The sequence below is a fragment of the Rhinoraja longicauda genome, chromosome 7 (genome assembly GCF_053455715.1).
Source record: "Rhinoraja longicauda isolate Sanriku21f chromosome 7, sRhiLon1.1, whole genome shotgun sequence".
NCBI lineage: Eukaryota > Metazoa > Chordata > Chondrichthyes > Rajiformes > Arhynchobatidae > Rhinoraja > Rhinoraja longicauda.
In genome coordinates this window covers 32056720-32128808 of record NC_135959.1, presented here as the reverse complement: position 1 = coordinate 32128808, position 72089 = coordinate 32056720, and positions in this window count along the sequence as shown.

Here is a 72089-nt window from a genome sequence, read left to right as displayed (position 1 = left end):
TGCATTCAGATCAGTAACTATTTGTGTCTTTTCATTTTCCGCATGTTCCGTTTCATTTCTAACATTTTGTAAACTATTAGTCAACTTTTCTAGCTCTGCTCTCAGTGATGACAATTGGCCATCCTTTTCTTCATTCTGTTGAACCGACGTCTTCAAATTTGACTCGAGCTCTTTCATTTTGTTGTTGTGCTGCACAAATTTTATTTCTGTTCTTTTCTTCCATTCTGCTAACTTGTTTTTATATTGATCTACCTGTCCAAGAGCTAAAGTTTTCTCTCGAGAATTAGCTTCAATACTTGCAGATATTTGGTTCAGCAGCTTTTGTTGTTCCAATTGATGTTGTTCGTTGAGCAAGGATATAGTTTCTTTATCTACAACGATATCATGGTGTTCAAGTTGCAACTTTAAACTCCTTATATGTTTGATTCTTTTTCCTTCAGCTGTTGAGTGACAAATTTATACATATCTGCATTTTCTGCCAGTTCTGTTTTACAATGGTCAATGTGTACCCCCTTCTCTTTCAAAGGCTGTTTGCTGAGCTTGCTTTCTTGTTGGAGTGTGTCGCGCTCTGCACTAATGATTTGTAATTCTGCTTGTAAGGCCTTCTCCCTTGATTTATCTTCTTGCAAATCTTCCTTGGATCTTGACCGTGAATTTTCAAAGTTCTTCTGTTTATCTTTATTTCGAGCATCCTCCTGTACAGCTTCCTTTGAATTTGACCGAGAGCATCCAGATTCATTTTGATTCTCTCTAACTTTCTCATCATTTTTTGTGTCATCATGCAATTTCTCTCTGGATTTAGTTCGACCATGTTCGGATTCATTTTTCTTTTCTCTGTTTTTCTCTTGACCCTTTCTATTTTCCTGTGTATTCTCCTTAGACTTTAGCCAGGAGCTTTCGGCGGTATATATTTGTTCTTTCCCGGACATTTCTTCTGATTCCTTGCCAGCTCTTTCATTGAAGTCATGATTATGTTGCTTAGTCTTAGTTACAGATACAAAGTATATGTAAGACTAAGTTCTTATATCAATCCTGCTCTCACTGCACAATGCCACCCAGTGATAAAACCCTGGGAAGCACATATCACTTTCCATTTTTGCTGATTTTCTCTCAGTAAAGGAATTCATCAATAATGAAATTCACCAGCAATATCTTTGGGAAGAAAAATTGGTGTTCAAAGATTAAGACCAAAGGTCATGGTCCAATGGAGAATAGTTACCCTGGCTCTCTGACAAGTTATTGAATCTTGGACTACCTCTATTAGGCAACTCAAAACACAATAAAGATCCCACCAATACTGGGCTACTCAAAATGTTCCCAATTCAATGTTCTAATCTAGGCTAATATCCCTGCCAACGATGCTCTAAACAGCCTTAGCCAGCTCCAATGTGTAGACTACATGTCTGACACCATTCTCCCATAACAGGTATTCTCTTCTGAATTTAATCACATCATTACAGGAACAGAGGACATACTTTAAGGATGTTCTCAAAGCCTCCTTGAGAAATGGGATGGTGACATCCTTGTCAACTCATGGGAATGTTGTCTGTCCAAAATGGAGAAGGAACATCCAGGGTGGCTTAAGCACCTTGAGTCTTTTTAATGGGGGCAAATGGTAATGGAGCTAAAATAGCAGGAATAATTCACAACAATCCACATAACCCACTCACCTACCCAACCAAGTACCTCCTACCTCAGCTGCACTAGCATGTACCACATTCCCCTGATCAGCAACTTCAAGGATAAGGTGAGAATATTTGGAAAGTCATTCTCTTCCCAAAGGATCTACTTAAACAGAAAGCACAAAGTCAGGAACAGGCAATAAAGTAAAGATCTTGGAGTGGTGTGGCTCTGTTGCAGAATCATATTGTGATGTGCATCACATAAAACTTAATTCATACTTCTTCCAGCATGTTGGTTTACCAATGTGAGCAAACATTCAAAGACTGTGAAATCCCATTGTTGTGCACGTTAGATTGTCGCCATTGGAAAACCCAGAATACAGATTGGAACCTCTTTCAAACAGTATCCTTCTCCATTGATCAGTTTCCTTAAGATCTGCTGCCTATAGCCTTGAGTCTGAGGAATGTGTTGTGGATAAAGCCATGGTTTCACTTGGAATTCATTCCCTTAGATCTTTAAAACACCTCGGTGAAACCCGTTGAGTCCTAGCTCCATTGTATGCTTCCTGATGTATTTATTGCAATGATTCAAAAAGGGGATAATTATCTTTATATGGGGGCAGATTTTATTTAGGTTTTTTAAAGATTTAAGGGAAGGATTTCCAAAAAAATATTGAACCAAAGATATTGTAAACAAAATTATTTTCTTCCTGGAAATTCCTCAGCCAGGGTGGTAAAACACTATTCCCTCTTGCATAAGTAGATTGTGCTTTGGAATTTTTCTTTACATAGGACTCCCTTCGTTAATATTGGTGGATCATAAATTGAAAGAAATGTGTACTTTAACAGCTGCTGACTCATATTCAACAATGTACAATCAAATCAAAATATCTCAATTAGAAGTATTTTTTAATTTTTATTAATTATTGAAGAAATCACGATTGATTTGCTGAGATTGTAATGGTTTGTTTAGGGGATTTGACTTCAATACAAATCATATTATCATTTGGGATCTTTCAACCACAGGAGGCTAAATGAATACTAAGAAATAAAAAAGTTTTAATTGGAACTTGCTTTGATTAAAAAAAAATTGAAGACCTTAGGAACGCGATTTATAGGAGTAATTCAGCCGAGAACCATCAACCATCCTTCCAGGAGTTATGATAATTATTCCAATTTTCTTGCAATATCTGGAGATTAACATTTTTAATAAAAGTCAGTAATTAGGCACAATAAAACAAGATTTATAAGTAATATTCCTTTGTTTATCACTGCAAAGTGATCATTCAAAACAGGTTAATATGTTAAGAAGACGATTATAAAATATTATTGAAAACAGCTGCTTTCACTTCCAGTATCACCATGTTAAAGAATTTGAATTTTTGTTCAATGTAACATTATATTTTTCTGTGTGGTTGCAGCTTTCAATTCTAACATACTTTCCCTCAGTACAGACTCCTAATCCAGTATCAAGCATACAGCTTGTTTACACAGAGGGTAATGAGTGCTGGAGCAGGTGATTGAGGCAGATACAACAGATGTATTTAAGAGAATTTTGGATAAGCATATGGATATGCAGAAAATAGAGGGATATGGATTATTTGTAGGTAGATCAAAGAAGGTCGGCATCATGTTCTGCATAGATATTGTGGTCCAAAGGGGCGGGGCTATTCCTGTGCTGTCGTTTTTGATGTTCTATGTCTTTGAACATGTTATCCATTCCCAAACAATCTTTCACCCTCTGCTTAAAATCCAGGAATAATATGTTTCCTCTTTACTTTTAGGCAGTCTCTCAGGGTCAAAGATAGCTTGCTTCCCACTATAGTTGTCTGGTTTCTGAATGACAAATAAGTCCTATGGGTGATATAGGCCATAGACAGAGCAGGCGAAGCTTGACAGAGTGAGTAGTTGATTGACTTTTTACATAACCCTTCTGCTGTTTGAGCTTAAACTCCATGTAGAGACTGTTGTAGAGACTCAGTGCCTTCCCACATACTTTCTGCCCTTGAGTGGTCTTGGGCCAATGATTCCTTTAAGTTGATGATGTTACAATTTTTCAAGGAGTTTCTGGAGTTATGATTGAAGCATTGTCTCTGTCCTTCTGAAAATCATTTTCCTTGTGGGAGTTCAATGCTTGCTTTGGAGGTGTGATGTCAGGCATGGAGACAATGTGACCTGCCCACAAGAGCTAGTTGTGCATGATCAGAGTTCCAGTGTTGAAGCACCTCATATGTCGCTTGGGTAGCTTACACTCCAGCAGTACGAATATTGACTTTTCTAACCTCAAGTAACCCTTGCTTTCCCTCTCGCTCCATCCCTACCCCTTCCTAGTACTCCGACCAGTCTGACTATCCCCCTGATTAAATTTTATCTCTGTATGCTTCTGTAACCTTGTAGCTAATGATCTGTTCTACATTTTCCTTGAACAGCATCTCCTTTGATGTTTTGTTTTCACATCGTACCCGTCCTTATCTCCATGTCTCCCTCTCCTTTGACTCTCAGTCTATAGAAGGGCCTCGACCTGAAAAGTCAACCATTCCTTCTATCCAGAGATGCTGCCTGTCCTACTGAGTTACTCCAACATTTTGTGTCTATCTCCAGTGTTGGGGATGTGGCCTGATACTGATTCGCCAATCATGCCAGTACATTTGAAGGAATTTATGAATGCAGAACAGCTATTACTTCTCATGTGATTTGAACTGCCCACCGTAGTCCAAGAGAAAGTCACTGAAGAAGTGCAATCATCCGGGTGCATAATGTAACGTAAAACCTCTCATGTGCTTCAGTTAAGGAACCAATAATGACTTGGGCTTTGCTTTTAAGTGTGTAGTACTGAGTCAATGACTGGCAGGAGCAATATTGATACTAAAGCAGAAGTGATGAAGATTAAATATAGAATGGCCCCATCCATGTTCTCCAGAGATGCTGCATGCCCAGTGAGTTACTCCAGCAATTTGTGTCTTTGGATGAAGATTAGACACTGTCTCATATATCATGTAGATCAAGGCCACTCTAGCTGAGAAATTGTTGGAGAAGTTTGATAATGAAGACGATTGAGAAGAGGGCTATTGCGATGCCACATTGAACTGGATCTGTTTTTAACTTTTTTAGACTTTTAGAGATACAGCAAAGAGAAACAGGCCCTTCAGCCTACTGAGTCCATGCTGACCAGCGATCACCCCATACACCAGCACTATCCTACACTTGAGGGACAATTTACAATTTTACCAAAGCTAATTAACCTATAAACCAATACGTCTTTATTGTGTGGAAGGAAACTAGGAGCAACCAGAGAAAACCCACGTGGGCACAGGAAAAATATATACACTCCATACAAACAGGACCCATAGTCAAGATCGAACCCAGGTCTCTGGTGCTATATGGCAGCAACTCTACTACTGCACCACTGTGCTGCCCCCAATTATGAATTCATTGTGAAGGTAAAGCCTGTGTGTCACCATGGAGCAGCCAGAGAATGGTCACAAATGTCTGTGGCAGTCAAATATGAGAAGGATTCCCCACAATCCCCTTATCTAATGACATCAAAGGCTTTTGTGCAGTTAAAAAAGGCTGTATACTACAGTTGATGTACTTCCCACATTAGATCTAGTAGTTGTTTTGCATAGAAGATCAGGTACATTGTTGATAAATGGGACCAACATTGTGACTGGGAAGATTCAATTAGCCACTGGCAGGAGACTGTTGAGGCTATCTCCAGGCTGATATAGCACAAGGTTGGCTTATTAACATAGAAACATAGAAACATAGAAAATAGGTGCAGGAGTAGGCCATTCGGCCCTTCGAGCCTGCACCGCCATTCAATGTGATCATGGCTGATCATCCAGCTCAGTAACCTGTACCTGCCTTCTCTCCATACCCCCTGATCCCTTTAGCAAAAAGGGCTACATCTAACTCCCTCTTAAATATAGCCAATGAACTGGCCTTAACTACCTTCTGTGGCAGAGAATTCCACAGACTCACCACTCTCTGTGTGAAGAAATGTTTTCTCATCTCGGTCCTAAAAGACTTCCCCCTTATCCTTAAGCTGTGACCCCTGGTTCTGGACTCCCCCAACATCGGGAACAATCTTCCCGCACCTAGCCTCTCCAACCCCTTAAGAATTTTATATGTTTCTATAAGATCCCCCCTCAGTCTTCTAAATTCCAGCGAGTACAAGCCCAGTCTATCCAGTCTTTCCTCATATGCAAGTCCCGCCATCCCAGGCATTAATCTGGTGAACCTTCTCTGTACTCCCTCTAAGGCAAGAACGTCTTTCCTCAGGTTAGGAGACCAAAACTGCACACAATACTCCAGGTGCGGTCTCACCAAGGCCCTGTACAACTGCAGCAGAACCTCCCTGCTCCTAAACTCAAATCCTCTTGCTATGAATGCCAACATACCATTCGCTTTCTTCACTGCCTGCTGCACCTGCATGCTTGCTTTCAATGACTGGTGCACCATGACACCCAGGTCACGTTGCATCTCCCCTTCTCCCAATCGGTCACCATTCAGGTAATACTCTGCTTTCCTGTTCTTGCCGCCAAAGTGGATAACCTCACATTTATCCACATTATATTGCATCTGCCATGCATTTGCCCACTCGCCTAATCTATCCAAGTCACTCTGCAGCCTCCTAGCATCCTCCTCGCTGCTAACACTGCCACCCAGCTTCGTGTCATCCGCAAACTTAGAGATGTTGCATTCAATTCCCTCATCCAAATCATTAATATACACTGTAAATAACTGGGGTCTCAGCACATTAATATATTAGTGGCATAAGGAATATTCCATACCATTATGGAAATGGCTTGTGTTCAAGAATAATCCTTTATAAACATTATAGAGTGTTTGGGATTAAAACAAGCCATGACCATCAAAAGCACAGTCAGGAGAAATTAATCAAGAATTAGTAAGGCCCATTGAGATTGAGAGTGCTTAAAAGGTAAATAGAAATCAGACAAATAGAGGCTAAAAAGAAAATGCAGTAGTGTGAAATTCAAGTAAAATTCAAGAGAGGCTCATTGTAAACTAAAACATGCTCACACCCTGAAATTACACTTTGGGGCACTAATGTAAGAGCTTAACGTGTTGGTGCATAATTATGCTCTTCATTATGTTAACACAACAATCAGTCCACTTAGGTTGATGCCACTTCTAAAGTAGTAGGGAGCAGAAATTCAAATGTGCACAATAGGTGCCCTTTGTTAATAACTGATTGTATAGTCTCATGTCCTCAAATTCAAAACAAAGCTGTAAATATTCTTGACATTTATATTGCCATTGGAATTTGTGCATGAGGTTCAAGGGCGAAGGACAATCAATACAATCACATCTATCTACATTTTTTGACAAATCCATATCTTCAGTATTGACTCATGAATCTTGCTGATTTTGACCACATCTACACAAAACAGTTCCAGGGTTCAGGATTGAATCTGGGTCACAAGAGCTGTAAAGCAAGAACTCCAAAAGTTGCACCACTGTGTGGACATTATGCGGATTGTAAATAGTTGCATCCGCAGAAGTGAAACCTGTAACAGATGATATGGAAATTGGTAGGGTTGAGTGATAGCAAGTTGTCTAAGACTACAGCAGGATATAACTTATTTGGAAAGGTGAGCTAAATATTGGCAGACTAACTTTAATTTTGGTAAGTGCAGAAAGATGTCTTTTTGGAACTCAAATAGGAGTAGGACAGATATAATAAATGTTAGGGTTCAAAAAGAATGTGAATGAACAGACAGATCCTGGGGCCCCAAGTTCACAATTCTATGAGAGTGGTAACACGTGTTGATAGGGTGGTAATGGAGCCTAGAATATAAAAGTTGGAATGTTATGCTACTATTTTATAAAACAGTAAAGAATGGTCCCAACCCAAAATTTTGTCAATTCCCTCCACATATGCTGAGTGATGTGTTGAATTCCTCCAGCAATTGGTTTATTATTCAAGATTCCACATCTGTGGCCTCTTATCTCTCCACTGAGATTAAAACACTGATTGGGCTGGATCTGGAATATTGTGCGTAGTTCTGGTCACCACACAATAAGAAGAATATTATTGTGCTGGAGAAACTACTGAAGAAATTCGCCAGGATGTTGCCTGAATTAAAGGATATTAGTTACGGGGAGAGAATGGAAAGGCCGGGTTTGTAATGCATGAAACGAAGGAGGCTGAGATATGACCTAATATATAAAAGTATGAGAAGTATAGATAGGATAGATAATCAAAATCTTTTTCCCCGTGGTAAGAGTATAAAAACAAGAGTTATAGAGGGAGGAATTTTAAAGGGGATTTGATTGCTAAGTTTTGTTATATAAGAGTGTTTGGTATCAGGAATCTGTTGCCAGAGGAGGTGGTGGATGAAAACAGTAATTGCATTTTAAAAGCACTTTGATATTTAAATAGGCAAGGTATAGATGGATATAATCATAATCTGGGCATAAAGGTCACTGCAGATGTGATAGGATGAAGGACTTATTCCAATGCTCTTCAACTCTGATTCAATGGCTCCAGTAGTTACAGATTGCCAACCTGAAAATTATTGATTTATACTGAATCCATTTTCATAGCGTTAGCTAATCATCTACTCTTGATAATATTTTAAACGAAATGTCATGAACTTTGATGTGGCACATTAGTGAATGATATCCAAATTTGTCTCTCATTGCAGCCTCAAATACCTCTAATAGGTTTGTAAACCATAATTCTTATTCATTTGCTATGTTTTTTTTCCCAATATCATGGCAGCTTTAAGTTCCTTACTCCATTTTATCTTTTGTTTTCCTGATCTTATTGCGCTGTTTTTTTGAACAAAGTAGTCATCCAATTTTATGATCTGCGTCCAAAACCGATTTCAGGTATCCTCCTGCTTGGTATATATAGTATGTCTAAATTTTTAGATTTCTTGCTAATGATTATTAGAGATCAGCTGTGATCTGATTAAATGGCAGACCAAATTTGACTCGCAGCAGACTCTTGTCCCAATATGTACATTCTTATAATGTTCAGCCACATGACTTAATTTATTTAATTCTTTTTTTTATTCCTTTAATCATTCTTAGCTGGATTCAAAATTGTTCCCAATCTTCTGGCCTACATTTTTTTAGGCAACATTTCACTTTGTCTCTTTAATTTGATAACGTCCTCAACTTTGGTTCACCTCAAAGGATAATTCTTCTTGCATCCTTCATTTTTTTTTCAAAGGAATATATATATATTTATTAAGAATTATTACATATTTCCTTATATGTCTGCCATTACTTTCCCACATTGTTACAATGCATTTCAATCTATTTTGCAGTAGTACTATTCTTTCAATGGCTTTCAATCTATTTTGTAGGAAATCCCGGCAAGAACTTATTGAGAGTGTTGATATGATACACAACAGTAAGAGAGCTTGGTCAACCATCAAGAGGCTCAACAACGCCCCCCAAAAGGCAATGCTGCACTCTAATGTCACAGCAGATCAGGTTGTGCACCAGCTGCTTCTGAACGGCGAACCACCACACAAGATACGCCACAAAGGTTCATAGCATCAAGGTGATAAAGAGTCAACCTGGTACTTTAACAGCAAGGAACTCCAGACAGCAATCGATTCCCTCAAGAACGGCAAGGCAGCTGGCCTAGATGACATTCGTTCGGAACTGATCAAACATTTTGGGCAGATTACATGAGAGTGGCTCCTCTTGCTGTTCAACAATTGTGTAACCCTCTCTCAGCTACCTAAAATATGGTGGAAAGCTTGTGTGATCGCTATCCTCAAGCCAGGGTAAGACCCTAAAGAAGCAAAAAGCTACAGACCGATCACCCTACTATGCCATCTCTTCAAGCTCTTTGAGTTCCTCATTTTGAACAGGCTAGGCCCAATCACAGAACAACACCTTATACCAGAGCAAGCTGGCTTCCAGCCTCCGAGATCGTGTACCAGCCAAGTGCTCAATCTAACTCAGCACATTGAGGACGGCTTTGAGAGGAATGACCAACTGGCGTCGTCTTAGTTGATCTGACAGCTGCCTACGACACTGTGAACCACTGGCTGCTCCTCAACAAGCTCCATGACATGACAGAGGACTTCCACTTGACCAAACTGATTCAACTGTTACTGGAAAACAGACGCTTCTATGTTGAGCTAAATGGTAAATGCAGCAGATGGAGGAAACAAAAGAATGGCCTACCTCAGGGCAGCATCCTTGCTCCGGTGCTGTTCAATGTATACACTAATGATCAGCCAGTGTTCCCAGGGACGAGAAGCTTCATTTATGCTGACGACCTTGGAATAGCAGCCCAGAGCACTCACATAGATGAGATAGAAGCTACCCTCATCATCCTTAGACAACTTGACAAACTACTACAAGGACAATCAACAAAAGACAAACCCTGCTAAGACCCAAGTTAGCTTGTTCCACCTTCGTAATCACGAAGCTGGGAGGAAGCTGTCCTTAACATGGAATGGTGTCCCTTTGAGACACTGTGACTACCCTGTTTATCTTGGGGTCACTCTGGACTGAACCCTTTCCTTCATGCAACACATCGAAAAGATGAAGGGCAAAGTGAGGATGAGGAACAGCCTCCTACGCAAACTGGCAAACTCGTCGTGGGGTACCAATGCATCCACACTGCGGTCAACTGCTCTTGCGCTGTGCTACTCTGCTGCAGAGTATGCTTGTCCTGGCTGGGAGATATCATCTCATGTGAAGAAAGTTGATGCTGCCCTTAATGACAGCTGCAGATGCATCACTGGTTGCCTAAAACCAACAGATGTGAATAGCTTGCATGTCTTGGCCGGTATTGCTCCACCAGGAATCCGCAGATCAGTTGCCGGTAGAACGGAACGTAGTAGGCAAGTTGGGGACACCCGCTATTCCTGCCACTCCCATCACCCAGCCCCAAACCGTCTGAAGTCGAGGAAGAGCTTCCTTCACACAGTCCAGCCACTGTCACAGTCTCCTCAAGCAAACAGACTAGCCTTGTGGGAAAAGAAACACAGTGAAAACCACCACCATGAAAAGCTGCCAATCCCAACCAAGGAACAGCTATCATCTGGTCACAGGTGTGACTGGAAGACCTGGACGTCCCTCAATAGGCTTCGTACAGGGATGGGCCGATGCAAGACCAATATGAGCAAATGGGGCTATGCAGATGCGGCTGACACAGAATGTGAATGTGGAACATCTGTACAATCCATGCCACACCTACTAGGATGCCCAATTCTTGGTGAACAATGCTGCCTGGAAAATGAAAAGGCTGTCCACAGTGTAAGAGCATGGCCGGACATTTGAAACATAGATGATGAACACAAAAGAAGAAGACCAAAGTTAGTTTTTTTCCTCATATTTTAACCAAATCTGCCTTCATCTCCTTAAAGCTCCCGTTATTTTGAAGACATCATCGTATGACCACTCTTCTCCAGAGATCTTTACCTGTGAGATAATTAATTAGTCCTGCCTCATTACACATGACCAGAACTAAAATAGTCTCTCCATGTTTGATTGCAGTGCATATTGCTCCAAGATATTGCTCTGTATTCTAGCCTATATCCTGAAGCTTTATTTGTCAATTTGATATGTCCAACTTATATAGAGATTAAAGTAATCCCTGATTATTGGCAGGTATCACAAAATGCTGGAGTAACTCGGCAGGTCAGGCAGCATCTAGGAGAGAAAGACTGGGTGACGTTTTGGGTCGAGACCCTTCTTCCTACTGATCAGACAGATCAGTCTGAAGAAGAGTCTCGAACCAAAATGTCACCTATTCCTTCTTTCCTAGATTCTGCATGACCTGCTGAGTTACTCCAGCATTTTGTGATACCTTCGATTTGTACCAGCATCTGCAGTTATTTTCCTACACAACCTGATTATTGCCAAATCTTTTACAATATGCCATTATATCTTGATTCATACTCTATCTTAGTATAACAGTATTAGGGAGCTTACTCACACAAATTATTTCTTTCTTTCTCAAGTTTTTACCTCCACCTCAGACATGATTCTAATACCTTTTTCTTCCCATATTATTTTGCAACTTAGAAGGCAGCCATTTGTCTCATGTAGTCTACGATTGCTATCAAAACAATCTCATCCATCTGCTTTTATTTGACTTAACGTCCTATCCATGTATGGTATAATAAGGATATAAGTGCAAAATGTGAAGCCAGAGGAAGGAATATAGGTGGAATGGAAAAGGCGGAAGGGAAAATGGAGAATTGAGTGTGAATCCAGGTGAGGCATAGGGAAATGAGGGGAAAAGGGAGAGTAAAGTGAGGGTGGGGGGGGGGGGGGAGGTTGTTTGCAGGTTAGTTGTCTTAGACTGATAAAATCACTGTTCATACCATTATGTTGTAAGCTACCCAAATGGTGCTCATATTCCACTAAGCAATGGAAGGGGCCCAGTGGAGGAGGCCCAGGACAGAACGGTCAGTGTGAGAATCGGAAGGGGAGTTAAAATGGTTAACAACCAAGAGATCTAGCAGTCCGCCAAGGCCTGATGGGCCAAATGGCCAAATTCTACTCCTATCACTTATGAACCTATGATCTTATGCAGGGTCCCGACCCGAAACATTGCCTATTCATGTTCTCCATAGATGCTCCCTGCATTACTCCAGCACTTTATGTCTTTTATTTCTGTCTGTCACTTATGTCCTTCCTCTGGTTTCACGTTTTTGCGCTTCTTCTATCCTTATCTCACATCTTTTCATCTCTGGCCTTTGTCCAACCATTTGACAATTAAAATAAAACCAATGCCTGCATCCACCTGTCACTTGTCAGATTTTGTCCCACCCCTAGCATCCGCAGTCCTTTGTTTCTATAAACCAATAATTGCTCGCTACTGAATGAGTCTTATCCTTAAGATCATTTGGAATAATGTTACTTCCCTTTCCTCTATTTACAAAAATCAACTTCCACAAATATTCAATTCTCAGCCCTAGCTTTCTTAGAACTGCTTCTCTGTAATGGTTCTCTGTAATAATTGTTATAAAACTGCATCATTCATTTGCAATTGTGCGAAAATCAATCCTGCTGCAAAGTTGGTTCCATTCATATAAGAGCTTTTAATTTTGTCATTGTACCATTTTCTCTATTCTGACACTATTTGCATGTGCACTTTTATGTTTGTATGCATATGCCTTCTTGTCATCCTCTGATAATTATTATCCATGTAAATAATCTGATATATTACCTTGTTCTTTTGTCATAACTTTCAACGTTCCTTCCCACCTATGTCTGTATTCTCCTCCTGATGATGTTGTTTATAGCCTAACCGAGGACCCAGGTATTTCAATTCATCAGAACATGAGTTCAACCTTAATGCAAGTGAGATCTCGAAAGAGAACAGTTCCCTCTTTTCTCAGTACGGATGACAGACTCCCATGTACTAAAATCAAAACAGAAAATACTAAAAACATTCAGCATATCAGCAGCATCTGCGGCAGAGAAACAGATTTCAGTTCCAGGTGAACGATCCTTCAACAGATTTGAAGGTAACAGTCTGTTTTTCTATCCACAGATGCACTCTCCCCTGCTGGGTATTTCCAGGATTTAATTGAAACTATTTCAGATTTTCAGAAGCTGGAGTTTTTTCAGTTATTTAGTTCCACACATTGAATCCCATTTCTTCCACAGTACCCTATGAACCAAGCTTTTAGCTTTCTGATTATTTAACATCATACAAATTTCTCTAGGGCTCGGATTGCAATCCAAAGATTATTACTGTTATGGTTCTGTATTTTAGAGTGAACCCCAGTTGCTCATACTATCCCATCAGAACCTTCACCCCACTCTTCTGCTGGCACCTGCATGCATCACAGCAAATGGATATTTTTCCTCCCACTCACATTTCACCTTTAAACCTGAAGATGTCATATCATATCATATATATACAGCCGGAAACAGGCCTTTTCGGCCCTCCAAGTCCGTGCCGCCCAGTGATCCCCGTACATTAACACTATCCTACACCCACTAGGGACAATTTTTACATTTACCCAGCCAATTAACCTACATACCTGTACGTCTTTGGAGTGTGGGAGGAAACCGAAGATCTCGGAGAAAACCCACGCAGGTCACGGGGAGAACGTACAAACTCCTTACAGTGCAGCACCCGTAGTCAGGATCGAACCTGAGTCTCCGGCGCTGCATTCGCTGTAAAGCAGCAACTCTACCGCTGCGCTACCGTGCGCATGTATCCTTCACAACACAGAATTCAGGACTCACAGTTAAGGATGCAGAGAATAGTAACCTCCAATCATATTCTTCCCTATCCAGATGCCGGAATTCTGAACAAATCATAGTGCTTGAGGAACTCAATGGTCTGGCCACATCTGTGGATGGAACTTCTTCAGACCAAAGTTCCTCCACAGATTTGTTTTTGCTCAAAATTCCAGTATCAGTAGTCTCTTGTGTCTCCAGATTACACTACATTGTTGTTCTTCACAATTCAATTATCAATGACATTACTGTGAAGCTCATAACATACATGTCCATTACATCCTTTTTGTTTAAATTTTCTGTCTTGCTTTAAATTTCACATTTGTTTGTGGACTCTTCACATCTACGCTATGAAATTGACTCAGATTATCCCTCAGTGCAGTTGGCTTCTTGTGGTTCTACAACATAGTTTCCAGATCCACATCCTCATCATCAAATCCACCTTTGCCTCATCAGGCCTCAGTGATACCTTGTGAACTGTCAAGCACTTATAGCCTTAACCACTGTCACTTCATTGTTCTCACTCCTGGTAGCTGCCCTTTAATTCATAAAATTTTTGTACCCTGGAGCATTCTACTTCTACACCTTTTGTCTTATTTCTTCACAGCTTTCAAAGGGCTTTTATTGGTTTTCTTTGTTTATCTCTCAACCTACCCTTAGTTTCATGCTAACCTTTATTTTTAAAACCCCTTGTGATCTATTTCACTCCTCAACTTGAACATTTATGAATATTCACAGCAGGTTGGTGCTAGTTATGTGCCAGATTGAACATATAGGGCCTATAAACGAGTGCAAGGAAAGCACTGAACATATCCAGCAACAGAATTAATGCCAAAAAATAATCTCAACGTATTTGTTGATATTAACTCTGACTTGTATGGGTAATCTAAAATATTTCTTATCGTACCAAAAATTGGGATGCCATTTATTTAAAATGGTCCCTAAGGTTTGTTCTCTCCTTGTCTGTGTGATCTGTACTAAGAGTAATTACTTCTATAACTGCAGTTTAATTTGTATTGCAAATCTGTTGAGGTCTGCTTGACTGATTGCATGCAAAACTCTGTCTTGTAATACATTCGAAAACAGTCAAAATGTCAGCTGATAACTATCCTTGCACTGACAATTCTCCAATGTGCTGTCACTTACTAAAACTGTTAAGCAATTGTGCGCTTAATCTTCTGTTAGGCTTAAAAAGAAATGTAACCTGTGAAGATAGGTATTCACAATTATTTATTTGCTGTATGGACAACTACAGTATATATCATTTACACAGAGATATGTTCAAGGTATTCACTGGGTTTCCCATTAGTCTTCAGATACTTCCCACACTCCAATTCTAACATTGAACACAATGGCTGAGTTCCAAATATTAGCTTCACTCATTATTGCAAGTTTCTGGATAGATGAAATATGTTGAAAATTCTCAGAGGACTCACTGGTTGCAGGACTCATAGAAATACTACCTCTGGAGAATTAGAGAAACAATAAAATGTACATCTTTAAATTAATCGGAAGACAGTTGTATCAATATAAATTCAGCTAGCACCGCTATAATGTGTGTTTTCATAATTGCGTATAATGTGATTGATGAATTAGAGATCTCTATTTGTATGATGAGGGCAAAATTGATTATAATGCTTTGTCCATTTGGAACCAGAAAACTATTTAAAAGTTATTTCGGAAACAGTCAAGCAGAAATTAAGCTCTCTTGGGTGTTTCCATGTAACCTCCTGCGGTAATCGGACACCATTGTCTCCTAAGAACACAGAGTGTTAGTTTCACTGCCGGTAGGCATTGAAGTTGAAAATAATCACTTCCCTCTATTAAATAATATAACATATACCATTTTGTAATACAGTTCCACCACAGATCTTCCGGCACCCCCTTTAAACCACGCAAAATCACCAGAGCACACTTGAAATCCCCCCCCCCCCTGGAATTCCCCCCGAAAATTTGGTGCCTAGGCCAAGTAAGACGGCTGATCTCAACTTCATCGGATGTCCGCAGCTGATTAGCAGGTTGAATTTTCCCCCTGCGACCGGGGCCCTAGAACTCCGGCCCGGTTGAAGCCGGCAGATCCATTTCCATAGCCAACATCCGAGGTCAACTTTGCAGGCTGATATCTTAGTCCCTCGACGGCTGAGGCAGATCATTCCAGTACCTCCTCTCAGAGGCTAGGATTTTTGTTGGTCTAGCAAAACAAATGAGCTAGAAAGGCTCTGGAAGCAAGGGTGTCAACAATTTGGTGGTGGACCTGTATTAGCTTGCAGTGACAATAATAAATTTGTAGCTATTTAAAAGATCTTTTTTTTGAAAAATTCTATTGGAGAATTGACTTTGTGATTGTGAGTCAGAAACTCTCTTGCCCCATTGCCCATAATCAGGCAACATAGGTGACAACACATCCTCCATAATAATTCTCAACACTGGTGCCATGCAGAGATGTGTTTTCAGTCCCTCACCATAGTCCCTATACACTCATGTCTGTCTGACCAAATTTGGCTCTAGCTCCATTAACAAGTTTGCAGATGTCACTACAGTGGTGGGCCGGATCATGAATAATGACAAGACTGAGTACAGGAAGGAGAAAGATAATTTGGAACATGGTGCCAGAACAACCACCTCCTTAATATCGGCAAGATGAAGGAACTAATTACCGACTTCAGGAAGCATGGTGGCGTACATGGCTCAATCAGCATCATTGGGGGTGTATTGGAAGTGGTTGAGAGCTTCAGGTTCTTTGGTGTAAATATTACCAACAACGTGTTGTGGACCAACCACATCGAAATGACATCCAAGAAGGCATACCAGTGCCATTAGTTCCTCTGGAGACTGAGCAGATTTTCTGTATTTCCTAATGACTCTTACAAACCTCTGCAGATGCGCCATAGAAAGCATATTTGTTGGGATGTATCATAGCATAATTTTGGAACAGCTCTGGTCAAGATCGCAAGAAATTTCAGAGAGTTATGGATGTAGCCCACTCAATCACATAGATCAGGTGCCCCACGATTGACTCTCTCTACAAATCACATTGCCTCAGGAAAGGAGGCAACATTATAAACAACCTTTCCCATCCCGGTCATTACATCTCCCCACTCCCGTCTGGTAGATGATACAGAAGCTTGCAAGCATGCACTATCAGACTCAGGAACAGCTTTTTCTCTCTCTGTTCTCAGGCTTCTGAACAGTCCTTCTATCAGCTAAGGTACAAACGGATTTATCTGTACCTCATACGGATGTTGGACTTTGTCATTGGAATTGGCACACTATAATGCTGAGAACTATGTTCTGCACTTTGTATCTTTACCTTTGTTCAACCTATTATAATTGAGTTTGGCTTGACTGTATTTATAGTTTTTCTGATTTGATTTGATAGCATGCAAAACAATGTTTTTCACTTTGTATCTTGGTATAAATGAAAATAATAAACCTAAACCTATCAAAATAAGGTCACCTCACTGACTGGAGATAACAGGAAATAAAGTACAAAAATGAGAGATAAGGTTTTAAATCATAGGTAACTTGTAAGTGTTCACTAGACCAAGTGGACCCGTTGGACCCAAACCTCTCCTGCATTGGTGCAGCACCCTCTCCTCCCCCAGCCCCCTCCCCCACTCCCCCTCCCCCTCCCCCACTACCTCCCACTCCCCCTCCCCTCTCCCCCCTCCCCTTCCCCCCCACTCCCCCCTCCCCCCATCTCCCCCCCCCTCTCTCCACCCCCAGGAGATAGATCTAAACTTTAAAATGTGAATAATTTTAAAAATATAACACCAATTTCAAAGAAACTTCTTCCATTAACACCAAAGGGACACTGTGAGTAAGGTGGGCCTAAAATTGTCGCACTATCGTGTACTGTTTTGGCTATAGTTCAGAAACAAATGAGAGTTTTAGTATATAGTGTCTATATTCTTCATTTCTCATAATAAAATCACCGCAGGGTAAAATGTTACATCCACAATCTGGAAGAGAATGCAAAATTTGTAATGTGAGCCAATTGAAGATGCTGCCAAATGTTTATTCATGTAAGGTGTTGCTTCAGAATAAGCCATATAATATGCTTTGCAAAGCTATAAATCAGTGCATATATAGTAACAGATTAGTTATAGCCTAAGAAAAAGGCATGTCATTGCACTTTAAGCATGGTTACAGAAATGGGATCATTAAAAATCACTGAAATTGACAAATTTAACTGCAATATATGCAAAAGAACATCACAGGGACAAAAGAGTCTTGGATATAATTTCTTTAAATACTAATGTTAAATGAAAATGAATATGTCCAAGGATCTCTCTTCTTAGAAGATTATTTGACCCACCCAGATACTTCATTCACTGTCCATAAATTCTTCAAAGTTTTTCTCAGAAATAATTCATGAAAGTCTCAAAGAAATGAAGGAAAGGGGTATCTTGTACTAAGCTGCATATCTGATTGTGTAGGATAAAAATTGAGTTTCCGAGAAGTACAACATGGGTCACAGTAGATTGATCTCAGGTGTACACTACGGCCAATTTTCCATTAGGTTCAGTTTAATGCAAAAGTAAACAAGTAATGAGTGATGATTTTTCCTCTGCCTATTTTACCTCCCTGTTGTGATGGATTTTTATCCTCCCCAAGATGGAAGTGTGATGATGCTTAAGCATTTGTTGTACATTTTTGCAGCTTGCTCTAATTGTTCAGCCTAAGCAGCTGTTGTTTTTTTTATCTAAGTGGTTTTGATGTGCACTTATCAACTGCTGATTCTGTTGAACAATGTCTTAATTTTGCCAAATCAGCTTCTGGGTGTGCTGCTATCTGCCAACTCCTGAGCTTCCTCTATCAGCCAATTTTTAAAAATTGGAACACATCCCAGACATCTGCTAACAAACCAGCCCACTGTTCATTGGGGTATAAGGTCTGTCGGATCCATGGGAATATTTTCCTGGAGGCCAAATGGTCCAATGTTCATTGAATGAGTTCCATATCATCCATTCCTCAGTTCTACAACTTTATAAGTTTTCATAGCAACTACAAGTCCTCTTTTTTGAATACCTTTCAATAAAGGATGATACAAAAAGAGGTGTAACACAACAATAGAACACAATTGAACCATGCTTATCATTTTGCCAAAAGCATTGGATAATTATAACTTCCTTCCGATCTGATAATCAGTGCTGGCACAGTTATAGCAATGCATCTGGCTTATAATATCACTAGATTATACTGATAAGGAAGACCATTTCATCTATTTTAGTGTCTCCAGCAACATGGGGCCAGAGCTTACTGATGGGAGTAAGTCAATTGTGTTTATCTGACCTACTTGATAAGAATGAGCTTAATTTCTGCAGATTTCCCAGTGTAGTTTGTTGATAATTGCCATTACTTGTACAACTCAACACAGGAAAGCAATAACTTGAGAGAGGGAAATCAATCAGTTCTTCCTATGACTCACATAGAAGATATATTCAGATATTAGGATACCTGAGACGTAACAGGTAACCTCCTGTCAGCAGTGATGTTATGGGATGAACTTCCTGTTAAAAGTGATGTAATGGGTTTGTATTTCTTATCAGCTGTAATGCATGAAGCATGGATGAAAGTGCACATGTGAAGAGCAGGGAATCATTAATAATCAGGTTCATGCACTGCATTTTGGATGATACAAACATCAGGATTGGGGAAGGGTGGGGTTGCAAGCAATGGGGAGTACATAAAATGTACTGAGGGATATTGTTAAGTTGATTGAATGGAGGAAAAAAGTTGTCAATGAAGTATAAGTGGGAACATTTGAAGTAGTTCACTATGGAGGAAGGAATGAAGCAATAGTGTTTCTTTAAATGGAAAAAAACTATACAAAGTTCAGCACAAAAAGATTTAGAGGTTCTTAGAATCAAAGAGTCATACAGCATAGAAACTGACCCATGCCTATGCCGACCAACTTGTCCAATCTACACTAGTTTTACCTGCATGCATTCGGCCCATATCCTTCCAAACTTATCCTATCTATTTAACTGTCTAAATGCTTCTTAAACATTGCAATAGTATCTGCCTCAACCACCTCCTCCGGCAGCTTGTTCCATACACCCACTGCCCTTGTGCATAAAAATAACAGAAAACCAGTGTATGTTTGCACAGGTAATAAAGAAAGCTTGTGGAATGCATGCTTTTGTTTTCGTTTCAAGGGGATTGGAGTATAAAAGTAAGGAAATCTGATTACATCGGAGCACAGCTACCAGACTTGGAGGGCATCTACAACACACGATGCCTCAGAAAAGCCACCAGCATCCACAAAGACTCTTCACACCCCTGCAACAGTCTGTTCGAACTCCTTCCATCGGGCAGACGATACAAGGCCTTCTACGCCCGCACCTCCAGACTCAGGAACAGCTTCATCCCCAGTGCCATAGCTGATATGAACCGGTCCTGCTGAGCCGGATGGCCACAACGCATAGATCAACTTGCACTTTACCCTGTCTAAAACTGTTACAACTGTTTCGTTTCGTTGGGTTGCTGCTGTCTAAATTACTTAAATTATTGCATCGTATGGGAGGCGCATTCCCAATCTCGTTGTACCCCTGGGTACAATGACAATAAAGATATATTGTATTGTATTGTAAGGCACTACTGCAACTACATCGGGAGTGCTGGGGTCATTTTGGATCTCATTTAAACAAAATGATATGTTATCTTTGTAGACAATGCCGAGAAGGTTCATGAAGAAGATCCTGAGTATGGAGGGATTGTTTTCTGAGGTCAAGTTAAACAATTTGGAGTCTGAAGAAGGGTCGTTCGTCCATTCCTTCCATTGATGCTGCCTGACCTGAGTCCCCCCAGAATGTTGTGCTTGGGTCCATATTCATTGGAGATGAGACAAGAACCAATCTTATTGAAATGGGTAAGTCAGATTCATATGGAGTTTTTTAGGGTAACTGCTGGATTGTTTTCTGAAAAATGAGAGTTTAGAATCTGGAGACATAGTTTGAGAATTAGTGGCTAATGATCATCATGTACCAAAATTTAGGACTAAGATGAGAAAGATTATTTTTGACTCAAAGATTTATCAATTCTTCAAGTTCCTTGCTCCAGATGTTGTGAAATTTGAATTTATGTATCTATTCAAACCTGAGATATCTGATCCTTGAATATATTCAGAAATTTACATTTAGCAATCAGTAAGGGAATCAAGTTTTATGGAGATAGGATGGGAAAGTGATTGAGGAAAGTACAATATATCAGCCATAATCTTATTGAATGTCAGAGCAGGGTCTGAACTATCTAGTCCTGTTTTTAATTATGCTGGGCTTATTATCCAATGGTGCATGGACTCCCAGTTCTTTTTGCATTTCTTTCCCCCTGGAGTGCAGAGTGAGTATCAACCATTCACACATAATTAGTGTACTCTCATCTGAACATTGAACCCTGCTGTGTATAGATTTCACTTTGGCAACAATCAGTGTTTTTTTTGGAGGTGTTCATTTCTCTCGAGTTATCACTTCAACCTGTTTCCATATTGCCAAAAGAAATATCAGCTTGCAATGAGTGTGATTTCACATCACCTCAAATGAACTTTAAAAGAAAACTTCAATAGCCATCCCTTAATGTAATTAAGGGTGATGATGGATCGGTTTGAATAATTCCAATGGAAATTAATTAATCTCTAAAGAGTATATTTTTCTAGTAACCACCCCAACCCTCCAAATCCCCTTCACTCATCTATCCTGTTCATAAGTCCTTGTGATAGAAGCAGAATTAGGCTACTAGGCTCATTAAGTCTATTCCCCCATTCAATCATGGCTATTCTATATTTCTCTCTTAACCCCGTTCTCCTGCCTTCTATCCATAAGCCCTGACACCTGTACTAATCACTGTTCTTCCCCACACTGTGCACACACCTTCTCTCATTGCCCCACCACCCAACACCTTTTGCTGCCTGCTTTCACATTTCCCACTCATCCCTAGTCCCAGCCCCCCCCCTTTCCCTTTTATCTCTCTTCTCCTCACCACACCCCCCCCCCCCTATGTTTCCTTCCACCCATTATCCCTCCCTCAGGTTTTATATTTCACTCCTCTTCCTTCCTTAAACAATTCCACATAGAGTCATAGAGTCATATAGCGTGGAAACAGGCTCTTCGGCCCAACACCCATGCCAATCAACATGCCCCATCCTAGTTTAGATCAGTTTAGAGATACAGCACTAAAATAGGTTCTTCAGCCCACCCACTGAGTCTGCACCGACCAACAATCCCTATACACTAGCGCTATCCTACACACTATGGATGATTTACAATTTTTGCAGATGCCAATTAACCTACAAACTGTACGTCTATGGAAACCGGAGCTCCCGGAGAAAACCCATACGGTCACAGAGAGAATGTACAAACTCCGTACAGACGTCACCCATAGTCAGGATCAAACCCGGATCTCTGAAGTTGATTCTTGATTCTCCAACTCTAGGTAAAAGTCTCTGAGTATATTTGCTCCAAGGGATACATTTTTTCCTGCTCACCCTCTCCCTTGTAGCTCAGGCCCTCGAGTCCTGGCAACATCCTTATAAATCTTCTCCAAACTCTTTTCAACTGAACAACATCTTTCCTATAACAAGGTGATCAAAGCTGATTACAATGCTCCAAATGTAGTGTCACCAATTTTTTTTGCACAACTGTAACGTAACCTCCCAATTTCTATACTCAGTATTTTGACTGATGAAGGCCAATGTGCCCAAAGCCTTCGTGATCACCTGATCTACCTAAGATACCACTTTTATGGAACTATGTACTTGCACTCTTAGATCTCTCTGCTTTACAACACTCCCCAGAGCCCTGTCATTCAATGTGAAGGTTCTGGCCTAGTTTGATTTCCCAAAATAAAACACCTCGCACTATTTGCATTAAATTCCATTAAGCATTCCTCACCCCACCTGTCCAATCGATCAAGTTCCTGCTGCAATTTTCGATAACCATCTTCATTATCTATGATGCTGCCCATTTTTGTGTCATCTGCAAACTTGCTTATCATGCTGTCCATTCTCATCCAAATCATTGATTTAAACCACAAACAGCAAAGGACCCAGGATTGATCCCTGTCATACCCCTAATTGCAGGCCCCCAGTCCAAAAAACAACCTTCCACCATCACCCTCTGCTCCCTTCCATCAACCCAATTCTCTATCCAGTAGGCGAACTATCCCTAGATCCCATGAGATTTAACCTTCCAGAACAGCCTACCATGTACAACCTTATCAAATGCCTTGCTGAAGTCTAACGTCTATGGCTTTGCCCTTATCAACTTTTTAGTTACTTCCTCAAAACTCTGAATCAGATTTGTGAGACGCAATCTCCCATGAAGTAAACATGCTGACTATCCCAAATCAGCCCCTGTCTATCCAAAAGCATATATATCGTATCTCTCGGAATACTCCAGTAACTCCCCTACCAGAAGCGTTAGGCTCACTGTTCTATAGTTCCCAGGCTTTTCCTTGCAACTCTTCTTGAACAGAGGCACAACATTAGGCTCTCTCCAGCTTTCTGGCACCTCATTTGTATCTAATGATGATTCATATATCTCAGCCAGGGCACCTGCAATTTCTTCTTTAGCTTCCCACATTGTCCTTGGATATATCTGATCTGACCCAGGCGATATATCCACCTTCATACACCCAAAGACATACAACACTTCCTCCACTCTAATACTGTCTGTCCACAAGACACTTCCATTAACTGTCCCAGCAAACAATGATCGTTGGTCCCAAAAGGTCCACCCACCATCAGTCACTTGACACTCCTAAGAGTAGATCCAGCTTTGCCCTCTCCCATGTAAGCCCCTCTACATATTGCCTGAGGTAACCTTTCTGAACACATTTCACAAATTCCATCCCATCCAAGCTTTTGGCACTCTGACAGTCCCGAACAGATCTGCACTCGTTTATCTCCATTTCATCACTTCACTTTTCTCCAGTCTTCAGCTATCTGCCATTCACACCTTCTCAATTGTATCATCTATCATTTATCATTTTTTGTCCCATTCATCTCCTCACCACTCTTTATCAGTTTTCTCCCCTTAACCACATCTGTCACAAGAAGGACCCAAAGCATCATCAGTACATTTCCCTTCACAGATGCTGCCTGGCCTGCTGAGTTCCTCTAACACTTTGTTTCTTGCTCAAAATTCCAGTGTTTGCAGTCTCCAAGGTGCATTATTAATCTCAGTGTTCATGCACTATTTCTGACCAGCCTAGTTTTGCATTGCATTTTAAAACATATGCTGAACCATTTCCCAACTATCAGGGTAAAGCAGCTGGTTTCATAATATATTTAGTAGAAGATTACATTTAAACTGTTTAAGAGCATGCCTAAATGAACAGTTTTACTTTTAAGACTCCTAAAGGGCATTAGATGGGGATAATCAGCAAATATTTTCAATGGTAACTAATTCATTCTGTGGCCTGGATATTTCTGTAGATGGGGCCAACAACAAGTGCAATGCAAAATATTAGAGAATAGACAATAGACAATGGACAATAGGTGCAGGAGGAGGCCATTCGGCCCTTCGAGCCAGCACCGCCATTCACTGTGATCATGGCTGATCATTAGGGGAACCTAATGTCCATCAAACACAACCTGGGCTTTAAACTCCACCCCCTAGTCAAGAGCCAATGGTGTTTTATTGTCATATGTTCTGAAACAATGAAATTATATATATATACACACACATAAACAAACAATTATAACACAAAGACAAACTAATGTTCCCAAGTTTATATAGTTCAGTTTATTTGGTAGTTGTAGTGTTTAATAGCCTGGTAGTTGTTGGGAGAAGCTGTTCCTGAACCTGGACGTTGTAGTTTTTAGACTCCTATACCTTCTTCCCAGTAACAGGAGTGAAATGAATGCTTGGCCATGGTTCTATGTGGTTCTATGATGATGCTGACTGCCTCATTGAGACAGAAACTCCTATAGATCCATTAGATGGTAAGTAAATCAATAATCCATCAGTACCTGTGATGGATTGGACAGTGTCTATCATTTTCTGCAATCCTCTTCCTTCCTGGGCGTTCGAATTTCCAAACCAGCCCTGATGCAGCAAGTCAATATCTGGTCTACTGTACACCTATAAAGTTCAAGAGAGCATTTGTTGACATACCAAATCTGTGGATAGGCTTTCTTTATCATGTGCTGGGAGCAGAATAAATCTCCAGAGATATGCATACCCAGTGCATTTTTTATGCTAGTTTTTGAAAACTGCTCAACCTTCAGCACACTTAGGTTTATGCTGAAGTTACCAATGAATTTTAAACCAAGATCAAACATTGCAGTACATCTGGAAAATCTTTGCTGATACATGAAAATGTTTAATTGGCTTGAAGCACTGGAGATCGGGTGCCCATTTTCATCGGTTCATTACTTTGCAAAAGGATGAACGGAGAATTAAAAATCATGTCTGAAATAATATTTTAAAATTTATATTGAACATCATTCTGACTTTGCCACTAGCCTAGTATAAACTAAACCATCTTCATGAATTGCATGGTGTACAGTACAGAAGTAATCAATACCTTGGATGGATTTCAAGCAGTAATCTTATCTCTGAACTCAGATGAGGCTTTAAAGCTCCAGACAGTCAGTCTGTGAAGTACTGATATCACCTGCATCCCTTGCTGAGATTGTACATTACACTTACACCATTGGTTCTATTAATCTCACCATATTAGGTGTAAAATTAATTATTGTTAATATTCAAAATTTGAAGCATGATACAAATTATGGCAGACAATTGAATTAGTTTAACAGTTAACATTAACAGGAAAATAGATATTTTTAAAATTGTGTCTTAATTCATTTGTGTTAGCTCAACAAGTACATTTTAATTTGGTGGATCAAAAATACATAACTTGTTATGTTAATTTTATTCTATAAAACTGCAAAAGTCTTTTGTTTCAAATTTGATGAGAGCAACCTCATATGAGGAATTCACTATAATACTATATTTTGAACACTGTTTCCTTTCTCTTTTGCACACCCTGTTGTACTCATATATAGTATGATAGCACTCATGTATGGTATACTTTTGGAGGATAGCACGCAAAACAAAGTTGTTCATTGTATAATAGTAAACCAATACCTAAAAGATGCATTTTCAAAGTGAACAGTTTGGTCACATTAAGAAAACCAGCTTTTAAAATTTCAAATGCATCTTTGATGTCCTCAACCATGTGATGTCTATTTTCAGTTTACATTTTATGATGTTCCACTCCATTTTACCATTATTGAGCTTAGCCTGGCGCATAAATGCAAGCTACCACCAGCCATTACCAGCCCCAAAGTGTTCGCCTGTTTCCAAGCTTGGTTCTGGCTGGGCAAGATAAAAATTAGAATAGCAGTGAGAATGGGTTATGCAGTCATTTCACAATCCAACAATAAATTTTCTCTTTGCAGACATTATAGCTTGGAAATTCAAGTCCAGTTGAGTTCATTGTTATATGCATCAGTACGATGAGCTACAAGTTCAATGAAAATGTAAGCCTCAGAATTAATTTATTTCCTTTATGCGCTCCACCAGGACTGGGGCTTCGTCCTATCTAGTGAAGTACAGGGTTGGAAGGTTGTGGTTTGGAAATTAAATGAAGATCGCCAATGATGGATATATAGAGGAGTGTTGTGAGGGTTTATCTAGAGAGCATGGAGTTCAGAATCGTTGGTTGGATATGCTTGTTTTTCAAGGGATAGTGGAGCAGTTGATAACTGAGTCTGTGAGCAAAGGTGGATGGTATTTGCTCAAGGAAAGGTGCATGGCTTTGCTCAAGGAAAGTTGTTGCACTGATAGCAACCGGTAGATTGAGTGTGATGACTGAGTGTGCATGGGGTTAAATTGGACAAGGTGTATGAACTTCCTGGTAAGGGAGGCATGATTTATTTGAAGAAGAACTGGTTCTTCATCTAAGATTTGCTATTTTCATTCTTTCCACCCAAGAACAGCCAAAGTAGGGTCCCTTTAAGCAATGCTGGATCGAGCTTTAGGAGTTCTGTGAGTATGCCTCTACCTGATGTCAAATTTTAAAAAATTGCACCTGGATGTATATACAACCTCACTGGAAGTCGCTAAATATGTACCGATATTTCATTCATCAGCATGTGAAATGCACAGAGTACATAGAAATAAAAGGATGGACATGGCGCACTGTGCATTTGGAATTCAATTATTAATATGTTTTACTTTTCTTTAAATCAATTTGCAAAGTGCACAAAAACATAATGTACCAATTATTAGGTAATATTACCAGTTCCTGAATACCTTGCCTCTCATTTTTCATTAAAAGGCAATATCAATGAAATTACTTCACTTAATTTTTTTAATTTTGCATTGTAAATTGAACTCAAATATTGAAATTATTCATGAAATACCTGGAATGAGATATTATGCAATGCCTTTAACATTTGTGAAGCTTTTAGTATTAGGAGCTTTGGTAAGGCTCGCAATTGAATATAGAAATGTGTTAAGTAGGTTAAGAGACATTGTTCGAACTAGCACAATATGTTCTTCATATTATGGAAGTAAAGCAGAGGGGAGCTATTTACTATTGTTATCAGGAAACCTTTGTATTTAAGTACCAGTGATCATTTAAGATTTTGAGAGCTGGTGAAAGATTGCTCATACCAAGCTGCCATAAGCAACAATATAATAATGCTCAAAGATCTTTTCACTCATGATGGTGAAAGGGGATAAATATTTCCCAGGGCAACATAGAGATAAACCCAAATATTCTTCAAAGTAGTGCCATGCAAGTAGACAAGGCAGCATTCCAACATCTCTTCCAAATGATAGCAAGTCTACCCAAATGGTACAGGGAATAAAGAACCTCATGCATGTAGAAGTAAGAATTCCATTGTTCCATTTGGGTACATGTCACAATTAAACACTCATGAATCTTGACTCTCTTGAGTCTTGGAAGGAATGGATAAACCAAGTTTGCTTTCCATGCATTGGAGAAAATCTAATAGGCATTTTCACGATCATGAAGAATTTTGATGGAATAAGAGACATTAGAAAAAAAAATGATAACTAAGATTAAAGGTGGGACATATTTGATAAAAGAACCAGAAGTAACGGAAGGAAAAAAAATAGTAACAAGCTGATGTGATCTTAAATGCACTTCCAGATAGGTGGAAGAAGCTTTCAAAAGGGAACCATAAAACTTCTCAAAATGAAGAATAAATGTGGAACTCCAAAGAAAATACAAAGGAATGGAAGCAATAAAATAGCTCATCCATTGGGATGACACAGGCATGATGCCCAACTCGTGTCATCTTTTTAATGTTACAAAAGTGATGCTCCATCTCAGTTGGCAGATATACAGAATAGATTTCCAACCTATCCATTTACCTGTTCTTGTGTGGGTGGTGAGACATCCTGCCAGGCTATACAAGCAACTACTATGTGCGTTGCCATCAAATATCTTGACAGAAGTTAAAATTCCATTGCTGCTGATTTAAAAAAAAATCTATATAGTACTATTATATGGCACAAAATTGTTTGACACTTGTATTGTTCATCGAACAATTGTTCTACTTTACAATTTAGCAAAATATAGCTATGTGTTCCAGCACTAAACCACAGACAGTTTGGTATTTTATTTTGCATCAAACTTATTTAAAAAAACTACTTTCTCAATATCCAAAATCAAACATTATATTAAAATCAAAGTGAAATAGTGCCAATGCTGCAATATGAAACAAAAACAAGAAATTCTCACCGTCTGTGAGTATCTGTGGAAAAGAAAATAGAGTTATACTTTAAAATTGGTAACCTTTAATTGGGAAAGGGGATAGTTGCAGATGAACAGGTATTATCTGCAACAGGACAAAATGGCGGCGCTGCCCTAGCAGCTGCGGCTCACCTGCGGTCCATTTGTCTTTGTGTTTTTGTTGTTTTTTTTGTCTGAATTGTAGTTGTGATGTGGTGTTTTTGTGTTTGTGTACTGTGTGTGTATGTGGGGGGGAGGGGGGGAACTGTAACATTGTAAATAGATGTAAATAGATGTCCCTTCCGAACGGAGACCCGACCTTTGTTTTCTGGGCCGTGTCTCCGTTCCTGCTGCGGCCTACCATCGGCCCAACTCCTGGAGCTGTCGGCCTCCAGGGCTCTGGTTCGCAGAGCCCGCGGATCGGACTTACCATCACCGGAGCCGGCCGTCTTCGGAGGCTGCGGGAGCGGCTGCGGCTGCGGCTGCGACTCGCCTTAGGCTCGGGCCGCATGGATGCCGACATCGGGAGCTCCGGCAGCGGCAGCGGGTTCGCCCACCCCGGATCGCGGGGCTTGGGGCGCGGACATTTCACCGTCCGGCGCGGCCTAAGATGGCCGCGGGATATTTCTCTGCTGGGCGGGGGCTTCAATGTCGGGAGCCACGACCGCCCCGTGCAACAACAGCGGCAGCAGCAGCGTGTTCGCCCGCCCCGGATCGGACTTATCATCGGCGGAGCCGGCCGTCTTCGGAGGTTGCGGGAGCGGCTGCGACGCGACGCGCCTTGGGCTTGGCCCGCTGTGGACCGTCCGGCGCGGCCTGCAACCACAACAACCTGACTGCGGGCGAGGACAGCAGGAGAAGGGAAAGACATTGTGGCCTTCCATCACAGTGAGGAGAGAGAGGACTGGAGGAGACTCACTGTGATGGATGTTTCTTTGATGGATGTTTCTTTTTTTGTGTGTTTTTGGGGTTAGGTAATTTGAATGCCTATTTAATGCTTTTATTGTTGGACTGTGTTTTTGGGGGTTTTGGGGTTGTGTAATTTGAATGCATATTTAATGCTTTTATTGTTGGGCTGTGTTTTGGGGGTTTTGGGGTTGTGTAATTTGAATGCCTATTTAATGCTTTTATTGTTGGACTGTGTTTTGGGAGTTTTTTGGGGTTGTGTAATTTTAATGCTTATTTAATGCTTTTGTTGTTGGACTGTGGGTGACTGAATTTCGTCCAATATTGGATGACAAATAAAGCTATCTTGAATCTTGAATCTTGAATTAAGCTGCCAGAGCAAGGAGAGAACAGAAGGCAACATTTCTTATAGGAATGAAGGCAAGAGAGATTGAACTGCAAAAGTGCTGATAGGGCAAGATAATCAAAGACTAGAGGATGTGAAGATGCTGAACAATTATCTGAAATTACAAAAGGAATTTAGAACATGTTGGAAAATTGGTTTGAATGCTTTCTGGAAAATAAACAACTATTTTATTTTAGCCCACTAGTAGTTATCATATCATATCATATCATATATATACAGCCGGAAACAGGCCTTTTCGGCCCTCCAAGTCCGTGCTGCCCAACGATCCCCGTACATTAACACTATCCTACACCCACTAGGGACAATTTTTACATTTACCCAGCCAATTAACCTACATACCTGTGCGTCTTTGGAGTGTGGGAGGAAACCGAAGATCTCGGAGAAAACCCACGCAGGTCACGGGGAGAATGTACAAACTCCTTACAGTGCAGAACCCGTAGTCAGGATCGAACCTGAGTCTCCGGCGCTGCATTCGCTGTAAAGCAGCAACTCTACCGCTGCGCTACCGTGCCGCAGAGTGAAAGGCTAATAAAGGCAAACATGAAGCCACTTCTATCACCACTCCTCAAGCTTTCTATTGTCTTCAGTTCATCACTTGAAATTTATAGATTCAGCACATTTGCAGTAATGGGATATAGGATTTGCAGTGTAACTTCCAGTTAACTTTAAAGACAATATATTTTAAAAAAACAATTGTGAATTTCCTTCTTGCTGGGTGAAATCCGTTGGCATAAACTCTGTACCAGACATAACCAAATTAACTTTAAAGATCAGGCTTTTGTTGTGAGATGTTCTCATGATTTAATTTATTTCATTTTAAAACAAGAATTGCCACTTTTCTGGTTTTAAATTAGTAGCTCTTGAATGGGGTGTTCTGACAATCCTATAATGTTTACTGGAAATATGTAACTGCTAAGGCAGTCTTTTAGGTCTGGCTAATAATGAAATATAAGGTTTGCAACTATCTGTGCCTTTTGGCGTTAAATGGAATTGCAGTACTGAACATTAATCAGAAAAATCATTACAACAATTGGTGCACTACAGTACTTTGATAGCACTTCAAATTTCTACTAAGAATTGATTGCAACATTTTAATGATGCTCTATTTTACTGTAAATTGAAATTCATGACAGAATGAAATTGCCCCCTGAGATTTCTCAAGATGAATTTCTCTTTGCAGTGCAACTTTCAGCTGACTGTAACTTTAAGATAAATTTTGTACATGCTGTGCCTATTTAGCTGGATCATTTTACGACCTTCCTGCAATGAATCACTTTCGAAGCACAATAACAAAGATGTTAGGCCAGCCATTTTGCTCAAACAGCATCTCAAAACTGGTGAATGTATTTTGATGCTGGTTTTGACAAGAGGTGTTGACCAAGCCATCTAGAGCTCATCTTTTAGTTGATTAAATTGCATGGAAAATGCACTGGCAGAGTTAAAATCAAGTCATAAATTTTAATGCAAGACCTCATACAATGTAGGGGATGCAATGTTAAAGGTCTAAATATTCAACTGGACAACGCAAATTTATGAATATGTCATAAAGCTAAAAAGTGGTAAAAATTCAGAATGCAGGGCACAGAGTAAAAATTAAAATGTGCATATTATACACATGCAGAAAGCCCACAGAGCACACTGTTGAGATAATAACTTGGTTGCAATGCATGTTTGATGCTGTCTTATTATGTAGCAGGGTAACTACTAAACCTTAACCAGGAAAGCAATTCTTAATGGTGAGGTGAATGTTTGCTGGAATGTTACTTTAAGGGACTGACCTGAGGTGCTGCATTTACAAACAATTTTGGCTTCTATTCCCAGACACTGATGGGATCAGATGTCAACGTATTGTACAATGAATACCTCCATTTTGAATAGGTGAATCGGATCCAGCTGATCCAAATCTGATCCTGCATGTCCACCATCAGCATCGTAACATTGGATTGTACATTGGGGAAGCACGATTCATGTTCCTTTATCTGTCTGCCAATGTTGGAAGCTGAAACAGTGCTATCTGGAATGATGATCCCTATTAATAACTGCTACTATAAGAGCTCATGCTTAGATGTTTGCACAATGCAGTTGTTGATGTTACAATCAGTCACAGAAAGCAGCGATGTTTTAGGCTTAAACATTGTACCAGATGTACGTTTTTTTGCTGGAATGTGACATGTGTAGAAAAGTCTCTCCCATCCCTGACAGCACCACCCACCCTCCCAAATCTGGATGAAACCATCAAGGTCCAGTGTAGGGCACCTTTGAGAAACATCTTTCTCTCTGCAATTATTGATTTTGATTCTGAAATGTTCTGACACATTCATTTTTGGGTATAAAGGAGGTATAGTTGGATAACACATTAGTCAATGTTGATGGTTGTGCTGGATGGTATACATTCACTTCAATAATTTGCTGCCATGAGAGATGTCAATGAGAGGCTTCTACATTTGACTTTACCAATACATTTACTGCAGAGATTTTCTGTGGTTCAGAAAACTGATCAGTGAAGCAAGATAAAAACATGTAACAGTTTGAAGTCAGAGCTTAAATTCATAATTGCACCCAATGGATTAAGAACTGCTCTCTCTCTCAAATGCTTAGGAAGAAAGGCATATATTGATACATGTTATACTCAAATTATCAAGTTGATTTATTCATGATGTGAAACTTTGGATGTGTTTAAAAGAGCATCGGAAATGTGAGGTGTTTAGGAAAAAAACTTGCAGATGCTGGTTTAAATCGAAGGTAGACACAAAATGCTGGAGTAACTCAGCGGGTCAGGAGGCATCTCTGGAGAGAAGGAATGGGTGACATTTTGGGTCGAGACCCTTCTTCAGACTGATGTCAGGGGAGGGGGCGGGACAAAGATAGGATGTAGTCGAAGACAGGAAGACGTGGGAGAACTGGTGGGGGGGGGAGGGGATAGAGAGGGAATCACAGAGGGGGAGCAGTGAGAGAGGATGGTAACTGGGAAGACGGAGGTGCTCACTATCGAGTCTGGAATTCAAATATACATGAAGGAATTCCAGCAGAAAGTAAGGCACCATTGGGAATTGCACGGTTTGGAAATGTACAGATTGGAACTGTACAAACAATGAGGAGTGCAGCCAGGAAACGTCTACTTCATGGTAGGTTTACAGGTGAAAAATATATAGAGCAGAGACCAAGGATCAAGGAAACAATTTGATCCCTTGAAAAAGCAGCAGTGTTAGATCTACAGCTAGAGCCATTAGCATTTCAAAGCTAAAGTGGATTTTGGATCATAAATGTCTTAAAACCAGTAGCTCGTTGAGTCACAGTCGACTTGCACAGCTCTACTAGTCCATGCCGACCAAGATACCCCATCTAAGCTAATCCCATTTGTCTGCATTTGGCCAATATTACTCAAATTCTTTCATATCCATGTACCTGTCCAAGTGTATTTTAAATGCTGTTATAATACCTAGCTAAACTATGTACTCTGACAGCATATTCCATATACCCACCAGCTTCTGCATGAAAAAGTAACCCTTCAGATTCCTATTAAATCTTGCGTCTTACACCTTAAACCTATGTCCTCTGGTCTTTGATTCCCATACCCTGGTAAAAGACCTTATTTATTCCACTCATGATTTTATATACCTCTATTAGGTTACCCCTTAGCTTCTGACACTCCAAGGAATAAAGTCTTAGCCTGCTCACTCTCTTCCTATCCCTCAAACTCAGCTACTCTAGTCCGGGCAACATCTTTGTAAATTGATTCTGCATTGCTTCCAGTGTTTTTCCATGGTAAAAACATAGGAGAAATACTAATGGAGGACTTTGTCTATCTTCTGCAGCTCCACCCAGAGATAATGACTTTGGTTTCAGAGGGGCCGTTTTCTCTATCTAGTTACCCAATTTCCTTTAATTACTTATAAACTCTCTTAGGATTTGCCGTAATTTTGTCTGCCAGAGCTAACACCTGCCCTTGTTGCCCTGCAGATTTACTTCTTAGGTATGCTCAACATATTCAAGGATAAGTTTGATCTTAGCTGTCTGCATCTGGGCCATGTCTCCTTTTTCCTGACCAGAGCCTCAATTTGTCTCATCATCCATGTTCCTTACTGCCAGCTGCCTTGCCCTTTACTCTTGTAGAAACAAGCATGCCTTGAACTCTCACCATCACTCTTGTGAAAACAACCAACATTCCGGATGTCTCTTTGCCTGCAAACATTCTACGCCAATCACCCTTAGCAGGTTCCTGCCCATACCATCGAAGTTGGCCTTGACCCAATTAAGAATTAGGGGCGGCACGGTGGTGCAGCGGTAGAGTTGCTGCCTTACAGCGCTTACAGCGCCAGAGACCCGGGGTTCAATTCCGACTATGGGTGCTGTGTGTATGGAGTTTGTACATTCTCCTCGTGACCTCATGAGTTTTCTCTGAGATCTTCATTTTCCTCCCACACTCCAAAGACGTACAGGTTTGTAGGTTAATTGGCTTGGTATAAATGTAAATTGTTCCCAGTGTGTGTAGGATGGTGTTAATGTGCGGGGATCGGGTCGGTGTGGACTCAGTGGGCCGAAGGGCCTGTTTCGGAGCTGTATCTCTAAATTAAACTAAAGAACTTTAAGTTGAAGGCCCATCCTATCATTATCTAGAACTATTTTAAAGCTGATAGAATTGTGGTTGCTGGTCTCAAAAGGTTCCCTCACTGATACTTCTGTCACTTGCCCTTCCCAATTTCCCATGAGTAGGCCTAGTCTGAAGAAGAGTCTTGATCCGAAACATCGGCCATTCCTTTTATCCAGAGATGCTGCCTGTCCCATTGAGTTACTCCAGCATTTTGCATCTATCACATTGTTCTTATGTTGTGGCAACCAGAATGGCACACATTACTACATGTGGCCTAACCAACTTTTTTGCCACATTTTTTTTAAGCCATTTGATATAAAAGCAGAAAATGCTCAGCAGTTTAGGCAACATCTGCAGAAGGAGAAAATTCCAAGAATGAAAGTTTCACATCGGTGTTTTTTTTTTCAAATCAGAGATTTCCTTCCAAGTTTTGAAGAAGACCAATTGATTTGAACCATTAGCTGTCTTTTACTCTCTACAAATATTACTTGAACCGATGATTATTTCCAGCATTTTGTGTTTTTATTTCAAATTTCTCCAAATTATTTTTCATTCTTAACCTAAAGATGTTTGATTTCTCAAATCTTTATGACATTATTTTACTGCAATTTACAACAATGCAGCTGCAGTCAATTCTATGAACTAAGTGTTGGGCACACAGTAGGCAAAATTGGCAATAAATGTTCCAGGAAAGAGAATGCAAAGATTTCTAAATGTACTTCTTACTGAGATCAAATAAGTAACAGTGAATCAGATGTTAATGGACATGCTGATTAGCCCATCATTGGTGAAAATGGCTACTGTCCAGGGTTTGTTTTAATGCAAAAAGGAATGGTCAATTGGTCTCATACTCTGAACAAATTAGAAAATAAAAACTAAATACTGAAAAGCTTTGGATGATATACAAAAAGCAACCTCAAATTAATTGTAAAAAATACAAGCTGACTAAACCACGTCACAACTGAAAGGAGACTCAATGATTATGAATTGAAAAATGCAACAAGAAAATTAGGAAGAAAGTTAACATATGAATTAGCTTAGATCTTAATTTAATTCACAAATTTACAGAAGCCCCAGGAAAACAATCAAATAATAGAACACATTTTAATTTAATTGTTTATGTGAATATTTGGTATAGTCCCGTGACAGAGTGAACTCGATTTTCATTGGAACCACTGGAGCTAAACCATCCTGTTCCGGATACCTGGAACAGTGTATGATATAATGTGAAATGGAAACAGGCAATGCTGTGGCTGAGTTCATTAGTCCCCGTATCCCTGAATCAGAAGTTTTCATGTTCTACTTCAGAGATCTTTCATATAAAAACCCCATAAACACTGAGCAATCACTTTGGTTTGAGAGAGAGATGCTATCTCAAACCAAAGCACCATCAACCTACTCTGACAAATATAAAGGATTCATTTCTACTGTTTTTAAAATAGGGAAGAAATTAACCCTGGTAGACCAACCCATATTTATCCTATAATCATTGTAACCAAGCAAATAATGTGGAAATGATGTGGAATCTACTACCAGAAACATTATCGCTGTTCCTCTTTTCACAGATCCTGCTTGATTTGTTCAGTATTTCCAGGATTTTTTGTTTAATTTTTTTAGATTTCCAGCATTCACGGTCTTTTATCTTTGCTTTCATGAACATTTGGTTATTTATGATGGCTAGTTGTGCATTTCCCTGGTTACCACAGTAACTAAACATTGCACTGCATGTGGCTTCAAACTGCTTTGGGACATCCTGAGAAGGTGAAACACTAAATAGAAATGTATATTTTCTTTATCAAGGCAAAGAGAGTTTGAACAAAGTGAGCCAGAAATAATATTTGGTCAGAATGAAAATATATATCTGGAAGGAAAAATAATGGGAGAGCAATTCTCTTGCATCAATGAAAAACTCATGGCTTGAGGGCTTGATAATGATTGTTCAAATATGCCTCCTTTTGGGTGGTCCATAATATGGAGGACATTTAGATACAAGTACCAAACATATAAGCTTGATTGAAACAACACAGAAAATCTGCCACTGAAATAAAAGGCCCATGTTTATGCTGTATGCCTCTATGATGTTATGAGACCATTAACTTGGAGTAGTCCATCTCTTGACAACCCATTTACTGCATTTCTATTCTAGTGGTTAGCACTGCAGAACTTGTAAACCTTAATGTTCTAATATATACTGGTGACAGGTGAGGTATCATGCCATCAATGAAGTTGCAACATTAGAGATGGACTATTACCTTGTTTTTCTCTTCACTAGCCTTCCTTGTTGTTTTACTCAGCTTGCACAGAGATTGTTCAATTTTTATATTTCAATTCTGGCAAAATGTTTCAGCCATAAAGAATGACTTGCCTCTTTAGCTTTCGGGCATTGTTTTGTTGCTCTGTTGTTTCCAGATTTTGATTTATTATGCAAATTTTATAAGAAATATTGAACAGAAAAAGAAAACTGGCTGAATATTCAAACCCATATTTTTTGTTGGTAGCTTGAGCAAAGGGAGTAGCCAGCCCAGAAATGTAAATAGAATAGAAATAAAAGGTAAACCCTTTGAAAGTAACAGCTGTCGGACAATAAAGAATGACAAAAATATTGTGGGCGATAAGATGTCGTTAATTTCCAAGGTGAGAAAGAGAGGCAATCTGATTTTGTTTTCACCAAGGGAGTGGTGGTAATCTGGAAGACACCACATAAAAAGGTGGTGGAGGTAGGCATCCTCACAACTTTGAGCATTTGGACAATCATTAGAAATATCTTGGCTCAGTAGACAGACCCACTGTTGGTAAATGGGATTAGTTGGATAGATACTTTGTGGACCTCCTTGATATGATAGTCCAAAGGGCCTGTTTCTGTGCTGCATAACATCATGATTCAAAGAGCTTTATCTGTGTGCAAAGATATCAGATCCCAATCAAAAACTTTGGTCCTTATCATTTTGTTGGCCTTGAACAATGAAAAGAAAGATTACTGTACTCAATGACAGTAGATGAAAAAAACATTATCTAGCAATCTTGTCATGTTGCGGGCTGTAAGAAGTTAATAAAAGTAACATATATTCAGAAATAGCTTGTGCATTAAGAATCTTGTGTATGAAGAGAAAAGAGGAGGTAAAAGATCCAGAAACACCTCTAAGCTTGGGAAGAATGAATCATAGGATGAGACAGAGAAATCAAAAGAAACTAGAAATAACGAGAATTGGGAAAAAAAGGAATAAACTTGTTAAAGCTTTTGTAAATTTTCACGGCCATGATAAATTTTGGTAGCAAGTAGAAGAGTAGAATTCAGCACATCCACAATCAACAGCATCATCAATGCTGTCTGCCCAACTGATAAGTACAATGCATGGTTAAACAAAGAGAACTGTTGCATTCAAAGTCGCAAGAAATGTTGAAGCAATGTCTAGAAGAGAAATGGGACCATTCAAATTGTGAATCACACTATGCCACTGGTATAAGCTGGCACTAAAGAAACTCCTGAAATAGATTACCAATACACTTTCCCAGATGTAAAATAACTGATGAAAGAATGCAAAGATAAATGTGTGCATTGTTTTGACGTGGGATTTACAATGCATGTATGTTGCTCTGATTGTGTGCAATCACCTTTTCAATTCATGGTTTGTAGGTCAGAACTTTGACTTACATGACTGGAAACTCAATAGCACAATGCTGTTTTTGCACTATGTAAATAGAAATCACTGAAAAGTTACATGCAGATACAAAAATTTAATTAAGAAGGGAAATTTAACTGTCATTCGTTGCAAAAGTATACAAATATAAGAGTAGAGAAGCCTTGCGCAAATTGCATATATCCCTGGTTAGATCATGTCTGGAATATCGTGTACAAATCTGGTTTCCTGTCTAACCATGGATATATTTGAAGGGTGCATTAGATTGATTTCTAAAATAGCAGGCTTGTTGTACAAGGAGACACTTGGTTGATATTCTGTTGAGTTGAGGATTTCATTAAAACTTATAATATTAGACATAGGCTTCACATAGAAGATCTACTGGGGGTGTTTTCTTGGTTGGGGTATCTAGAACTAGAAGCCACATTCTCAAATTAAGGACAGAGGCTAGAAGAAATATTTTAATCCATAGGATTCTTAACTTTTAAAATTAACCACACGAGGACTGTAGAAGCTCAGTTGCTCAATTTATTCAAGGCCAAGATCAATATATACAAGTTGCAGAACTGAGCTAATTCCACTTGCCTGGGCTGGGCCCAAATCCTTCCAAACTTGTATTGTCCATGTGGTTATCCACTATCTCTCACAACTCATTGCGTATGCACACCACACGATGTGTGAAAAATTTGACCCTCAGGTCCCTTTTAAATTTCTCCCTTCTCTCTTCCTTACCCTAGTGAAAAGACTATGGTTGTTCACCATATTTATATCAATCATGATTTTATAAACCTCTAAAACTTCACTATATCATCCAAATTGAAACAATCTGGGAATATGTTACAAGTACTGGAAGATAACAATGAAGTAAAAGATCAGCCATGATATTATTAATTATGGAGCAAGTACAAGAGGCCAAAAGACCCATTACTTATTCACTTTAGTAATGATGTGTCAAGATTTTAATCTTTCCAAAAAATAGAGTTATAAAAGCAATGAGCTTATGCAGTGTTTCAGAAACTCTAAAGAGTTTATTAAAAAGTAGATATCCTAAAATTATCGTTGAAGTCTCCATTGCAGAAAGTTACTTCATTATAAAATGGTTCTGATCCAATCAATATGTTCAAGAAAATTATTTTATTGCACAATTAATAACAAGAACAAACAGTGTTCAGTATTCAATTTAACACAGTCCCCAGTCACTCTTTGCTGCTCCTGGCATAAGTAAATGGATGAGCCTTCAATACTCTATGAAATCACATGGTTACAAGAGTAGTTTGAGATAGTCTGCTCCAGCTTGGAAACAAACAGTTCAACAGAGATAACTTAGCAATGCTGTTACATCCCTTCTGCTGTTCAAAAGCCATGGCAATTGCAAATCTTGGTAGATATTCTCACTTTTTATACCTAGTCCAATTTCTCTAACAGTGGTAAAATGTTCCTCCTTTTATCCACATGACCAAATATCTTCCTATAATAAAGACACACAGAATTTCAGATGCTGGAATCTTAGAATTCATAGTGCTGGAATATCTCAGTGGGTTTGGCAGCATTTCTGGAGGACGTGCATTGGCAACATTTTGGGTTGAGACTCTTGAGAGCCCGCCATGATCTGTCTCTGCCCCCAGGGTCATCTGGCACAACTGACCCTTGCATGAACCTTTTTTTGCACTTTACCTTGTTCCCCCTTTTTCTTCCCCCCCTTCTTGTTGTTTACATGTTCGCCGTGATTTATTTAAATATTTGATTTGATAGCATCGATATGGAAGCGACAATCAAAATCTCGTTGTACTTGTACAATGACAATAAAGGATATTGTATTGTATTGTTATATTGTATTCTTCTGAAGCATCCTGACCCAAAATGTCACTTACCCAGCGCTCGGCGATCTTTTCTCTCAACACCTTCGTTCAGTCTGCCTTAACCAACCTGATCTCCCCTTGGCTGAGCACTTCAAATCCCCCTCCCACTCCCAATCTGACCTTTCTGTCATGGGCCTCCTCCAGTGGCAACTTACAGCCCAGCGGTATGAACATTGACTTCTCTAACTTTAGATAGTTCTTCTGTCCCTCTCTTCCCCTCCCCCTTCCCAGTTCTCCCACTGTCTTCATGTCTCCACCTATATCCTTTCTTTGTCCCGCCCCCCTGACATCAGTCTGAAGAAGGGTCTCGACCCGAAACGTCACCCATTCCTTCTCTCCTAGATGCTGCCTGACCTGCTGAGTTACTCCAGCATTTTGTGATACCTTCTGCCCTGTGAAATATGATCCATTATCAAATTGCATTTTAATAGGGAGATAATTTTATTGCATGCATGAATCTAAATGTTTGTCAATTTGTTTTCATCACAGGATATAGTATTAAATAGAGTAAATGTCAGCTATTGTCAATATGTTTGTCTCAGTTATCATAAAAGGAGAATAATGAAGTGGATTCAGTAAATATAAGCAACAGAATATCCTCCACAAGAATGATCAAAACCAATGCCACACATGGATGTGTTTTCAGCCCCTTACTGTAGCTCCCATATTCACAACTGCGTGGCCAAATTCTGTTCTAACTCGATTTATAAGTTTGCAGATGACACTCATGTAAAGGGCTGGATCTTGTATATTAACGAGCTGGAAACAGGAAGGAGATCGAGGCTTTGCAGCATAGTGTCAAGACAACAAACTCTCCCTCAGAGTCAGCAAAACAAAAGAGCTGGTCATCAACTTCAGGGTGGAGACAACCTTAATCTGCAATAATGGTGCTGAGGTGGAGATGGTCGAGAGTTTCAGGTTTCCAAGTGTAAATATTGTCAGCAATTTGGCCTAGTCCAATGACATTGATGCTATGGTCAAGAAAGCACATGAATGTCTGTACTTCCTAAGACTGAGAAAATTCAGCATGTTTCTAATGACAAGTCTCTCACCAATTTCTACAGATACATAGTAGAAAGCCAAGGGCCCAGACTCCTGTTAGCTATGACCAAAGTTTTTCAGTGATAATTTTGTTTTGCCATTTCTTGTAACATTGTCTAGAGATAGTTGTGCACCACCCACTTTTGCTAGAGCTATTGTCCTGCTAATCCATTAGATTTATTCATTATTAGGGGTCATACTGTTGTTTCTTCCTCTTCTTACCACCATTTTCAATGTTCTCAGAAGAGGGGGTTAATATTTCTCCATCCTATTTATCAGAATCAGAATCTCTTCAAAATCAAATCAAAAAAATAGACTGGACAATTTGTCCTCTACCTTTCCTCACACTCCTAAGTAGCTGTGGCCATCCCCTTTAATGTAACAAGTAGTACCCTGCAACTGAATATTATATTATTTTTTCAACACCTGAACCTCGGTTTCTAATGCATCTTTTTATTTTTGTAAGTAACCACAGTGAGTAATATTTATCCAGCTTGATTTACACATTTCTCAGATTTATAGTGGCCCACTTCTATTAAACAATCTATCACAACATAGGGCTTTTCCTTTGCAGTATTTCTACATCCTTATTCTAATCTTCAGGCAGCCCAGTGTTCAAACAAAAAATAAGCAACAAGACTAATTTCTTCTCTTGGTATCCTACATTCTCTCTCCCTGTATCTCTTGGAAGCTTTTCCCTTTCTTCCGTAAATTGGTTGGATCCTGACAATTATACCAAAATGTTGCAAAAACACATTTATTACAATGTGGTTCTAATTCAATCAATATGTTCAAGATTTTTTTTTAACATAATTATCAACAAGAACAAATGGGTTACATTATTGAAATAAACAATACCCAGTTACATCCTGCTGTTCCTGGCAACAGTCAACAAACAAGTCTTCAATAACTCTTGGTATCAGTCAGCCACAAGTGTAGCTTGGCACATTCTGCTCAATCAATCCAGGAAATAAAGCATTTTTAAGAGAAAAGTTAGGAGAAAGCCAATCAGCACTTTCAGTTGTTAAAGGGCGACACAGTGGTGCAGCGGTAGAGTTGCTTACAGGACTAGAAATCTAGGTTTGATCCTGACCAGGGGTGCTGTCTGTACGGGGTTTGTACATTCTCTCAGTGGGTTTTCTCCTGGTATTACAGTTTCCTCCCACATCCCAAAGGCATGCAGGTTTGTCAATTAATTGATTTCTATAATTTGTTCCTTGTAGGGTAGAATCGCTGGTCCACACAGGTTCGGTGGTCGACGCGGGTTCGGTGGGTCGAAGGGCCTCTTTCCATGCTGTGTCTCTAAACTAAACTAAACTAAGCTAAACCTTCACATCTCTTCTGCTATTCCAAAGACCTGGCAACAGCAAATGTAGCATGATCCTTAGCACTACTTCCAACTCCAGACCAGGGAGTTCCTCTCTATGAATGGCACATTCTTCATCTTTTATATACATATTCAAACAACATCTTGTCACTTGATACATCTTCCTGTCAAATGACAAATCACTGTACAAACAAGTTTTAATGAAGTTATTGAATACTTGAAGCATTAAGACACTGGTGTTTTTAACATTGTTAGTTTCACATCGCAAGGCATGTTAATAAACTAAGCAGTGATATAATATCTCTAGTGTAAACTGATCACAACACTCCTGATTATCCTTCCCTTTGCACTATAGCCTTTCAATTACTACACCAGTAGCAGATATGTGTCTGGTACAGTTTCTGCTGAGCAGTGGCTGAGGAGTTCTAATTAAGAGAGCCCTATATATCCTCAGTATAAAATAGTAATGGCAGTTTCAGAACTAATTTGTGTTATATCCTCCAAAATGTAATACCGCTGGATAATCTGATTTGGAGCCCTTAAATGGCTTTTTACAATTAATATTAGAAAGCAGCCCAACTCCAATTTATTCTGGATTCCACAGTTCTGAGATGCTTCAAGGCCCACTATCTTGTGTATATTAAACTTGTCAATGTAAAACTAGCTTCGATGAATATAACTGGAGGTATTTAATAGAAACATAGAAACATAGAAAATAGGTGCAGGAGTAGGCCATTCGGCCCTTCGAGCCTGCACCGCCATTCAATATGATCATGGCTGATCATCCAACTCAGTATCCCGTACCTGCCTTCTCTCCATACCCCCTGATCCCTTTAGCCACAAGGGCCACATCTAACTCCCTTTTAAATATAGCCAATGAACTGGCCTCAACTACCTTCTGTGGCAGAGAATTCCACAGATTCACCACTCTCTGTGTGAAAAAAAACTTTCTCATCTCGGTCCTAAAAGACTTCCCCCTTATCCTTAAACTGTGACCCCTTGTTCTGGACTTCCCCAACATCAGGAACAATCTTCCTGCATCTGGCCTGTCCAACCCCTTAAGAATTTTGTACGTTTCTATAAGATCCCCCCTCAATCTTCTAAATTCTAGCGACAATTCTAATGCGCCAATACAACATTTATTTTGTTCATCTAATCTTTCCCCAAAGTTGTAGATTTTGTAAAAATTGCCACAAACTAATGAGTATTCTGTAAACATCAATTTATGCAAAAATATGCTTATATTAATCATTTCTTGGTCAGAGCTAGAACACCAGGGTTTAAATCAATAAGATGGACATCATTACAGCAGCAAAGGAGAGGTATTTCAAATACAGTGCAGTGCAGGGTTTATATTTGATTGTTGCAACAAGAATAATGTTGATTGATGGTGGTCTGTGGTGAATGGAAGTAACATAGCCCAGTAGGAAATTATTTATTGGCTTAAGGATGGCTGCGGAGGTAGTCAAGGATTCTTCCTGCTTACTTATTTCTACTTCTTGCTGTGATGTATTCCATTCAGGTTGAGAATAATTAACATCAGTAGCTAATTCATCCAGCAAATGGAATACAGCTCCACGGCACTAAAATGTCATTAACAATTCCTTAATTAGCATTAGTCAATAGACAATAGACAATAGGTGCAGGAGTAGGCCATTCGGCCCTTCGAGCCAGCACCACCATTCAATGTGATCATGGCTGATCATTCTCAATCAGTACCCCGTTCCCCATACCCCCTGACTCCGCTATCCTTAAGAGCTCTATCTTGCTCCCTCTTGGATGCATTCAGAGAATTGGCCTCCATTATTGAGCAATTGACATTAAGATAATGATGCCATATTAGCAGCAATACAATCCTTTCTCATAAGACGGGAGATCATCATAGCATAAGAACAACAATTGTTTTTGCTGGTGTTCCATCTTCCCTGACCATTTTTGACAATGGCACCAAGAGTGCCAAGGGCAGGAAACATGTTTGATTATTTTTCCAGATTCTGTATGAAAAAAATTGATGATTCTGGGATCAATCTAAGCATTGATCTGCACTTGCTTTTGGGAAGAAAATGACCAATGCTAATTGTGAATGAAATTTCAGCACATTATGATACTTGCATTCAGTTCCTGCATTAACATTCTTGGCAAGCGTGGTCCCCTAATGTGAGCACTGCTCTGCAAATCAATATACAAGAATTCCGGTTACAAGAACCCTACAAATCCACAGTTGACAATCTGTGAATTTAATGAATGATCAACTTAGCTTTAGGTATTGAGGAATAATTAAATAAAGTCAAAAGTCAAGAGTCAAAAGTGTTTAATTGTCATATGAACCAACAACAGAACAATGGAATTCTTGCAGCAGAATAACAGGGAACACACTGTACATAGATAATATAAAATAAACAAACCCCCCCCCCAAGTAAATTAATAACTGCAATGCTGGTGCAAAAAAATGTCTTTAGCCAAAGGCAGTCCTTACTAGTTTATAGTTGAGGTTGGTGTTATATAGTGTTTAAGAGCCTGTTGCTTGATGGGAAGAAGCTCTGCTTGAATCCAGTGCTCACAGTTTTCAGACCCCTGTCTACTTCAACTTCTTCCCAATGGTTGGAGTGAAAGGAGGGTGTGGCTTGTGTGATGTGGGTCTTTGATGATATTGGCTGCCATTTTGAAGCAGTGTCTCCTATAGATTTCTTCAACGATAGCGAGGTCACTAAATTGTGATGGACTGGGCATTGTCCATCACTGAAATATTTTTTGTGCCTCGGCTGGGCGATGAGTTGCTATCATCTAGGCCGTGATGCAACTAGTCAATATGCTCTCTACCAAGCATCTGTGGAAGTTCAAGAGAGTATTCGTCAGAAACGTGGCCAACATTAGCTCCCCTCCAATCCACAGGAACTGATCCTGCATCTATTGAACATTGGAAAATGATCACCAATGCGACCATCATTTCTAGAGCCACCTCCTTGAGTACCCTGGGATGCAGACCATCAGGCCCTGGGGATTTATCAGCCTTCAGTCCCATTAGTCTACCCAAAGCTATTTCTCACCTAATGCAAATTTCTATCAGTTCCTCTGTCTCCCTAGATCCTCTTTCCTCTGGTACATCTGGGAGATTGTTTGTGTCTTCCTTAGTGAAGACAGATCCGAAGTACCTGTTCAGCTCTCCTGCCATCTCCTTGATACGAGATGTATCCCAGGATGCTGAGGGAGGCAAGGGAGGAGATTGCGGGGGCTCTGGCACAAATTTTCAGAGCCTCTTTTGCAACAGGGGATGTACCGGAGGACTGGAGGATAGCTAATGTGGTGCCATTATTTAAAAAGGGCAGTAGGGATAAACCTGGGAACTACAGGCTGGTGAGTCTGACATCGGTGGTGGGGAAGCTGCTAGAAAAGATTCTGAGGGACAGAATCAGTCTTCACTTGGAGGATCGAGGGTTAATTAAGGATAGTCAACATGGCTTTGTTAAGGGAAGGTCGTGTCTGACTAACTTGATTGAATTTTTTGAAGGGGTGACCAAGGAGGTAGATGGGGGTAGTGCAGTGGATGTGGTATACATGGATTTCAGTAAGGCTTTTGACAAGGTCCCACACAGGAGACTAGTCAAGAAGGTAAGAGCCCATGGGATCCAGTGCACCTTGGCAAAATGGATAAAAAACTGGCTTAGTGACAGAAGGCAGAGGGTGATGGTAGAAGGGTGCTTCTGTGACTGGAGGCCGGTGTCCAGTGGGGTGCCGCAGGGATCGGTGTTGGGTCCCTTACTGTTTGTAATCTACATAAATGATCTGGATGTCAATGTACAGGGCATGATCAGCAAGTTTGCAGATGACACAAAGGTAGGGGGGGTGGTGAATAGCGAAGAAGGGATCTGCAAGCTGCAGGAAGATATAGATGAGATGATCAGATGGGCGGAGCAGTGGCAGATGGAATTTAATCCTGAAAAGTGCGAGATGATGCACTTTGGCAGAAATAACTTGGAGAGGGAGTACACCATGAATGGAAGGACCCTAGGGAAGACAGGGGTACAGAGGGACCTTGGAGTACAGGTACACATCCTTGAAGGCAGCAGGACAGGTGGACAGGGTGGTCAAAAAGGCATATGGGTTACTGGCCTTCATTAGCCGGGGCATCGAATATAAAAGTAGGGGGGTAATGATGGAACTGTACAGAACACTGTTGAGGCCACAGCTGGAGTATTGTGTACAGTTCTGGTCACCACATTATAGAAAGGATGTGATAGCTTTGGAGAGGGTGCAGAGGAGATTCACCAGGATGCTGCCAGGGATGAAGGGCCTCGGCTATGAGGAGAGACTGAGCAGACTGGGGTTGTTTTCCCTGGAGCAGAGAAGGCTGAGAGGGGACATGATCGAGGTGTACAAGATCATAAGGGGCATAGATAAGGTAGATGGCGGGGAACTTCTTCCACTGGTGGAAGGTTCAACAATGAGGGGACATAGATACAGGGTAAGGGGAGGGAGGTTTCAGGGGGGATGTGAGAAAGAACTTTTTCACCCAGAGGGTGGTTGGAGTCTGGAACTCACTGCCTGGGGTGGTGGTGGAGGCGGGAACACTCACAACGTTTAAGAGGCATTTGGATGGGCACTTGAAATGCTACAACATTCAGGGCTACGGTCCAAATGCGGGAAAATGGGATTAAAATGAGACTGTGTTTGGTAACGGGTGGCACGGACACGATGGGCTGAAGGGCCTCTTTCTGTGCTGTAGGACTCTATGACTCTATGACTCTATGACTCTATGATACCCATAATAATTTCACCTGTTTCTACCTTCAAGGGACCCACATTTGTCTTTACTAATCTTTTTCTCTTAACATACCTAAAGAAGCTTTTACTGTTACTGTTACTGTTACTGATGTGTGCAACAAGTTTTTTTTAACTGTGGATGTTAAGTGGAATGGTAAAAACTGACATGATGATGGAATTTAAAAGGTTTCTTATGCACATAAAATGCAGGTATTGCAGAGATTTAGATTGCATACAGGTACCAGGTTAGTTTAATTTTGCATCATGTTTCACACTGACATCATGGGTTAAATGGATGTGTTTCTGTGCTGTACTGTTCTCTATTCTATGTTCACTCCATAATAGTGGGAATACATACATATCATCATGCCTTTAAGTGCGTCTCTCAGAAACAGACCTGCCATCATCATATCAGGGATATAGGTGTAGATGACGAAATAGAAGCAAAGATCATAACTTTAATAAAATATATATTTTATTTAAATTATTTCATTGAGCTATTGAGTTGTACAGCACAGAATTGAGCCTTTTGGGTCATTGTGGCATGTTGAACCTATTTTTCCCATTTGCAGTAATCTCATTTGCCTGCATGAGCTCTGTATCCTTTTGGAAAGGTTTGTTCAAACCTGTCACCAACTAGGACTTTGATACAACTTAATCCACTGACCTTACAAGTACCAAATATTTTTCTTGTCCTCAATACCTGAGTTTTAATGTTCCCTTCTCTCACCAAATGTGTGTAAATTTAGCAGGGAAAATAATTATTGGCTTTTAACTGGGTTATTTGCTGTACAGTATAAAAGGACAGTTAAAGTCAGTTCAACGTACATATGCACTTAGCCCATGCAACAGAGAACACGTTTCTAATCTTGGAAATTTTGCTGACATTCCTCATCAAGTTACTCATGATCAGCATTCAACCCTTACATATTAAATAAGACGTATGCTGGTAAAATCATTGGCCAAAGAAAATCGGCCAGACAGTGCTATTTTTTCAGTGCAGATGCAAATGAAATTGATTATTTCTGCAGCAGATGCAATTGCAACCATTCCTAAGTTTGAATCAGCTGCTCTAGACATTTAATGGACATTTTCAGTCATGCCACTGAGACCATTTTACAGTTTCATCTGCTATAACTGTATGCACAGATGCACTGCCTCAGAGTGTTGCAAGGGAATTTAGATTATATTGGCCCAATGTATGTGGTTTGATTGGCTCCCTTGGACGGCCATATTTTAGCAATATGAATAAGATCTGCGTTGAGCTTATGAGCATAACATTATCCAGAGAGTTGGAATTCTTTCCATATGCAGTCCTCCTGCTCAGAACACCAGGATCCCTTTTAGGAACATGTGTAAATGACTCATCCATATTAAACAGGCCTGCCTCCCCGAACAGGTCCTGGCCTGCACTTGTAATCTGCCTCCTCACCCTCTCAAACTCAAACTCAAACTCAAACTCACTCATGATGATATTCATAAGTTCAGATGTTATAGAAGCAGAATTAGGCCATTCGGCCCATCAATTCTACTCTGCCATTTAATCATGGCTGATCTATCTTTTCCTCTCAAACCCATTCTCCTGCCTTCTCCCCAACCCCTGACACATTCACTAATCAATTTGTGTTCAACATTGAACAACCCCACTAGCTGATAGCACAAGGCATAGCACACCCCCTAACTGTTGTGGTGACCGTATAATAACAGAAGTCTTACACCTGGATAGTGATCTGGTATCGTGGATTCTTATTCAGGACACTAACCAATTCCTCCAATCACACAACAATGCATGACCCCAACTATCTGGCAACTATTCCCCAGCCTGGCTCCCTGATTGAGCAACTGAGCTCCTGAGATCATAGTTCTCTCCGAACATCCTGGACCTGACATATTTATTTTGCATGCTCTGCATGACACAGTGCACGGACCTTTCAGGAGTGCCTAATACATTGTACTTCGGGTATTAGTAAGCTCTGCTTTCACCAGTTTGCAATCAGCTGCGGCAGTGCTTACTGTTGATCACTTCAATAGTGGGGAGTTCAATACCCATGACAGATCAGGCAATGTCCACCACTTTATGAATCCTCCTTCATTCTTGAGTGTTCCAATTTCTCAACCAGGCCATGATGCAATCAGTTGATATGTTCTCAACTGTATACTTATAGAAGTTTGATAGAATCTTTGGTGACATCCTCAAACTTCTGAGGAAGTAGAGGTGTTGGTGATTTTTCTCTGTTATTGCAGCAATGTACTGGGCCCACTGTGTGTTATGTAATGAACTGTCAACATACCTCCCCTGGTGAGGATGAATTTACAGGACATTTTATGCACATTTCATGGTGAGTTGTAATAGAGATGGTAATGAATTATAAACCTTTGCCTATGAACTCCGAACAGGGAGCATTTAATATTTGAAAGACAATGAAACTTCCCTGAACCAATTGTTTGTCCATTAGCTGTGTCTGAAATTCTAATGCCTTGGGACATTAATACGAACGTATATTGAATGAGATCCAATTACAAGACCCCACCTTTTCCCAAAGTCATACCTCATCCAAAGCCTTGCAAGGAATACAACTAATAGCACAGGAAATGATGAAAGTAGCTGCCATATGGGAATTGAGGAGCCATCCTGGACTTTCAAGTAGTAAGGCCAAGTGGATGTGCCTGCAAGCATGCGCAATCCCTTGAGAGACCAAGAACCTGCAAAGAGCGGCAGTAAGAATCGCAAACATGCTGACATGCTTACACTGCCTTTACTCCATCAATACTTGAATTAAAACAAGTCTGAGATGATAATTAGCAGGATTATTAACAAGATTATTTGTTTTTACTTTTCCATGTGTAAGGTCATAAAGTCAAGAGGAGTCATAGTTTGGAAACAAGCCTTTTAATACAGCTTGTCCATGCCGACCTAGTTGGCATATTGGGTTAGTCCCAATTGTCTGTATTTTGGTAAACAGTTTCCTCCCATCGACCCTTCCATCAATTTCTTGAGTCACCCTGCACAAAACTGACCACAAATCTACTTCAGTATTGAACCATTGTGGAATTTGCATTATTATGGTTGCTCTATGTATTTTGTTTTTTGCATTCTCATGATTTGGTTTACTTAGAATATCTGATAACTTATTGTATATTTATTTTGTTATTTGCTATTGTTGTTTCTCTAATGTGCGTGAAAAGCTGCAGCAAGAAACTATTTCATTGTTTCAGTTCATATGTGGTGCATATGACAAACATTCTTGACTCTCAACTCGAGTAGATATAAGGGATAGGAGGATCAGGTATGGACGTTTTTCCAAGCTCTCCAGGTGCCAAAGCTCAACCAAATAGGAAGTGGTATGCTAAAGGAGCTTCAAAGAACTTCCTCATGTAACAATGATCTGCCACACATATTCCTTTAACTGCAGAGAGGAAGGAGGTGTCCAACCCAAGTACCGGTGGATTGGTGGCTCAGGGAATTAATTACGTGAAGAGATGTAATTCTCCATGGAATTTTTAACTCAGCTCTCAAGTGAATGTATAGAGTGTATAGAGTTCACTTCGAGGGCTGGACTGTTCTTGAATGCCACTTTCCACAGAATCAGTGAGAATTTTTTTGTAGCCTTGCAGCTCTCAACAATGCTAGGCGGGAGCAAAGTGAGGGCGATGATTTGATGCACATTTTAGAGAAGAACAGAAAAGAAGACACAATAATGGAAACGAGATAAATCTCTTCTACCTTACTTTTTACCTCCTTCCTCTCTTCCTTTCCACCTCCCCTCCCCCTCCCCACCCATCCACCCCGAGCACCCCTCCCACTTTCCTCAGTTGACTCATCTGCCACATCTTCCAATGGCTGAACGTGTCCTTGCAAGCAAAGAAATCGGGGCAAGACTTTGCAGTTCCAAAACTCTGAGGATCTCAGTTAAAAGCAATTCAATAGTCAGAACAGGGATCTAAGCAGCTTATCTCTACGTCTGCTGAAGCCAAATGCAGTGCACCGTGCAGATGCTTTCGTAATTTACCAAAGGATGCACATTAGCCTTTGACCAAGTGTTTTAAGTTTCCTTTATTTCCTTTATTTATAACGCCTCATAAAAAATTAGCGACTAATTTTGGTTCCATGTCTGGGCAATAAATACTAACTTATCCTTTCATCTTGCACTTTATAAAAAGTATTGACTGCTGAATTGTTGCTGGGATTCAAAGACATTTTGTAACCAAGGGAATCCAACCAGAAGGATGAAATTGATTGCCAGCTCATGTTAGTATTTATCATCTCATGAGAGTTTTCATTATTAATTATATTTTTGTCTTATGTATTCATGGCAGGATACTGAAAGAAATCTCTTCTGTTTGATTTTCGGTGCAATTCTCGCTTGTTGACTTCCGTTCCATACACTTTACAGCCATGGACCTTATTCCTGTGGGTCATGCCCTCATGTACTATCCTCCTTCTGTCCTCACTCGTATAGGTCTCTTTTCTGTTGACCTTTTACCCATTCACCTGATTGCCATGAACCCCAATCTTGCAGGAGTTAGTTATTCTACCAAATCACATCATCAATGCAATGAATCATGATGGTCTAGTCTCTTCTGATGTGTAAGAAGGAACTGCAGATGCTGGTTTAAGCCAAAAATAGACACAAAAAGCTGGAGCAACTCAGAGGGACAGGCAGCATCTCTGGAGAGAAGGAATGGGTGACATTCGGGTCGAGACCCTTCTTCGACCCGAAATGTAACCCATTCTTTCTCTCCAGAGATGGTGCCTGTCCAGCTTTTTGTATCTAGTCTCTGCCGATGTTCTGTTAAGCATATCCAATATATATCCTCCATGTGTAGGAAGGATCTGCAGATGCTGTTAAACACTAAAAGTTGACGCAAAATGTTGGAGTAACTCAGCGGGACAGGCAGCATCTCTGAAGAGAAGGAATAGATGATTTGGGTCGAGATCTGAAGAGGTACCTCGACCCGAAACGTCACCCATCCCTTCTCTCCAGAGATGCTGCCTGTCCCACTGAGTTACTCCAGCATTTTGTGTCTGTCCTCTGTGATAAACCAAAAAGGTTCAATGAGGTGTAAATTGCTTATCAGTGCGAATTTTCATTATCAAACTTAGGTACCAGCTATAATAAATGACATGCCAATTATAATTGCAATATCTCAACCCAAATTAAAACCACACAATAGCTGATCATTCTTGCCTCTGATTTACTGTTCAGTTTTTGAATCCCTTGGAAACCCTTGCAACACTTGTTCATTTGGGAGCAGAAGTTAAAATTAAAATTTGCAGAGCTCATTGATATTCAACTCCTCCCATGTTAATTCTCCAAATGCTGATTTTGTTCCCTATTGAACATTCGAAAATCAGTCTCCAAACCAAACACAAATTATTTGATTTTAGTGTTCTAATATTATCTTCCTCGTGTCCCAATTTACTATTTATTCACCAGGGAAAAATTAGCTGATTCAGAAATTTCTAGCTTCTGTACTTCCAGTTTATATTTCAACCATTTTTTTTTAAACTAAGGAAAGTATGTTTATATGCTGCAGGTTAATTTTAATCTTTATTTCCTGACAGTAAATGCCACAATTATTGGGAAATTATTCTTCTCACTTGTAGCCATCAAAATCAGGCCAGCATGATTCTGGGTGAAGAAGGATGGATGGCCAGAGACATTGGTGCACATTTTGAGTACAAACTACAAGATTAAGCTACAGCTAATAATTGCCAATTCCATAAACTCTACCCTGAGCTGATATGCTATAATACTTGGCTGTGTTACCTCTAGTGCTGATTTGATACTCAGAACATGATAAAGCCAGTGTGGAGTAGTTAGAACCAGAATGTGCTTTGGTCAGAATAATCATCATTGTACTGTACTTATCCAATTCAATTTTGTTTCCACTGCGAGCTGTCAGCCTAGAAATTGGGCACTACATGTCTGCAGGAGTAAGATTAACTGAAGATGTATTTTACACATGCTTAAAAGACCATCACAAATTTGCTTAAGCAACCTCCACTTCCCTGTTTTCTGCAGTTGCTCTTCCCCTATTGGAATAGGGAAATATCTGAATAGGGGGCATCATGTCTCCAACCTCACCAACTTCTCCAGATGCATCGGTAAGAATGTTATTGGGGTGATCACAGCATGGTTTGGGAACGGATCCATCCAAGACCATAAGAAATTGCAGAGAATTGTGGACGCTGCTCAGCCCATCACACAAAATATCCTTCCTTCCATTGACTCCATTTACACCTCATGTTGTCTCGGCAAGGCCAGCAGCATAATCAAGAACAAGTCGCATCCTGGCCATTCCATCTTCTCCATCAGGTAAGAGGAATAGAAGTGTGAAAGCACACACTTCCAGATTCAGGGACAGTTTCATCCCAGCTGTTATCAGATAACCGAACCATCCAACCATGCGAGCAGTCCTGAGCAACTATCTACCTCATTGGAGACCCTCAGACTATCTTTGATCAGACTTTACTGGACTATCTTGCACTAAATGTTATTCGCGTTATTCCCTTTATCGTGTATCTGTACACTGCAAATGACTTGATAGTAATTATGTATTGTCTTTCCACTGACTGGTTAGAAAGTGTTATGTTCAGCACGGCATAAAGATAAAGTACACTCACACGTTCGTTGCCTGAATCGCGCCAGCATTTATTTACCCAGCGTTCTCGGCTAATAAGGAGCACCCACTCATTAACATGGCACATGAATATGCATGAATACATTACAGTGCTCTCCCTTTTTTTAACTATTAAATCCAAGTACTCAGTTACAATTTTGGTGTTGTGATACTTGATTTAAACCAATACTTTTAACCATGTTTACAAAATTTCAAATGATAAACATAACACATTTATTTTACATATTCACACATTTTCGTTTTACTTGTAGAGTGAGTTGTCTAACTTACAAATTTAACCGAATTACTGGTTTGCGGTTCCTGCCTGATCGTCTAACAGTAACAGGTGCAACAGGCGTAATAGATGTATGTGTAGACTCAACTGTTGGCTTGTTTGTCTCTATTTTAGTACACTGACCTTGACTAGAGAAGTCTGTTTCTTTATCTGTACTAACTGGATTTTGTGTATCAACCACAATAGTCTTTTCTAACTCACTTTCAGATGAATACTCAGGGATTAGGAATTCATGCTCAGTTTTTGGTTCATCTTTGGCTGGAATCATTTGATCCACATGAACACTTTTGATCTTGTCTCCAACATCAACTAAGTATCTTTTTGTTCCGCACACTTCCACTATTTTCCCAACATCCCATTTGTCTCGACTGGACTTGTTGGGAGGACTGAGCACACGAACTTGCTCATCTGGCTTGAAGTTCCTTTCCTTTTTGTGGAAGTCAAAGTGGTGTTTTTGACTTAATTGTTTTTGCTCAACTCTCGAGGCCAAATTGGGTTGAACTAGACTTAGGCGTATTCTTAGCCTTCTCTTCATCAACAGTTCTGCAGGTGAATAACCCGTAGTTGTGTGTGGAGTGGTTCTGTACTTCAGCAAGAAACTAGCCAAACGATGTTTCATGCTGAGCTTTGAACTACCCTGCAAAACCTGTTTCTTGAGAGCCTCTTTGACTACTCTAACAGACCTTTCCGTCGCCCCATTGGAGGCTGGATGGTATGGAGGAACAAGTGTGTGTTTTACCCCGTTACGCTGCATGAACTCTTTGAACTTTTCTGAACGAAACTGAGGTCCATTATCAGAAACAAGTTCTTCTGGTAAACCATGACATGCAAAAATGGATCTCAACTCGTCTATGGTATGCTCAGCAGTAGTGCTTGATCCCATATGCTTAGCCTCAATCCATTTGGAATGACTATCTAATAGTACCAGAAAATTGTCATTACCCTTTTCACAAAAGTCTACATGAACTCTCTGAAACGGTCTACTTGGCCATGACCAGGGTTGCAGTGGTGTTTCTGGTGGTTTACTCCGGCAATTTTGACACACACTACATTTGCTCACCAGTGACTCAATGTCACTGTCTATGCCAGGCCAATATACAAAACTTCTGGCAATTGACTTCATGCTTACTATGCCAGGATGTTCGGCATGAAGTTCGTACATAACGTGGGGCGTGGCTGTGTTCTGCAGCTGCGGTTCACCGGCAGTCTCTCCGGTTTTTTTTTGTTGTGTTTTTTTGTCATTGTTGATGTTAAATGTACGTTTTGTTTTATTTTTAATTCTGTGTATGTAGGGGGGTGGTGGGGGGGTTGGGGGAAACCTTTTTTTAAATCTCCTCCTCAACGGAGATGCGACCTTTACCGTGTCGTATCTCCGTTCGCGCAACGGCCTAACATCGTGGAGTCGGCGGCCTCCAGCTGGGATCGACCTCGAAGACTCCGGTCGCAGGGCCTGGACTTACCATCTCGGAGGCTTCGGCCGTGGGCCCTGCAGACCGCAACATCGGGAGCTCGCAGGTCCCTGGCTGGCGACCGGCTTTTGGGAGCTCCAGCCGTAGCAGCTTCGACCGCCCCGAAGCACGAGGCACGATCAACCCGCCCGCAGGCCCTTCATCACCCTGCGTGGCTCGGCCGCAGCACTTTACATCGCCCGGTGGGGGCTCAGGACTCTCATCGCCCTGCGTGGCTCGGCCGCGGCATTTTCCATCGCCCGGTGGGGGCTCAGGACTTTCATCGGCCTGCTCGGCTCGACCCTGGGACTTTCCATCGCCCGGTGGGGGCTTCAAGGGGTTGGGAGCCTCGATCGCCTCGTGGCGCCACGGGAGAAGAACGAGGAGGAGATAAGACTTTGCCTTCCATCACAGTGAGGGTATGCCTAGAGCAATCACTGTGATGGCTGTTTTGTGTAAAAAATTGTATCTGTGTGTCTTGTGTTCTTTAATGTCTACTGCCGGACCCTGACGTGAGAGGACGCTGGCGTTGATTATTCGCCGCTTTTCCGTCAGGATAGTTTGTCTGTTTGTCTGTTTGTTTCTATGTTAATTGTATTTGTAAAGCGCTTTGTGCATGTGTTAAGGCGCTATATAAAATAAATATATTATTATTATTATTATTATAATCTTGTTTCTTAAAGACTCTGGTACAACCACTCTGTAACCCCACTTTATGCATCCCTGCTCGCATGATAATTCATGGCGTCGATTATAGAAAGGCTTCTGTTCCGAGTTTGATCCACTCTCGACCAGTCCAACCATTCAATGTCTGTTCATAGACACTCTTCACCAGTGTCCTTCTCTGTTTCAGCTGCAATTTCTGTTGCAGTCACTGGAAAGTCTTCATCTATGACTTGCAGTGTGTAGATTGAGTTCTTGCTTCCCACATCAGAGTTCTCATGGGGCAATCGGGACAACGCATCTGCGACTGCGTTGCATTTGGTACTTCTGTACTCCACCTTGTAATCATACTGGGACAACAGAATTGCCCAGCACTGCATCCTTGATGCCGCCATGGAAGGTATAGCTGACTTGGGACCCAGTATCGTGAGTAGTGGTTTGTGATCAGTCACAAGGGTGAATGGTCTGCCAAGAAGAAACTGGTGGAATTTCTTGATTCCAAACACAATGCTGAGTGCTTCTTTTTCTATCTGTGCATAGTTGCGCTCACTTGGTGATAGGGTGCGGGAGGCAAAAGCAATAGGCTTTTCCTGTCCGTCATCCATTACGTGGCAAATCACTGCACCTACACCATAACTTGAAGCATCACAAGCAAGTTTCATCTCGCGCGTCGTGTCGTAGTGAACAAGGAGTTTGTCACTTGTCAGGTTTTTCTTGCAGATGTCGTATGCATGTTGTTGTTCCTTTCCCCACATCCAATTCTCATCCTTTTAGACAATAGACAATAGACAATAGACAATAGGTGCAGGAGTAGGCCATTCAGCCCTTCGAGCCAGCACCGCCATTCAATGCGATCATGGCTGATCACTCTCAATCAGTACCCCGTTCCTGCCTTCTCCCCATACCCCCTCACTCCGCTATCCTTTTGTAACAGATGATGTAGTGGCTTTAGCACGGTAGCTAAATCTGGAAGGAATCGTGCATAGAACTGCACCATCCCAAGGAATGATCATAGCTCTGACACATTGTTGGGCTTTGGAGCATTCACAATTGCTTCAACTTTCGCCTTCACAGGGCGCAGTCCGTTGGAATCTACTTTGAGTCCAAGGTAGATCACCTCTGATTGTGCAAATGCACATTTGCTCTTTCGTAGTTTGACGTTGTGGCAGTTCAATCGTGTGAGAACTTGCTCGAGTATCTCCAGATGTTCTTCCATGCCCACTGTGAATATCAGTAGATCATCCTGGTTGCACACACAGTGCGGAATGCCTTGCAACATTTTGTCCATGACGGACTGAAAGATTTTCGGGGAAGATTTCACACCATAGGGCAGCTTTGTATATGAATACAAGCCCTTATGTGTGTTGATGGTCAAGCACTGCTGACTTTCTTTGTCAACATTGAGTTGGGCATAAGCGTGAGACAAATCCAGCTCAGTGAAGACTCTTGCTCCGCTAAGTTCTGCGTACAGATCCTGCGAGGTTGGCAAAGGATACTGTTCATCGTCAACAGTTTGGTTGATTGTGGCTTTGTAGTCACCGCATAGTCGAACAGTTTTGTCAGCCTTGGGTACAGCCACAATTGGCGTTGCCCAGTTGCTCTGGTCTGTCTTCACGAGTACTCCATTCCGCTCCAACCTGTTGAGTTCTTCCTCCACTTGTTGCTTTAGCGCATTTGGTACTGGTCTTGGTCGACAATACACAGGTCTCACATCTTGCTACAGTCTAATGTGTGCAGAGTATCCTGTTATTCCCGTGTAACTGTCAGCAAATATTTCAGCATGTTTGCTTACGACATTTTCAAGACATGATTTGGACACATCAATGCTGAAAATGTTCTTCCAGTCTAATTTTATTTTACTCACCAACCCTTTCCAAGGAGGGTTGGTTTATTTCTGTAGCTGGCCACTATGATGGGCAGTGTTACTGACTGGCCATTACACTGAACTTTACAATTCATTTGTCCGCACGTCTCCAAGGCTTCGCCGGAGTAGGTTCTCAGCTTGACCTTACTCTCAGACAATGGTGTCTGTGAGAACTTTGTTTCGTACAGGTCTTTGCTCATGACCGAACAATCTGCTGCCGTGTCAATGCACATATCAATTAACTGTTCATTAACCAATAGTTTAATTCGAAAGTCCTTGTCTTGGCTGGTTGTAGGCTTATTGACATCAGTTGCATGAATGATGTACAACCCAAGTTCATTGTCATCCGGGTTCATCTCTAAGTTGTGAACTCTTTTCTGGTGTTGTCGTGTGTTTCCCACTTTAAGCTTGGCCCGACATGCTGAGGTGATATGGCCTTTCTTCTGGCAGTTATATCACTTAGCTGTTTTGAACTGACAGGATTGGGATGGGTGATCACCGTTGCAACGATAACAACTGGCTGCACTCGGCTCCCCGCCATACTTCGGTTTCAGTTTGGCCCCTTTTGGATTGGCCATAGGCGCTGCTTTGTGTGTGTACACGGCCACTGCAGTATGTGGTGAACGAAACTCGCGAGTATTCTTTGATGCCATCTCCATTGTAGTAGCAATCTTGCATGCTATCTCAAATGTAAGATCAGGAGTGCTTATGAGTCTGGACTGAATTCGTTCGTCCACTAGACCACAAACAAATCTGTCGCGTAGTGCGCGTTCAAGAAAGGTTCCAAAGTTACAGTGCAATGTTAAGTTTTTCAAGGCAACAATGTACTCACTGATTGTCTCGTTTTGCTTCTGGTTTCTCGTGCTCAATTTGTAGCTTTCTGCAATTTCCAGAGGCTCTGGGTTGAAGTGCTCCTCCAACTTCTTTATAATGTCACTGAAAGGCACATCTTTTGCCTTTATGGGCGCAAGGATATTCACGAGTGTGCCGTACACTTCAGGTCTGATCTCCGTGAGCAGAATTGCTTTCATGCGTTCACGAACGGCCTTATTTGTTGCAGCCACTACCTCTCCTTCACCACTGGTCTCTGTGATGTTGTTTGCCATGAAGAACATGTTTGCTCTTTCCATATAGGAGCTGAACGGCTCTCTACTTTTGTCAAAGATGCCCAGGCTTCCGATGTAGCCCGTGGACGCGGCAATTTTATCCCTCTCTTTTTTTTAACAAAGGAACGAGGAAAGTTTTCTGCACAAGCTCAGATTTCCTGCCTGTTCTGGTGTAGCAAAGCACCTAAAACTTAGCAGTACAAAAGCTATGCTAGCTATGCAAAACAAACTGTCTCCTCCACAATCCCGTCCTCGTCGCCAATTTTGTTATGTTCAGCACTGCATAAAGATAATGTACACTCACACGTTCGTTGCCTGAATCGCGCCAGCCTTTATTTACCCAGCGTTCTCGGCTAATAAGGAACACCCACTCATTAACATGGCACATGAATATGCATGAATACATTACAGAAAGCAACAAAATCTTTTCACTATACCTCGGCACAGGTGACAATAAACTAAACTAAACTAAACTAAACTAGGTCCAAAAGTTTACTGTCCAGGCTCCTCAAATCCTCACCTTCTGTGTATGGTATGAAGGGTGCAAGATGATCATACAAAAAATTACTCTTGGAACTAAATCTTTCTTCACTGCTGTTGTTCAACAGTTGTTTTATACCCTGTGTGTTTAGAATATAAGCAGCTCACCAAAGGGAAGGGAATGGTAAGTATAAGGATGCAGGGGAGATTCACCAGTCTTTGTCGATGATGGAGAATTCCAGCTCTGAGAGATTGAAGTTTGTTTTCCTAGGAGTGCAATAAAGTGACTAAAGTATTTAAAATTTAGAGGGGCATGCATTTAGTGGATAGTGAGAAACATTTGAGGGATTAGGTTCAAGATGAGGGATAGAAGATTTAGAGGGGATATGAGTATGAATTTATTTTCATCTAAAGGGTGATTTATGTCTGGGAAAGGTTCCCTGTAGCCTGCAATATCTATATCTCTCATGATTTTATACACCTCAATCATGTCTTCTCTTAGCCTCCTCTGCTCCAGGGAAAACAGACTTTGCCTATCCAATATTGTCCTCATAGCTGAAATGTTCCATCTGAAGCAACATCCAGGTGAATCGTTTCTCTACCACTTCCAGTCATTTGGTGACCAGAACTCCTTACAGCACTTCAGTTGGGGCCTGACCATTTTTTAATACATTGTGAGCATAACCTTCCTACTCTTGTATTCAATGCCCTGACTAGTGATGGCCGGCATCTCATACACCTACTCAATCATTTTGTCAAGTTGTGCTGAAATCTTGATGAATCCTTGGACTTGAACAGCAATGCCCCTCTGTTCCCTGATGCTTCCCAGGATCCTACCATGCATGGTGTATATCAAAGCCATGGCCATTGTGGCACAATGGTAGTGTTGCTGCCTTACAGTGCTTGCAGCTCTGGACACCCGTGTTTGATCTTGAATATGGGTGCTGTATGTTCAGAGTTTGTACTTTCTCCCCGTGACCTGCGTGGGTTTTCTCCGAGATCTTCTGTTTCCTCCCACCCTCCAAAGACATACACGTATGTAGGTTAATTGGCTTGGTATAAATATAAAAATTGTCCCTTGTGTGTGTAGGGTGGTGTTAATATGCAGGGATCGCTGGTTGGTGCGGACCCGGTGGGCCGAAGGGCCTGTTTCCATACTGTATCTCTAAACTAAACTAAACTAAACTAGAAAAGCCCCATTCGTACTGCCAAAATGTATCACGTTATATTTATCAGGATTATAACCATCTGCAATTTCTCAGCCCATTCCACATACACATTGATAGTCTAAGGCTACACTCCATTTCATATTTTAATGAAGTAAGATTTTTATTCCCTCTCATTTTCCATAATCACTTTGAAATATTTGGAGCTATGATCACTATCTCCAACATACTCCTTTCACTTAACGCTGTACATTCCTGAAAGGTAAGTCCAGTAATGCTCCTCCCCTTTTGGTTTATACCAAAAAGCCCACTTGAGCACAGCTTAAAAATGTCACACCTCCTGAGACATTTACACCAAAACAATCATGCTAAATGTTCTGGAAATTAAAATCCTCTCGTACCATAACCCTATTATTATTTGCTTTCAAATCTGTTCCTTGATCCCCTGTTGGCTCTTCAGAGTCTGTAATACATCCTCAACAAAGTGACTCCCTTTTCATTCCTAATTTCTACCCATGTGGCCTCATTTGAGGAGCCTACCAAAATATTGTCAAACCAATAAGTGAATACAAATTTGCCATTTCAAATACTCCATTTAAACTTTGAAACTCATATATTATTGAAGTGAATGGGAAGTTTCTGCGTAATACTAAGTTGCTTTTACACTGAAAATATTCATATGAAATTGATATCAGTAGCATTGATTTTTATTGCATTTTACAACTCTCAGTGGACCTCCAAAATAGCATGCACAGTGTGGTTGCACATTCTTTTAATGAATCACTCTGCATGCCATAAGGAAGGACCAAAAGATGCAAGCAAGAATGTCTTTGAGAGATGCTGAGAATTGATTAATCATGATGCTAATCAACATGCAACATTGATTTGGTGTCTAGACTGCTGATTTGTAATTCAGTGAACCAACAGACAACTTCTATTAACCAAGCACACCTGTAAAGTGTTTAGCAGCAGGAATGACCCCTGGCAGAACTATTCAAATGAATCATCAACTGCATGTACTTAGTGCATTTTATAATTATTCAAGGGTGCAATATTCTGCAGGGTAAGCTATGTTGAGTGCTGTAAGCTATCATGTTGTCTCCCAGACTTCTGTACAAATCAGTTGTTCCAGGAAATGAAGCAAAATACAGAAACACAAGAAAAACTATGAAGAAGGCCCATTAACCTGTAATGTTCCTTTCTCCACAGATGCTACTTAACAGGCTGAAATTACCCAGCAATATTGTTTTTGTTTCCAATTTTGTCACCTGCCATTTTTAATCATTGTCCAAGACATTAGCAGGTAATCTTGCTGTAATATAACATGGGTGGGAGACTGAGAATAATCTACATTACGCAAACCAAGCAGGAAAATATTACTGTGGAAGAAGGAACTGCAGCTGCTGGTTTAAACCGATGATAGACACAAAAAGCTGGAGTAACTCAGCGGGACAGGCAGCATCTCCGGGGAGAAGGGATGGGTGACGTTTTGGGTCAAAACCCTTCTTCAAACTGCTTAGGTGTAAGGGAAACGAGAGATATAGATGGTGATGTGGAGAGATAAAGAACAATGAATGAAAGATATGCAAAAAAGCAATGATGATAAAGGAAACAAACCATTGTAAGTTGTTTGTAGAGTAAAAATTAGAAGCTAGTGCGACTTGGGGTGGGGAGGGATAGAGAGAGAGGGAGGGAATGCCAGGATTCACTGGGTGGTGCTGACAGCGATGGCAGCCTCGCCAAAGGTCTGTCTGTCTTTTCATATTTTTTGTTATTTTTAGTGTGTTTTAAAAGTATATGTTGATGTTCTCTGGTTTGTTTTATGTGGGGGGTAGGGGAGGGGGTCAGGGGCCATTTTTTTCAATCTCTTGACTTAGACAAAGGGATTAAAAGTACCATTAGCAAATTTGCAGATGATACTAAGCTGGGGGGTAGTGTGAATTGTGAGGAAGATGCAATAAGGCTGCAGGGTGACTTGGACAGGTTGTGTGAGTGGGCGGATACATGGCAGATGCAGTTTAATGTAGATAAGTGTGAGGTTATTCACTTTGGAAGTAAGAATAGAAAGGCAGATTATTATCTGAATGGTGTCAAGTTAGGAGGAGGGGGAGTTCAACGAGATCTGGGTGTCCTAGTGCATCAGTCAATGAAAGGAAGCATGCAGGTACAGCAGGCAGTGAAGAAAGCCAATGGAATGTTAGCCTTCGTAACAAGAGGAGTTGAGTTTCGGAGCAAAGAGGTCCTTCTACAGTTGTACCGGGCCCTGGTGAGACCGCACCTGGAGTACTGTGTGCAGTTTTGGTCTCCAAATTTGAGGAAGGATATTCTTGCTATGGAGGGCGTGCAGCGTAGGTTCACTAGGTTAATTCCCGGAATGGCGGGACTGTCGTATGTTGAAAGGCTGGAGCGATTGGGCTTGTATACACTGGAATTTAGAAGGATGAGGGGGGATCTTATTGAAACATATAAGATAATTAGGGGATTGGACACATTAGAGGCAGGAAACATGTTCCCAATGTTGGGGGAGTCCAGAACAAGGGGCCACAGTTTAAGAATAAGGGGTAGGCCATTTAGAACGGAGATGAGGAGGAACTTTTTCAGTCAGAGAGTGGTGAAGGTGTGGAATTCTCTGCCTCAGAAGGCAGTGGAGGCCAGTTCGTTGGATGCTTTCAAGAGAGAGCTGGATAGAGCTCTTAAGGATAGCGGAGTGAGGGGGTATGGGGAGAAGGCAGGAACGGGGTACTGATTGAGAGTGATCAGCCATGATCGCATTGAATGGCGGTGCTGGCTCGAAGGGCTGAATGGCCTACTCCTGCACCTATTGTCTATTGTCTATTGTCTATTGTCTTACCTTGCCGGAAATGCAATTGTTTTCCGAATCGTATCTCCGGTCAATCTGCGGCCTAACATCATGGAGCTGGTGGCCTTGCTCGAGACTGACTTTGAGGCCCACCACGGGGCCATGGACTTACCATCGGAGCCTGTGATCCCTTGCCTGGGATCGACGCTCCAACCCTGGCCTGCGGATTTCAACATCGAGGAGCTCGCATTCTCGGGTAGAGACTGATGTTGGGAAGCTCCAAAGTCACAGAAGGTTCGACCAGCCCCGACCCGGTGTCTGATCGCCCAGCACGGGGGAGCTGAAATTTCCCCACGATATGGGAGCTTGATCGGCTCGACACAGAGGGCTTTACCGCCGGCTATGGGAGTAATATTGCCCCGTCAACGAAAGGCTCGAGGCCCCCGACGACGGGAGACCAAAGAAGGGAAGAAATGCAACTTTTTTTTCGTCTTCCATCAGAGTAAGGAGGAGTCACTGTGGTGGATGTTTATGTTAAAATGTATTTTGTGCGTTTTGTTGCTTTTTATTGGTGTGACTGTATGGCAAATCAAATTCCTCAAATATGTTGCAAAACATACTTGGCTAATAAAGTATCAGTATGAGTATGAATATGAGTAAGTGAGTGAAATCAATGTCATACCACTGGGCTGTAAGCTGCCCAAGCGAAATATGAGATGCTGTTCCTCCAATTTGCATTTAGCTTCACTGTGACAATGGAGGAGACCGAGGACAGAAAGGTCTGTGTCGGAATGGAAAGAGAGAATAGGGCCTCTCAGAAACCAAAGATGTCATCTCTGTGTCAAGCTGCAGGAGAAGGACAAATTCCTCAACGAGTAATTCTCCTCTGCTTTTGGCATGAAGAAAGACATGAAGACTGGGGAACTTGGGACAGTTAACGGAAATGTCTTGCAGACAGTCTGTATGTATTATGGTCAAGGAGTTGCTGAGTGTCATAAGACATATAAAGATAGATAAATCTCCCGGGCCTGATCAGATATATCTGAGGACACTGTGGGAAGTCAGAGAAGCAATTGCAGGTGCCCTGGCTAGATATGTCACTGCCATGGGTAGACTAATCATCATTAGTCATGGGTGATGCTGAAAGGTTGGTTGGCAGCTAAAACTGTGCCCTATTTATGAAAAGCTGCAAGGAAAATCCTGAGAATGAAAGACCAGTGACCCTAACATCTGTGGTAGGCAAGTTACTGGAGAGTATTCTGAGGTAAGCATTCAAATGGATAGGGACTGGTTATGGATAGTCAGCATGTTTTTGTACATGGGAGATTGTGTTGTCTCCTCTTGTTCCACTGGCAACTCATTCCATGTGCATGTCACCCGCTGTGTGAAAATGTTGCCCCTTAGGTCCCTTTCAAATCAATCCCCTCCACCTTAAACCAATGCCCTCTAATATTAGTTGGGGCAGCTATGAGACTACGGGTTTATTGTGGACATTGGTCTCTAACATATCCCTGGAATTGAGGAAGAGTAGGGAGGAGACAGATGGGTGACATAGAATGGAAATTGGCAGCCAAGGCAACTTTAATTTAAAGTGAAAATACGAAGGGCACTGAAACAATAATCAATATACTGGGAAAAAAAGTGATCAGGGAAGGGACTTGAATAGAGCTGAAACTAAGAAATAGTCCATAAAGATAAACCACAGCTTGAACCCATAGCTACATTTTCTTATTTTGTGGCAGGGAGTGAAGTTAAATGAAAAAATGTTCAATATGGGATTATGTTCAGCCATCCAATGGAGAGTGGTGGTCCAGAAGAACTGGCTGGGTTTTAACTCAATGAGGATGCAAAGAACATTCAGGTTATCTTGATGTGAGTGGAGATGTTGCAATATCAGCCACCCAGAGTGTAAACAAACCATTAGGGGTCAGGAAACAAAAATCTTTTAAAATAGCAAAAGGTGGAAGAAATGCAAATATGAATGAGTAAAGACTGGATGAAGAGAAAACGATTAGAGTCAAGGCAAGAAGTAGTGAGTTCTGCAGAACAGGAAGGGGCTGAGATAATGGTTCAGATGGGACACTCCTGATAGAAATGCGTTGTATCCATAATAAAAGCTGCAACTGCTGGAAATGCAGCTCAGGCAATATCTGTGGTGAGAAAAATGGTTAACATTTCACATCACTGACCTTACATCAGAATTAGAAAACACTGACGCTATCCCCGAATTCTACCTCCGCTACATTGATGACTGCATTGGTGCTGCCTCCTGCACCCATGTAGAACTCACTGACTTCATCAATTACACGACTAATTTCCATCCTGCACTCAAATTCACTTGGACCATCTCCGACATCACCCTACTGTTTCTAGATCACAGGAGACAGACTATTGACCGATATCTACTACAAACCTGACTCCCATAGCTATCAAGACTACACTTCTTCCCACCCTGTATCCTGTAAAGACTCTATCCACTACACCCAATTCCTCTGTCTACGCCGCATCTGCGCCCAGGATGAGGTTTTCATACTAGATCATCGGAGATGTCCTCATTCTTTAGGAAATGGGGGATCCCCTCTTCCATTATAGATGAGGCTCTCCTCGATACCCTGCAGCTCTGCTCTTGCTCCCCCTCCCCCCATTCGCAAGAAGGACAGAGTTCCCCTTGTCCTCACCTTTCACCCCATCAGCCATTGCATACAGCATATAATCCCCAACAGGATCCCACTACTGGCCACATTTTCCCATCTCCACCCCTTTCTGCTTTCCACAGAGACCGTTCCCTTCGCAACTCCCTGGAGAACTCGTCCCTTCGCACCCAAACTACCCTCTCCCCAGGTACTTTCCCCTGAAACCGCAGAAGATGCAACACCTGTTCATTTATCTCCCCCCTCAACTTCATCCCCGACAGCCTTTTCAGTTGAGGCAGAGGTTCACTTGCACCTCCTCCCACCTCATCTACTGTATCCACTGTTCCAAGTGTCAACTTCTGTACATCGGCGAGGCCAAGCGCAGGTTCGGCAATTGTTTCGCTGAACACCTCTGCTCAGTCCTCCTTAACCTACCTGATCTCCCGGTTGCTCAGCACTTTAACTTGGCCTCCCATTCCCAATCTGACCTTTCTGTCCTGGGCCTCCTCCATTGTCAGACTGAGGCCCAGCGCAAATTGGAGGAACAGCACCTCATATTTTGCTTGGGTAGCTTACACCCCAGTGGTATGAACATTGGAACATTGACTTCTCTAACATCAAATAGCCCTTGCTTTCCCTCTCTCTCTCCATCCCCTCCCCTTCCCAGTTCTCTCACCAGTCTTACTGTCTCCGACTACATTCTATCTCTATCTTGCCCACTCCCCTGACATCAGTCCGGAGAAGGGTCTCGACCCAAAACATCACCCATTCCTTCTCTCCAGAGATGCTGCCTGTCCAGTTACTCCAGCAATTTGTGTCTACCTTCAGTTAGAAATCAAACATGTATTGTTTTAGTGATGTTGGAGGGAGGGAGGAAATATCTGAGATAGAATGAGCACAATGGGGGTTAAATGACACAATGTATCAATTAATTACAACCAAGGGTAGCAGTTGAGTGACTGAAATGTTAGAAGCTGCAAAGAGAGGAACATCAAGCCATTGATTCTCATGGAGTCACTGACTTTCTCATCTTTGAAGATCACCAATTCTTAATGGAAGTTTACCATCCAAATCTTTGTTATTTCTATGGATGAACAGTGATTCTGGGATCTGAGAAGTGTGAAACTAGACATACTTCAGGCATGTAATGGTTGACATTATTTGTGCGATCAAATTCAAGCTTCATGTACTGGAATTCAACTGTGCCATGGTCTGATGCTATTACAATTGGAAGCTGCAGAACTTTAAACAGAGTACTGGAAAGAAGAAGTTGCCCTGATATATTAAAACCAAGTTTTCTTGATGTTCCATGAAAGCTCTCAACTTCTATTAAATGACTAATTAATGTTAGAGCAATGGCATTTTTCTTTCTTTCCCAAAATATGCATACGTGGAAAATAATCAGTTAATTCCATAAAAGCACTGTTGGATGCAACACTTAGGAATTAATGAATGTTACTTAAAATAAATTTCAAGAATTTTACGTGGAACTAACCTGAATTTGGCTTTCATCAATCTTTCAATAATATTCAGCCAGCTGTGCTTTGACTTGATAAAGTTTTATTGCAAGAAGTGTCCTTTGAAAGATTATTTTGTATACTTTTAATCCCAATGCCACATTATAGTTATTAATAGCATGAGAGTCAATGAAAGATAAATAGATATTTAGAGACATTCTAGATAAATAGATATTTAGAGACATTCTAGTGATTGTTACTTGTGAAACAAAAATACATTTTAGCTTCAAACTTAGAGACTCAAAAGCATTTCATAAAGTCTGAAAGTTTGCTCTTTCAGTCAAATAATACCTATATTAAAATATATATGGAGTACGTCTCTGGCATTTCAAAATTATTTACTCTCATGTTACTTGGTCTGTTTTACTAACTATTCTCTAAAATCAATTCTCTCAATCATTGTGGAAATGATTATGAGACATGTCTGGCCATTTGCTCTCAATGTTTGTTTGGGATACAGTAAGTTTGGGATATTTTCTTCCCCATTTCTCTCTTATCCTCTGTTGAAGACATTGACGGACTCAAGTATAAACGTAGTTCAAATCAGTACGTTCTGCAACTGAAAACCTTGTCTGCAGCTTGCTCGTGTGGAATCTAATTCAATCAATTCCACAGCTGAGGATCCTTATGTCTCTTTTTTAAAAATATGGACTGTCGGAAATTGAGCACATCTTGTTCTCTGTGTAACCTCACCCGCATTCATAACTAGAAAGGCCATCAGCAGATCATGATTTCACATGTCTCTCAAACAAAACATCCAGCATGAATTTCAATGCACAAATTATGTTCCTTTGCCCAGAATCTCCAAGCCCAATTGACCAATCACCCCCAGATGAAGTAGATCATTCAAGTTCAGAATAGAAATTGAATCAGGAGCCTACTTTTTTTAAATAATTGTTCTGGTTCTTTAGGTTTGCCAGGCCTAAATAACTAGAATAGCTTAAAGAAATATAGGCCCCTGATGAAGATTTTAATGTAAAGTCAAATATTTTGGTTAGAGCAGGTATTCTATAAATGTAAAGCATCTGAAAGTGACATGTGTGCTTTTTACTCCTTGTAATTGATTGATCAGAAAATACACATGCGGGTTCTTCCCAGCCTAATATGACTTATGCACAGCCCACATATATGAATGAGAGTTCAAGAGAGTAGCAGTATGGATTTGCTGGCTGCTGCACGGCGACAAGCAGCTTCGCAATTTGCAGCCACAATTTGATTTGCAGTCAGTTTCAGTCTCAGTTTAGTTTATTGTCACATGTACTGAGGTATAGTGAACTGCTTTTGTTGGCTGCTATCCAGTCAGCAGAAAGACAATACATAATTACAATCGAGCCATGTACAGTGCATAGACAGGGGGAAAAAAAAAAGTGCAAGGTAAAGCCAGCAAAGCCCAATAAAGGAAAGTCCAAGGGTTACCAAGGAGGTGGATAGTAGTTCAGCACCACTCTCTGGTTGTAATAGGATGATTCAGTTACCTGATAACAGCTGGGAAGAAGTTATCCCTGAACCTGGAGGTGTGCATTTTCACACTTCTATACTGGATATCAAATAATGATGAGATGGAGTATCGGAAAAAGATTCAGAATGTCGTGTCCTGGCGTTGAGACAACAGCTTTTCTTGCAATGTCAGAGCCAGGTTTCATCGTGCTGTTGGCCTTCTGCTCGAAGCGAGCATAGAAAGCATTCAGTTCATCAGGGTAGGAAGGAACTGCAGATGCTGGTTTAAACTCAGCTTAAATTCAGTTTATCGGGTATGGTTGCACTATCACCAATGATGTTGCCTGACTTTGCTTTGCAGCAAGTTATCTTGCTAGTTTGGTTTTGGAGCAGTACACAGGAAAGGAACCCTACCATCACCTGGGGATGACCTAGCATTTAGCACAACCTTTCACTAAAATCAAGTTTTAAACAGATTTTCAAATGTATCTTATGTAGTGGAACAAAGGATACAATTGAAAGTCATTGAATTTTGTGTTCTGAAATACTTATCAGTGGAATGAAAGAACAGTTAATTTTCAGTTGTTGAATTATAACCGTATTTCACTCAACAATGAAAATAAATAATAAATATACTGTGAAAAATGGAAATTATTTCTAAACCTACTAAACATTTAGCTTTACTACTTCTCTGTGTTGGGATGCTGCCAAAACAAATACATACTGTGGATTTATTAGGCATATTTCTGCTAAATGGAAGCGCAATCAGCTAAATGGCAAGGCTTTCTGGAAAATAAAATGTACCAATGAACCACACAGCACCATTTCAAGGATGGATGTACACTTTGCCTTTCTCTGAGTAATAGCTGTACAAAATGAGTTGCTTTCAGCAACACAGATTCTTTCCCTGGCAAGAATCAAAGCAAACCATTTCAAATCATTTTGCATTCAGAAATCATGATAGAAAATTGCTGATTCACCTAATCACATAAAGGATAGAGCAAGGTGTGACAGTATATCTTTTGACTGTGCTTAAGGAGAATTGCACACCATAGCTGCATTGGATTGGCATTAAAGGATGCTGTTCCAAACAGTGCACAGCTTATGTATTGGATACCAGGGCCTGAATTGCTAAAAGGAAAATAATAGAAGAAAGAAAAAAAATAGAAAGGAAGAAGTTCAAACAAACCTGTGAGTATCAGTGTAAAATAATTCAGCAGTAGTCACTCAGAAAAATGGAGATTTTCAACTGTAATTAGATATTACGCTGTTTCGTATAACTTTACAATGTCTGCCATTTCTCTTATCCTGTTAAAAAATATGTTATGCTTTGTACATTGGCAGGTCCAGACTTTTATTATTTGATATTAGCTGAAAGAAAAAAACTTAAATAATTATTCTTCGATTTAGCACCTTTTAAGAATCTTGCAAAACATTTTGATCCATCAACTAAAGATCCTGACCTATTTCCATGTGAAATAAATGTTACTTAATATAAATTGGTAGCTGGTAGAAATCAATTGTGATGAATGCTATTAGACAGAAATGAGCGACCTGGAGATTGGCCAGGGATTAACATTCTAATAATCTGAAATATGAACCATACTTTCAATGAACCCATCTAGTCCTGGTTTCAATAGATGACTATGAGGAGTGCTAACTAATAGGAAGTGTATTTATGAAATCAAGGAATCAGCACTGATAGAAAACAGCCTGTCTGTATCAGGAACAAAAAAACAGACTTTGGCTAATCCAAATTTCCTGTACATCGACTGCAGTTTCATAGCTTACAGTTCCATAAGACTGAATTGGGGAGGCTTTTAAATATGATTAGAGTTTCCATCTCCACCACCCTTTTAGCAAACATATTCCAGAGTCCCATTACTCCTTGGTGGAAACATTCTTCCTTATTTCCCTGTAATCATTCCACCAGTTACCTTAATTTAACAATCCTTCATCATTATTACTTTGCTGAGGAAAATAGGTGCATTAAGTCTCTAATAACTGCAGAAACCATGATTAAATTGATCCATAGCTATGGGTGATACAAAGAAGCCAACACAAGTTATTCCCCAAAACAATTTTTTTCTCACCCTGGCAATATACTCATAATTCTTTTCTGCAAGCTCTATCATGTTGTTCTGTAATGTAATGACCAGAGCTGTTCACAGTAGTATTTTCCATTGTGATAGTATTATCTCCCAAGCATTACATTCCATATCTTGGCAAATAAAAGCAAATACAACAATACTCAGATAATACACTATCACTACACTTAATAATCAGTTTGACTTTCTGGGATATTGTCAAAACCCTTGCTAAATTTGAGATTCTTATTCATCTATTTGTTATCTCTCTAAAACGATTATTTGTTGATCAGGGTTGGTCACTTAAATATTTTTTAAAAGATCGCAACATTATTTTATTTTTAGCCATGTTTTCCCAGGAACCCTAACAAATGAAATTAGTAAAGAGTTGCATGGATTTTGGATTCACCTTGAGAATTTTTCTGTGGGCTTGGAGAAACATGAACAGCTTCTCTGTGCTAAGTAAGGTAGCACGTACATTCTCAATCCCTCCCTCTCTCCCCCTCCCCCGCTTACACCAACACACTCCACTTCATCTGCTAATTAGTTCCCCATCATTGGACTTTTTTGCCTACCGATGCACATCCTCAAAGAGCCACAAACCGACCACCATTCCCTTCCCATAATTTCAACCAAACCCCTTAAAGAGAATAAATCTCAGTCCAGCTCATCACTGTGGTATCAGGCTACAGGGGTTGCCATCTGACTGTCCTTCAGTCTATGAATGAAGCTAGCTGTAGACAGAAAATCTATAACAAATATATAACTCCAAAATCACGGCACTACCATTGCTGGAAAGCTGAAATAAAGTAGAACATGCAGGGAATACTCAGCAGATCGGGCAGCATCCTGATAGCCATGGAGATAAAATTAATTTACAGGTTAATGTACTTCCCTCAATA